The sequence below is a fragment of the Bidens hawaiensis genome, unplaced genomic scaffold (assembly GCF_021521415.1).
Source record: "Bidens hawaiensis isolate Kalapana, Puna unplaced genomic scaffold, B.hawaiensis_p1.1 tig00019326_1, whole genome shotgun sequence".
Lineage (NCBI taxonomy): Eukaryota > Viridiplantae > Streptophyta > Magnoliopsida > Asterales > Asteraceae > Bidens > Bidens hawaiensis.
This window is the reverse complement of record NW_027492932.1, coordinates 267,486-339,574: the sequence shown is the minus strand read 5'-3', so window position 1 is coordinate 339,574 and position 72,089 is coordinate 267,486. Positions and strand designations below refer to the sequence as shown.

The 72,089-nt window shown below is 36.2% G+C and overlaps 1 protein-coding gene and 1 pseudogene across 1 annotated transcript; both read right to left on the bottom strand.

Annotated features, from left to right (window-relative positions):
- Positions 1-31,725: 31,725 nt before the first annotated feature.
- On the bottom strand, positions 31,726-35,122 carry LOC143558117 (COP9 signalosome complex subunit 6a-like). The gene is made up of 9 exons (XM_077047025.1): positions 34,856-35,122; positions 34,680-34,768; positions 34,162-34,255; positions 32,719-32,780; positions 32,550-32,628; positions 32,353-32,445; positions 32,167-32,267; positions 32,022-32,077; positions 31,726-31,943 (listed from the first exon to the last, which is right to left on the bottom strand). Exons 1-9 carry the CDS (start codon positions 35,115-35,117, stop codon positions 31,862-31,864), a joined length of 918 nt encoding a protein of 305 aa, XP_076903140.1. The 5' UTR covers positions 35,118-35,122; the 3' UTR covers positions 31,726-31,861.
- A 19,375-nt stretch (positions 35,123-54,497) lies between these two features.
- On the bottom strand, positions 54,498-55,904 carry LOC143558126 (scarecrow-like protein 18 pseudogene; annotated as a pseudogene).
- Between the last annotated feature and the right edge of the window lie 16,185 nt (positions 55,905-72,089).

The following is a 72,089-nucleotide window of genomic DNA, read 5'->3' as shown; positions in this document are numbered from 1 at the left end:
TCTCTGACCCAGGTATTTCACCTGACCCATGTGCAATCACGTGGTAGCACATGTGTTTTGCTGAGTTGTCCACCTTTCATTGGCAGCTGTCAACATCAGCATATTCTTATTCCTTAAAGGATACCTTCTGGAAGGTTGTCTGACGAGCACAATCAAGGTTGTCCTTATCCTGATTTGGATAAGGACGAGGTTGATTATGTGCATGTGTGATATGCGCCTATCCTGAGGATGCGCGAGGTCTTCTCTTTATTCTCACGCGCAGATGTGATATGCGCAAGCATATGTAATATGCGCCACGCGCAGATGTGATATGCGTGAGCATGTATGATGCGTGAGCATGTGATATGCGCCACGCGCAGATGCGCCACACGCAGATGTGATATGCGTGAGCATATATGGTGCGTGAGCATGTGATACGCGTGGGCATATGTGATGCGTGAGCATATGTGATATGCGTGAGCATATGTGATATGCGCCATGCGCATAGGTTTTGGCTTTATGCCTTCATGATATCTTGATTTCAAGCCTCTTGTCCATATCTTATGGGTTGACCCGCCCCGCTCGATGTTAAGGCGGGTACATACCTCTTCAGTTAAGACTAAGTCCTGGTGAATCATTATACAAACACAGACCATTTTTTTTGTGGTTTCATCCCATAGTATACTCTTTGTTTTATTAGTCTTCTAAGCAGAGATTTATTTAAGATTTCGTTGTTATTGTTTTAGTTAAACGTTGGCATTTTATTAAATTTTATGTACATGAATTTTAAGTGCATATAAAATATTTTAGAAAATAAAGTTAAGAATTCTTTTCTAATTTCCCGCGTATGGTTCAAGTTCTAAAGTGTGGAACACAATACATATTTTATTCTTTTTCGTGAAATTATAAGAACTCGTTAATTATCATAAAACTTATGAGACCCGTAAATACTCTACTAACCCACGGAATTATTGTGTCAAACAAGTGACCTCGAAAAGATTATTGTAAGAAACTAGTGAACATAATATATTTGCTCTTTAAAAATGCATAGATACAATATTAATTTGTCTTAAATTTTTATTTCCTATTTGTAGACAAAACCAACTGCATAAAAGATTAACCAAATGCAACTACTAGTTTTATAAACTTCTTTTTGACACAAGTGCATATGCTTAATTATTATATATCAATATTTCTTTTCTCATTATAAAAAGGTGGTGGGAGACTTGGGACGCTGGAGAATATCATAAAGGAAGAAACCACCAAAAGTATTCAATCCACTCGAATTCCCGTCTACCAAATACAAGGACCCTCATCATATTTTATATTACAAATCAATAATTTTCTTTTTATATAGTACACAAATTAATGGCAGCTAGTACTCAGTCATATAAAGGCCGTTCTATCATATTATATTGATGATACAATATCACAAGCTTAGGCTCTTTCTCACAAGTAAAATTTTTAAAATATATTATAAAAAAAAAAGCATCTCAGTTCCTATCTGATTTTAGCTAATTACTTCTATATACGGTACAACATTAAATGCCAACACATCCATATTTAGAAAGTTGGTAACTTTCAAAACAAAACGTCATTTAATATGGACCAACTAAATTCTAAAAGTCAATAATGGTTAATTGGAGTTCACGTACCACCTTACTCATCTTAGCCATTGATTATCAATTATAATCAATGGTTCAGAAATTTTCTCACATATATATAAAACACTTTAAAAATTAATTTCAAAGATAACTATTCCTTACTTCATATCATATAATAAGTTTTACAATTAGTAAGGCTGGTCATGCATGGAATTAAAACTTGAAAACTAGTCAAAGTCTTGTAGTCAATTCACATGCATGCACTATCTTTTGAACTAACAAACAAGAAAGAAACAAAACCATATAAAGATGTAAAACTCTGTAAACTTCAAACTCGATCCACCTTGAATTCTCTTTGTTTTTGACTTGTTTGTCAAGAAAAGTTACGAGGATAGTTTGCGGTAGAAACCCACCCGCCTCGATGATTTCCATCGTTCACAGCCTCCTGCAAATGCGATGAGGTTTGCATGCTACCACTGCCATATTGATTAACAAAACCAAATGTATGGTTTCTTATCATGGCTGGTTCCTTAAACATACGATGACGATGTTCATCGCGTTCGTTTTCTGATGAATCATCAATGACGATTATCTCCTTGGTGGCAGTAGCAGTATTATTCATGTTCACATATCTTAAAATATCAGACTGACTTCTCGAGTTATTCGGTGGGTAGAGACTAAAACACTGATTCATGGAGCTGCCATTTTGATTCTGAGGATAATCATAAAAGAATGAACCACGGTTTTCATTTTGAAATTTCTGAAGCGGTTGATATTGACCCATGGGATTCGAGAACGAAGGTTTGACTTGTTGGTCATCTGTGTTAACCACAGTCAAATTTTTCCCCATCAGCCTAAGTGTAGTAGGACTTACAGCAGGCGATTTGATCATCCCGGGTGATGGTAGTGTTAGGTTGTTTGCCAGAGGGAACAACTCGGGCCTTCTTAACCTGTTCGACTCAGTAACTTGCTCCTTTGAAACAGCTGATTCTTGGGGATATGAAGCAACATTGTTAAAGAAAGCACCTTCCTTTCTAGAGCAGCAGCAAGGAGTCACACTCTTTTCTTTAAAGATTGCATCAACTGATCTCAAATCACTTGTATTGTTATTAATAATATTATTATTCGCGGAATTCTTATCAAATGTGGGACTTGAGACAGTGGAAATTGATGATCCGGAAATGAAGTCTTCGTTCATGATCTCATGACCATGGCGGTCTTCACTTGATTGAACCCGACTCATTGTGGTCAATGACGAATTGTCTTGCGGGCCTTCTTCAGAACCCATATCTGCACCCGGGCTAGGTGGCAGGAAGGACCCAGGTGGCCCGGGAATAGGTATTGGATCCACCTCATCATAGTGATTTCCGTGCTTTTCATTGTTATGATCCATAATAATGTCATCTAGAGTGCGCTGCTGTGGGTCAAACTTGTTATCCAGTTGACTTATCATCTTTGAAAATTCATTATCAAATGAGTTCTTCAAACCCGTAAAACTTGGCTCAATACCAATGCAATCTTCAGTTCTAGCAGATTCTGAAGTGATATCAAGTCCTCCAGATAAAGAATCATCATCATTTGAACTCTCGGAAGTGATGGATTTCTTCTTTTTGACTTCTCGAGCATTCGTCATATCAAAAGACATTTCCCTGCTTGTATCTTCATCTGTTATTGATCTTGGTTTTAAAGAATCTTGAGATTTTAGAGCAGAAAACTTCCTTTTCAAATTAATTAGCTTCGGTTCTTGATCATGTTCCCGGTTTGCTGGCATCGATAAACTCCTTTTCACATTTGAGAACTTGGTCCCCTTTGACCTTATAGAACTATCAGAACTATCATCCAGACGGGTGTCTTCTTTTCGTCTTGTATGCACCGGGACCCGCTTCTTTGCACCGCCTGTTCTCTTAGAACAGGCCCAAGCGATGGCTAAATCATCCATCTGCTTATTAACTTGAGCTTTTATGGGATTTGCACTTTCTTTAATGGCAACATTTTCTTTTTGGCCACTTTCCACCTGTTTATCAACAATCTAATTGTCATATTTCAACTAACTTTACATTGGATTAGATGTAAAAAAGATTATAACTTATAAGAGTAAAAGAATCTTACTTTTTTGCTCAACTTTTTGCTGTTAGGACTAATCTTCAGATTTTTCTGGAAATTTTTCTGCATGTAAGCTTTCTTTTTCTTCTTCTTGATCAACACTTTATTGAGTTTTGGCATTGACAAGATCCTAACTTTTTTGCCATTTTTGTCAATATAAACAGCACCTTCATGATCAGCAACTTCAGGAGTAAAAACCAGTTCTTGTGGCTGATCTTTTTCCTTTTCTTCTGCTTGAAACTCAATTTCTTGATCAGGAAAACTCGAATTAGTGGCCCAGTTTGTACCGTTTCTTCTATCAAGCTCTTCAATTGTACAATGACGAGCCGTTTTATACACATCCACCATTAACCTTGTTTTCCTAGGCTTAATCCTATATTGTTTAATGGTTTTCAACTTAAGATCTTCCGTCTGTTTCATACCGGATTCCTCGGATAGACAGCTGTCAATGTGCGCGTTTAACGTTGTGTTTGAAGACGATGAAAATGTCTTGCAAACCGGGCAAACTTTAGAAGCCACGGTCTCTTCATTCGATTCAACGCCCGAATTTAGTTTCGTAACCAACTTGGAGTACTTCTTAACTGTGGGTTGACTATTTGACTTTGTGTGAGCTAAAGAATTATCTTTTCTTTTACTATCCAAATTGCTTATGCTTTCATCATTTGGTGAATGATTTTCGACCTCACACGATTCGCCAACAGATGAATAATTCCTCACTGAATCAAGAGACTGGAAAGGCGGCAACAGATTTTTCACACCATAATTCAAGCAAAGCTGCAAACTTTTATCCGAAAATGGCCAATTACCAGCGATATCCTTGCATCTTGACTTAAAAACATAATCTCTGCAAAGGGTTTTCAACAAAATAACTATATGTATTAACTATAATCCAACAATATATGACAAGATTAAACCAATTAAAAATAATGAATGAACCCCTATATCATATGCAGGCTACAAGAAACAAAATCATGAAAACCAAAATAAAGTTTACCATGGTAGGACATAAAATCACATCTATAAAAGTGGATGATCCAAAAATATATTGACCCTATAACTTGAGATGGGCAAGAAAGACATTTTATTAGGATAGACTGGGCAAAACTGTCAAACAAAAAATCCCATCTTGATTGGAATAAAATCAATATTTTTTCAAGAAATCTGTGCTACTGGTCAAAGAAAGCCTGAATCACACAAATCACCAATCAACAAAGATTTGATACAGTAAAAAAAGATGTCAATTACTATTAACAAAATATAATCAATCTGTTGTTCACCTTATTGAGAAATTGGGAAGTGGGCTGTTGTTGTTTAGCAGATCTATGTCAGAAACAGAAGCAAAAGCTTCATGAGAGACCTGTTGTTGATGAAGATGATGAATTTGATTATCAGATGATGAAGGATCTGGTGGTGGATGTTCATCAATGGATATCATCTGCTACAGTTTATCTTCTGTCTTCTTGTGCTGTGTACAACAGTCACAAGAACTGATCTTTCTCTCTCTCTCTAAAACTTCAAATTAAGCATCCAAATTACCTGATAATTAAAAGCATCCTTAGTGAGAGATGATCATCAGATAACTCCAAGTTTCAGGAACAGTTTTTGTCATCATGTAGTTGAGCTAGCCTGCAAATTGCGAAACATGTAAAGATCATGAATAAGATTAGAGATAGGTGTGCTTTGACTACCAAAAGTACACTAGTAGTAGATTCTAGAAGATAAGACCATATTTTATGTGATCTTGAAGAAACAAAAAAACTAATTTATTTATTTATTTATGCAAGACTGATTGAACAAGGAAAGAACCAGAACCAGAATAGTTGAGAAAGATCCAGAATCCATAAGTGAAAGATTGAACTTTAAGATAAAAAGAAGTTCAAAATCTGTCATTTTATGTGAGTGTTCCAGTTTTTAACCAGACAAATAAACCACCCAAATCTAAAAACTAAACGTTCATAATCAAAACCCATTAGCATTAACATCATCCTTAAACAAAACAAACAAAACCTTTAACCCAGATCAAGATTTGGGGGTGGGTTGAAGGTTCAAGATTCAAGATTTGAACTTGTTTCAAGAATCATCATCATCATCATCATCGTACTCAGTATATCCCACCAATAGCAAAGCTATGGTAGGGTCTGAGGAGGGTAAGATGTAGGCAGCCTTACCTCTACCCCATAGGGATAGAGAGGCTGCTTCCGGTGAGACCCCCGGCTCGATAGTAGTTTTGCATCAAGCCTTGGACATAAGGCACATAGCACTCAATCATCGGGACACCAGCTGATCGGTGCATGTACCCTTATCTTTCAGCTATCAACGCCACTACATGATGCCTGATTAACCGTCCGTCACTTTTAACGTTATTTTCACGAGATTAGTAAAATAACGTCAAAATTAGTGCAATTTCACTTTTGCCCACCCGAGGGTTCACACATATATACATCATATGTGCGCACCGCAAGCAGGGCTAACTTGTTTCAAGAATCCCATACAAAACAAAGGCAATAACTTTAATCAAGATTTGTTTAAAGAATCAAGATATGATTTCAATTGTATGTGATGAGGATTGAGGAGATAATAAAGAATTAAATATAAATTAAAGTCAGATATTTGGATCTTTGGATGGGTTTACTTGACGGTAGAACAAACAGTGTAAATCATCAAAAACAACAGTAAGTTTATGATTGAAGTAGTACAAATCATTGGAGGAAAAAACCCCAAAATCTATATCAAGAGATCATAAAATCATGAACATAAAAGGTTCAGCTTGAACTGAATTAATTCAAGAAGCATAAAGATTCAATCTTGAGAATGAAAACTTGAATCTTTATAGAAAGATTAGCAAAAGAAAACAAACCCATGAAAGATTATGGACGAATTCAATCGTATAATAATATTAGAAGGAGAAGAGGTTAAAATGGAAGCAATGCAAGTATAGAATAGAAAAGATGGTGATCACCAGCAGCAGCAGAAAGATGAAAACAAAAGGAGGTATCGTGTTCAGCTCTCAACCAAAAAGCAAAACTTGTACCACTGATTCATCCCCATACGTGAATGCGTGTGTAGTGTGTGAGAGAGAGAGAGAGAATGTGTGTGTTGAGAGAGAGATGTTATGGGGACTCTACAAAGCTGTCTAATCTCATACCTGCCCTACAACGCATTATTTTCTTCATATTTTTCCACTTTATTGGTGATTTTGATCATGGGTATGTGAATTGGCGGTTATGCCCTTTCACTCCGTACAGATTTACTCTCCACCCTTTGTTACTTGATAGGACCTCTACGGCTTTACCTCTCAATGTTGACATTCACATTCAATGATTCTGATTTTTTTTTCCTTTCAAATTAAAAACCATTAGTGCTTAAAGGTCTTCTTTAGGCTAAGGGGTGTGGGGGGCTCTAATAGGGGCTCCAGCCAATAATATTATGACGTGTGCCAGAGAGAGAAACTGGATAAGGGGTGTGTTGGAGCCCCCGTTGGAGCCCCTGGCCCTGGTGTGGAGGGGCTCCAGCAGGGGCTCCAGCGAATTTTTTATTTTTATTTTTTTATAAATATATTCAAACAACGTATTATTAAAAAAACCTATAAATTATTAAAAAAACACACATTTTTTTAAAATTCAAATTACAAAAAAAAACATACTAAAAATTAAACAAACAATAATACTTAATAAAAATTAAAATTCAAATTACAAAAAAAACATACTAACATTATTTTTAAAAAAAAGTTGGGAAGATGGGTTGATTTTGGGTTTTATTTTGAAGTTGTGTTGATTGATATGGGTGAAATGGGGTATTTTATAGATGAAATGGGGTATTATTTAGGTAAAAAATATATTTTTTTTTAATTTAACCGAGTCCCAACGGCTATTTCTCCATTCCCAACGTCCATTTTCTCTCTCTTCTCCTGCGACCAGGCTCACGCCTGCCTGGATTTCCGCGCTCGCGCCCCGCTCGCGCCCCGGCTCGCGCCCCGGTGGTGTGGGGTTAGCGCCCCGAGGCGCGAGCGGAGGGGCTCTAGCGCCCCGGTTAGCGCCCCACACCCCTCAGCCTTAGAGGTTAATAATTTTATGTATTCAATAGAATTCTACACCTTGATACAAACTTATACCACGTAATAGTCGTTTAACTAAAAATAGTAGTGGATGTTTTGGTCTGGCCGACCTGACCGGACGAAAACCAAGGATGTGGTATATCAAGGGTCAAAGACCGGACATGTAGATGTATTTCTGTCATCCGTTAAACATGGTCTCAACTATTCGGGTAGCGGCTGAAGTACTGAGACCGAAGATACAATCTATGCGGAATGAATCCACTGATTTTCATTAATCGCTGCTACAATCACCAACGAATTGAATTAAATTTAATTTTACATATTTAAAGTGTTTTTGACAAATGCATAGCAATTGTTCAATGACATGCATGACCGGAAACCGTTTATTGTGTGTAACTTTTTAATTGATGCATCTCTTCTCTGTCTCGGTATGATCTATGTTATATTGTATATAGTGATTCATCATTTTCTGGGCTATAAATTTCTTTCTTAGGTTATTCAGTCAAAATAGTCAATAGAAGAATTGGTCAAAAATGATGGATATCAGTTCGGTTTCGGCTAATTATTAGTCCGGGACTCGCGTAGTTTCAGGTAGATTCGATTTCTGTTTACCCGTGACTAAACACCAAAAAACAACCTATCAAGTAGACATGAGGTTCTAACTAACATTTAACTTATTAACACGTAATGATTTAACTAAAATACAATTGTTAGTTAATCTTATTTTAATAAAAATGTGAGAAAGTAAATGTGATTGGTTGGATTAAAATTGTGGCCTCACCTCTTGAGCTAGCCCCTTGTCCATTAACAGGGTAGCGTCCAAAGGGGCTCCATGCCTAATCATGTTCACGAATCGAGCCCGAGTTGAGTCAGGGTAGGTTCGAGCTCGAGCTTGAAATTAAACGAGTCAGCTCAACTAAGCTGTAGCTCGATTTTGAAGTTAAACAAGCCTAAGATCGAGCCAACGAGCCCAGCCATGACCTGATCCGAGCTTGGGACGGGTTTGGCTCAGCTACAAAAATGAGCCGACTTAGTTCAAGTTGCTTCAAATCAAGTTTTTTTAGTTAATTTTATTCAAGCTTTTATTGAACAAGCCACGAACTTTTTTAACAGACGTTTGGCTGAGGTTTGTAAACAAAAGATGATGAGGTGGCTTGCGGTGCCTCCCAAAAAAAATTAAATTCAACCTTAGAACACTTGTTTTGAAAACATCTAAATTTGATTTTTTATGAAAGAATAACAAAAGTTATTGAAAGAAGTTGTATTCAATTTAACATATTCCTTGTGATCTTGGATGAATATATATATATATATCTTTTAAATTAAAAGGTTTTAAATTATTTAGCAGTTTTTGACTTTTAACAAGATGGTGGTGTAGGATAAAATAAGTAAATAAAATTAGGTGTAAAAAAGATAAAAATTATTATTTTATTTCAACCTTGGTATAGACAGGCATTAATGAATTTCTATAACCGATATACTAGCTTGATGTAGCTGGATAAAGTAGAGTAATTGGTTTCCATATCCAACATATCCCTTTCCAATGTTGATCACAGCTAATGTACGACTGTTTGAATGTACGGAATCGTTGTAACAGCTTATTATATGACTATGTATGGTATGATTACGCTCACAAGTTGCTTGTTATGTTACATAGACAACAACTATATCGGAGTTCAAATTCGTTCATTATTTAGCCATTTATTTAAAAATGTTTCTTTCAGTAACTTGCATGAAATCGTGTATTGCTACAACGATGTTTAATGGCAAGATTTCATTAAATAAACGCTAGACCAAAAGTCCAACACGCTAGACACGTAAGAAGAATAGCTACACAGAATATTAAATTAACAATATAAAATTTAGAGGTGGATGCAAGCCATAGGAGGGTGGGCTGTGTCACCGTCCAGCTCAACCTGTGATGCATAGTCCAAAATCCCAATTTAAGCTCAAATGCCCAAAAGGTTTTGGAGAAAGCAGGGTGCATACAAGTCGAGTCGAGCCGAGGCTAAGCTCACTAGGCTCGAGCCCGGCTAGTTTCGAGCTTTTTCTCAGCTGACCTTGGTTCGTATGTTGTTTTTTTAAGCTCCAGCTTAAGCTCGAGCTCGATTCGTTTATTATTTATTAATTGATTTATATATTTCTAAATATTTTTATATATTATGAGAAAAACCTTAAATGAGTCGAACTAGTAAGTTAACATCTCGTTTCTTTATTTTTTTTTTCTTTCTTGAATCTTGATAACATAATTTTATTTAGTTACTAACTAGTGTTTCACCCGGCGTGTTGCGTCAGGGCAGATCAGTAAAGCACGAGCTGTGATAAAACCCAAGCGTCAAGGCGGTAAGTCGACGCGAATTCGGTCGGTTTCGGTTATGTGCGTTATGATATCGAAACTAAAACCTAAAATAAAACAAAAATATGTATATAATAATAATTGAGTTGGACCAATGGGGTTGCGTCGGTCGGTAAAATCGGACGTTGGTAAAACCCGAGCGTTGTCGATCCCGGCCATTCAGGCGGTTTGTCAAACCAAATTCCGTTGGTCTCCATCACGTTTTCACAGTACATAACTAAAACAAAAACAGAGCATTGGTAAAACCCGACCGATGTTGTTCCCGAGCGTTGAGGCTATAAGCTTAAATAAATTCGGTTGATTTCCGTCTTGTTCGTTATTGTACCAGAACTAAAACAATAACAAAAAAAAAATCAACAATTGGTTAGTTTTCGTTAAGTTACCGGAACTAAAACAAAATGCAGTGAGTTTACGCGAATTCGGTCGGTTTCCGTCACGTTTGTTACGGTACTTATTACATCCTAACCTACGTCGGAATATGCCAGGGCGCGACATAATTTTATCATAGCTCACAAGAAACTAAAGTAAAATACACGTGTCAATATCTAAATTATTTATCTTATAAAATTCAAGTACGCAAAGCACAAACATTGTCTCAAAGGAAATAAACATTACAACTAAATAATTATAATAAAAAAATAAATAAGTCTTTATTCGTTATGCAACCTAAGGTTCAAACAACTCTTTAATTCCTTTCTTCACCCCAAGTAACTACCTACGTCATGCGTGAATATATGTAGTTTGTCAACATAAAGTTGAGCAAGTAATCATGTTTTTTGAATATATATAATATTGAAAAATACAATTCCTTGCGATAAATATGAACTACTACAACTAGCATAACAATAATATAAAAGTTGTCTTTGCACTCGAATCACATAGATAACGAGCTACTCTGGCGGCGTATGATCATACTAATGAGGATAAGGATGAAGATGAGATACCAACAACCATAACTCAAAATAAACATATAGTCACAATTCACACGTATCAACTAATCGAGCAATTTCATATTACGCAAATAATGGAATTGTAGTGAAAATGCTAACTTATTTAACTTGTGAACTGGTGTGTGTGTGCGCGCGCGCATGTTGATGTAGGTAATTTGGTTAAGAGTTGTTGTTGATTCACACAAGACCGTGTTTTAAATTCATATAAATGATTTATACTAAAACTAAACCACACACAAATAGGCAAGTGTACTTATCATATATGTAGAATAGTATTGGTAAGAACCAAGTATCGATCCGTGGACACAAATAGTTTTTAATAATAAATCTTGTTTTAATTTAATCGGAGATGATAATCATTTAAAGGTGGTTTTTTAACTATTTCTTTTTAGATTAAAAATATATAAAATAGGTGACAATGAAATAAGTTTTTAAACAAGAAAATCAATAATTAAAGGTTACCATCTTAAATCAAGAATCCACTCAATTTTTTCTTAATGATTATCATGATAAATATGTGATTAACTTACTTTAATAATATATGGTAGAATAACCCCTAATTTCTAAGTGAATTACCATATGACAAAGAAGAAAGTAGAATGCATATCTTCATGTCTACCACGAAAATGTCAATTTAAATAAGCAAGTAGTTTTAGTGAAGTATTAAGATTAGGATTGACTTTGATTTCTCAAATACCAATTCTTACAACTTCGGATGGTTATAGTCTATTCACACAACATCCTCTTCGTTGATTTAAGTAAATTATAATTACAAATTCCTTTAATATATGACTTTTTTTAACTAACATGGTAACCTAATCAATCGTGTTAACAATTTTATTTCAGAATTACCAAAACTAGAGAAATCGATCATAGCTTGTATCTCATCATTTCTAAGTACAATACAAGGATATATGTTTAATTTGGATAAAATATCAAGATATTCTCTTTACCATTTCTAGTTTCCGAGAACATGAATGAATCATGAATGAATGTTAATCATCAATCTTGAATAATGAATTATGATAACAAAACATATTTCATCAAATTAAGGATAATTTCAAGATAACCATGTACTTCACAAAAACTAACTCACATATTCAATATAATCATCAACTAGAACAAAGCTTCTTCATATATTTTAGATGGTAAATGGAGGTTTAGCCCATAATGAGCAGCATGATAATGAACATCAACGAAAGTGAAGATAACAAACATATGATTAAACTAGAACAATCTAACAAATATGGATGACACTCCTTCATTGGTGATGGATAATGATGATGGATGATGATGATAGCCTCCAATCCTTCTAACTCTCTTATGAAACTTTAACTCTAGTGAAAAGTGAGTACTTTATAGTGGGAACACGTCCTAAACCTCTCCAAGCACACTTGAAACAATGCACAATGCACTCCTATTTATAGGTTGTCTGAAGAGTCGGGCACGCCCCCGTGCTTCACCAAGCACGCCCCCATGTCCAGGTGTTCCGACGTATTAATTCTTCTGTCAGATCGTACATGATGAATCACCACGCCGGCGTGCTTCATGGGGACAAAAAAACAAAAAAAATGAAATGTTACAGTACTGGAACTCAAACAAAACAAAGAAAAATAAAACGAAAACAAAATTGGCATTCGCTTGGCTTTCGTTACGTTCGTTATGGACGTAAAACCTTGACATTGATAAAACCCGAGCGTTGTCAGTCTTGGGCATTGTGGCATTGAGTCGACATGAATTCAGCGGATTTTGGTTACGTTCGTTATAGTACCACAACTAAAACAAAAAAAATTGGTAAAAAGAGCCTTGATGATCCCAAGAGTTACAAACGCGATCCGACACGAATAACCGTTTAAAAAAATTAAAACAAAACAAAAAAGTAACCAATTATGTGCCGCCAAATGGACCAATGAGGTCACATGCGGCACCAAACTTCAAATTTATTCTATATAAAATAATATCAATGTATATTATTTTAGTTTAAAAATTTTAGTTATTAGGTTAATGTAACGATGTTAACTTATTTAAATGTTATTAATTTTAATTGACTACATCAATCATATTTTTATTTAGTCTTTCTTTGAATCACCAGCATATACTTTTCCTTTTAATTTTGAAAATTTAGCCATTAGGTTAACGTGGTGATGTCAACTTATTTAAAGGTCATTAATATTGAAGTTTGAATTTTGAAAATTTAGCCGTTAGATTAACATAATGATAACAACTTTTTTAATGCCATTAAATTCATCCTCAAACTTTACCCATTATATATTTATAGGGAAAATCTCATAGAATAGTAACCAACTTTCAAAAATGTTCCAATTAGGTCACTGATGCATATTTTTCCCAAATCGGGTCACTAAATCTTCAAATCAAGTCTCACCGATTTTTGTGTACGTCAAGAAAGAAATGAATGATAAGATGAGGGTGTCGGAATTTGAAATATATGTAGTTAAATTTAAAAATTTTAAAAAAACGTTAATTATATTAAAATTTAAAAATAAAAAATAAAATTCATGTCGCTACTCACGTCAACTTCAAAAAGAAGATATAAAGATTTCCTATGTGAAATAGAAAAGAAATTGGCTAAAAAAACATGTTAAAACTTTTAATTTAATCAAACACGAATGTTGAGTGACCTAATTGAAATACTTTTTAAAGTTAAGTGACCTAATTGAAACACTTTTGAAAGTTGGTTACTATTCTATGAAGTTGCCCCTATATTTATATTAGTCTTATATAAAAAAAAACGTATAATTTTTTTTTGAAGTTTGAATATTTAGCCGTTTGTTGAACGTAATGATATAACTTATTTAAATGTCGTTAACTTCATCCTCTGACTTAAAGTGTTATATTTTTATTAGTTTTTCTTTGAAACAATAACGTATACTTATTTGAATTTTTTAAAATTAGCCGTTGGTTAACCTCAATGATATCAACTTGTATAAATATCACTAACTTCATCTTCCGACTTTACCACTAGTAGTCTATCTTTTGCTCTCCGATTCTAACACTACAAATGCAAAAGTCATTTGCCTCATTTTCACTCCCTTTTGTACAAAAGTTTCTTGATATTCTTTTTCATTTTCAGCCTCTTTCATCTTTGTTTAATCAGAATATCCACCGTGTTCAACTGATGCTTATATCTCTATAATCTAATCCAAATGCAAGTTGTATGAAGAAACTTGCTGATAGAAATCAATCCATGGCCAACAAATTCTTTAAAGAAAAACTCAATATTCATCCGAATATTAGTCATAAAGTGGAGTAATACGTATGGATATATTAATGGACGATCATTGGAGTTCGGCCGCAAGCTTCAAAGGCGCTCTGATTCACCTTTAGGATCTGCTATCCGAGCAGGACATTAGTAACACACTAGAGGAAAATATAATGATTAGTTAGTATCTATCTCCCTCGCGTTTAATTCATCTCTTATCTTTAGGGTTTCACCACAATTGATGAAACTTAGTCTATTATAGGTTTCATATGATTCTTAAGTTGTATCTTTATATCAGCAGTACTTCTATTGTAGGTCCGTAGTCATTTTTGTTCTAAAGTTGTATTCGTGACTATTTCATTTGTAGTCATTTTTGTTCTAAATTTGTATTCGTGATTATTTTAAATCTTGCCACATTGGTGGAGATTGGGTTTTAGGTACTAATCACAATTGTAAGTTATTCATGATTTTTATTGTTTGTGTATTTATTTTCATTTGATGAGTGCTTCGTGACATGATCACTCTATACGCGTACAATTGTGGAAGAAGAACACAAAAATCACTTTGGGTCACTCTATACATGCTGATCATTGCTATAAAGTTGAAGTCGGTTACTCAAATTACTTGCTATCTCGGCAACAGTGAAGTGATGGTTATGCTGACCGGTCAGAATTATCGGTTACCTATCTACTTCATTACCGCCATTAATTATCTTTAAATGAAAACGTGATTATCATATTAAGTTTCATAACGCGTCGATAGATGATATCAATATTAATTGTTTTCAATTTCCAAATTTTGCTTCACAAACTTTGTGCAAATAAATACTGATTGTATTACACTTGCTTGCAAATCAATTGCTTATAAACATACTTGTATATAATCATCTCAATTGACAAACTCCTCTTATATATATATACTAATAACTAGTGTTTCACCTTGTTGTGCCACGGCAGGTTAGTAAAACACGGGCGGTGATAAAACCCAAGCGTCGAGACGGTAAGTTGATGCGAATTCGGTTGGTTTTGGTTGCGTGCGTTATGAAATCGAAACTAAAATTACCTAAAATAAAACAATATAAATATATAATAATTGAGTTGGACCAATGGGGTTGCGTCGATCGGTAAAACTCGGGCGTTGGTAAAACCCGAGCGTTGTAGATCCCGGCCGTTCAGGCGGTGTGTCAACGCAAATTCGGTCGGTCTCCATCACGTTTGTCACGGTGCCAAAACAAAAACTAAAACAGAGCGTTGGTAAAACCCAACCGATGTTGTTTCCGGGCGTTAAGGTAGTGAGCTTATATAAATTCGGTCAATTTCCGTCGTATTCATTATGGTACCAGAACTAAAACAAAAACAAGAAAATAAAATCAGCACTCGGTCGGCTTTCGTTGCGGTACCGGAACTAAAACAAAATGCGGTGAGTCTACGCGAATTCGGTCGATTTCCGTCACATTTATTGCGGTACTGGAACTCAAACAAAACAAAGAAAAATAAAACAAAAACAAAATTGGCATTCGCTTGGCTTTCGTTACGCTCGTTATGGACGTAAAACCTTGACGTTGATAAAACCTGAGCGTTGTCGATCTTGGGAATTGCGGCATTGAGTCGGCACGAATTCAGCGATTTCGATTACATTTGTTACGGTACCGCAACTAAAACCAAAAATCGGTAAAAAAACCCGAGTGTTGACGGTCCTAGGAGTTACGGAGGCGAGTCGACACGAATAACCGTTGAAAAATCAAATTTAAAACAAAACAAAACAAAACAAAACAAAAAAAAGTAGTGTGTTACCAAATGGACCAATGAGGCCACTTACGAAACTTCAAATTTATTCTATATAAATAATATCAATGTATATTATTTAAGTTAAAAAATTTTAGTCAATAGGTTGATGTAATGGTGTTAGTTTATTTAAATGTTGTTAATTTTAATTTGGCTATTTCAATCATATTTTTATTTAGTCTTTCTTTGAATCACCAACATATACTTTTCGTTTTAATCTTGAGAACTTAGCCGTTAGATTAACATAATGATAACAACTTACTTATTTAAAGGTCATTAATGTTAAATTTTGAATTTTGAAAATTTAGTCATTAGATTAACATAATGATAACAACTTACTTAAATGCCATTAACTTCATCCTCAAGCTTTACCCATTATATATTTATATTAGTCTTTTTTTTTAATCAACGAATAATTTTTTGAATTTTGAATATTTAGTTTTTTGTTGAACGTAATGATATAACTTATTTAAATGTCGTTAACTTCATCCTCTAAGTTAAAGCGTTCTATTTTTATTAGTTTTTCTTTGAAACAACAACGTATACTTATTTGAATTTTTAAAAATTAGCCGTTAATTAATCTCAATGATATCAACTTATATAAATATCACTAACTTCATCATCCGACTTTACCACAAGTAGTCTATCTTTCGCTCTCCAGTTCTAACGCTACCATTGCAAAAGTTATTTGCCTCGTTTTCACTCCCTTTGTACAACAGTTTCTTGATTTTCTTTTTCATTTTCAGCCTCTTTCATCTTTGTTTAATCAGAATATCCATTGTGTTCAACTGACGCTTATAGCTCTATAATCTAAGCCCTCCTCTTGCTGATAGAAATCAATCCATGGCCAACAAAGTCTTTAAAGAAAAACTCAATATTCATCCGAATATTAGTCATAAAGTGGAGTAATACGTATGGATTTATTAATGGACGATCATTGGAGTTCCGCTACAAGCTTTAAAGGCGCTCTAATTCATCTTTAGGATCTGCTATCCGAGCCGGACATTAGTAACACACTAGAGGAAAATATAATGATTAGTTAGTATCTATCTCCTTTGCGTTTAATTCATCTCTTATCTTTAGGGTTTCACCACAATTGATGAAACTTAGTCTATAGAGGTTTCATATGATTCTTAAGTTGTATCTTTATATCAATAGTACTTCTACTGTAGGTCTGTAATCATTTTTGTTCTAAAGTTGTATTCGTGACTATTTCATATGTAGTCGTTTTTGTTCTAAATTTGTATTCGTGATTATTTTAAATCTTGCCACATTGGTGAAGATTGGGTTTTAGGTATTAATCACGGTTGTAAGTTATTCACGATTTTTATTGTTTGTGTATTTATTTTCATTTGATGAGTGCTTCGTGACATGATCACTCTTGACGCGTAGAATTGTAGAAGAACACAAAAATCACTTTGGATCACTCTGTACATGCCGATCATTGTTATAAAGTTAAAGTCGGTTACTCAAATTACTTGCTGGATTGGCAACAGTGAAGTGATGATTATGTTGACTGGTCAGAATTATCGATTATCTAATGCCTTCATTACCGTCATTAATTATCTTTAAATGAAAACGTGATTATCATAATAAGTTTCATAACACATCGATAGATGATATCAATATTAATTATTTTCAATTTCTGAATGTTGCTTCACACTTTGTGCAAATAGATATTGATTGTATCACATTGCTTTGCAAATCAATTGCTTATAAACATAATTGTATATAATAATCCCAATTGACAAATTCCTCTTATATTTATACTAACTAGTGTTTAACCCGGCGTGTTGCGCCGGGGCAGGTCAGTAACACACGGGCAGTGATAAAACCCAAGCGTCGAGGCGGTAATTCGACGCGAATTCGGTTGGTTTCTCTTACGTGCGTTATGATATCGAAACAAAAATATATATAATAATTGAGTTGGACCAATGGGGTTGCATCGGTCGGCAAAACTCGGGCGTTGGTAAAACCCGAGCATTGTCGATCCCGCCTGTTCAGGCGGTGTGTCAATGCAAATTTCGTCGGTCTCCTTCACATTTGTCACAGTACCGAAACTAAAACAAAAACAAATTTGGCATTCAATTGGTTTTCACTACGTCGTTACAGTACCGGGACTAAAACAGAATATAGTGAGTCTATACGAATCACTCGGCTTCATCACATTCGTTATAGTACTGAAACTAAAAAACAAAATTAGCATTCAATCGATCTACGATATGTTCGTTACTGTACGAAAACTAAACAAAAAAAGAACCAAAAAATAAATGCCGTCAACCACTAACGTGTCGCCAAATGGCTCTTGCAGTACCAGAGTTATCTTTTATACTATATAATGTACATAAATATTCTTTTTTTCTTTTACAATTTAAGCCTAATTTAGATGCTTGATTAGTGTTTTTTTCTTTTACAATTTAAGCCTAATTTAGATGCTTGATTAGTTGATTTGGTGGCCTTCGAGCATTCTCAACAGGTTCCCCATTCGTATTTATATATTTCCAATAAAAATCACTACATTTCTCTCACATGTTCAATTAAATAATATTTTTTTATATCTTTTTCATTATAGTTTTCTCTCTTCTCTATTAATAAACAATTTAACAAATATTAAAAAATAAATAGGGGCAAACAAAGTCTCCCCAAATTTACAAAAAATCACTACATTTTTCTCTTCACCCTATAATTTGCGCTCACCACCACTCATAATCTCACCCTATAATTTGCAAAATCCTTTTACATAATTTTAGGAGAGCCGTTGGAAATGCTCTTAGTGGCTAAGTTTGAGGATTGTTTTGCACTAACTTTGAACTAAAAACTTAAACATTTCTTATTTTGGTTTTGAAGAGTTGTATAGCTCGACAAGATAACAATAACATAATGAGTAATAGATTAATATTGTACTAAGAATGTATGAATACAAGATGATCAAGCACCTCTTAAGTGCAAAATCTCCTCTTGCTATGCATTTTCTCTCAATTTACTAAGCTATAAGGGTTTTGTAGATTGTAGTATATATTAGAAGAATGTGGTGTAACACCACGGCTAAAGCGGAAACGCCTGAATGTGACGTACAGATTGCTCAAACACACGTGACACTATTAGGTGACCATAATAACATTATTTCATTTAAATATTCATGTAACACAAGTTTATCAAATAATACAAGTTGTAACAAATAAATAAACAAATGATAAGTTGTTCTTTGAATATCCTATAGGCATGCTATGTGTCTTCTAACTTTTATCCGTGTATCTTTACACTTGTAACATATGTATAAAATAAAGTCAGCTATGAACATAGCTGGTGAGATTCCCACAGTTTGATATAATACATAAAAATCATACAATTCATGGACAAGTGATAAACAACCAAGTAAAGTCCTTTCCAGTTGGTAACAACCAACGTACTCGGATAATGAGGCCCTTTTCCACTCGATACAAATGGACCTGAGTGCAAAGGGGGGTGTATGATCATACTTATTAAGACTACCACGTGCAAGTAAATTCGAGCAAGTAATCAAGTAACACACAAGTCCATATAGTGAATTGTAGTTTGTGAGCGAAATCGTAATACTTTGAATTTGTAATAAGATACATATGCTACCCCAAAATATGAAAACGTTTAAAAAGGGGTTGTGAGAAACTAACCTCGAAATTGAAGATAAACATTGCAATGAAACCAAAAGCACGATAACGAAACCGAAGCAACCGAAAGCGCGTTAAAGAATCCGAAACGATTGAACTTCTCGAACTATAATTAAAACACAAAAAAATCTAACTGTCGGGATTGAAAAGGTTATATGTTTGGTTAATCAGGATTTTACATTATTTTAGCATATTTTATTAGCATTTAATGGCATTTTTATATTGGTTTAAGTTTTAACGATTTAATATCATTTTAATATTATTTAATCAATAAACTATAAACTAATATTAATATAGGAATTACGAAGTACGGAAAATTTATGTGCCAGATCATAAGTTTAGCGTATTAAAAGATTGACAAGGAGAGGATTTATAAAGTTAACGATAAAGGGTTAAAATATTAGTGTTTATATTGTTTAAATATTTTTTCAACAAGTATTATATTATTAATATAATATTTATGATGTTTGCACGGCACGGGTTGACGTTAACGAGTTAAAACTAATTTTAATGGTTTACGACTCAAAAGTTAAATAATTAAAGTTTATGAATTAACATTAACAACGAATTATTTTTAACGAGTTAACGGTTTTGGAAGTTGGTTTTGTATGGGAAAAAATGGTGAAATATAATTTATACTTATTTTATAAAAATTTTATTTGGTTTAAAATAATTTTATTTGTATTATTATAATTTTTAATAAATTTATTTAATTATTATATTTAATAAAAACGGTTTAAAAAAATGTAAGGACTAACCCAGGTTTCGAACAAAGGTCCTTCCATTCACACATAGACATGTTTACCACTAGACTAGAAGAATTCTTTCGATTAAGGACAGAAAAAGAAAATATATAAATAATAATATAACTTCATTTTCTTCCCAAAGTAAGCCCTAGATTTCAAATCAAGAAATCTGCTCCATGTTTGATCTAATTAGGTTGGGGGTTTTATTTAGCGGTGAAAAACAATCAAAAAGCATGTAAGCATTACCTAAAAATGTTTCAGATTGAAGGTGAATGAAGCTTGGCCGGAAAACGAAACTTGGATGAAAGATTAGAGATTATTAAGAGAATAATAGATTAAAAATGATGATTGTAGCGAATTTAGATAAAGCTTTGGACCCTATTTATACTAGTAATAAGAGCGTATACTCGTTAATTGAATGTAATTGAGGTTGGCCGTTTTTCCGTTACGGATTGATTTGACGGTTTTAGGACGTTAAAATTACGATTAATATTTTGGCTAATGTTTGTTGACGAAGACTAAAGTCGTTATACTATTTTAACGGGTCAAGATGCGAAGATTATGGGGTAATTATGGTCGCCGAAGCCGTCGTTGCGTTGCTGGAATTTCAAGCCGGGAAACCGTGAATGGAGGAAGGTGACAGGAGTGTTTTTTTTATATATTATATTATATTATATTTTGAAATATTTACACTTTACACCCTGATCTTTAAAGTTATATTAAAATGGAATTAAACATAAATTACCAAATGAACCTTGTGCTTTCATAAGTTACAAAAGTGTAATAAAAGTTTAAATACTTGGAAAGTGTTTATATTTTACCCGGATAGTTTGTTTAACGATCAAGCTCCAGATTTTGTGAATAAATCAAACATAAAAAATGAACGAACGTTGAACATAAATGTCGGGAATATTATTATTAATGATAAATAATAATGATAATACATCAAAAGGACCCAATGGGTCGGGTTAACAAATACAAATACGAATCTGAAAATCGAGGAATGTTAAATGAAATACGCGGAACAAAACTTGAGATATATATATATATATATATATATATATATATATATATATATATATATATATATTAATAAACGAAAAATTAAAACGGGTCGGATTTTCGGGTTTGAAAATAACGAATATTACATGTGGAGACTATTTCTAACGGATTGATGACGACTTATCTCCTCATTGATAAGAATTTCCTCACGTTTTTTGCCTGCCGTCAAGTCATCCGAGTGGTCCCATTCTTTATAACTGTTTTATTCCCTTGGTGAAATTTGGTGTGGATCGTCTACGGGGTGGTCCTTCGTAGATTTTCATGCGTCTTCTTAATGAGTAATTTAATTTTCAGTCCGACCTATTTTAACTCAACCCAAATTTTGAGCCAAACCCAAATTGTGCCCACCCTACATAAAGTTTCTGTATATGCCCCTGATGTAAGGTAGTGTTTGGTACGCAGGAATGACAATAGGAATAGAATGATTCATTACGTAGGAATGAAAAAAGTGGTGTTTTGTTGCTCAATGGAATGGAATCATCCATTACACATGGAATCCCTTCCTTCCCACCCCCCCTTCTTTTTTTTTCATTCAATTCCTCATTCACCGTACTTTCTCAACAACACCATCACCTAACAACCACCACCACCACTACCATCGGCACCACCACCAACTCCGCCGACACCACCACTGCTGCCACCACCATCGCCACCGCCACCACCATTTTCGTCACCGGAGCTACCACCGTCGCCATTGTAGGGTTTTTTTTTTTTTTTGGGTTTAAAAAGTATTCACTTTTTTGAGATAGAAGTGTTTTTATTATTTCTATTTCATTTCTACAATTTTTTTAGATACCAAACAATAAAAATTAATAAATGATTTCATTAACACCAAACAAGGAAAATGAATGGTAATGATCCATTTCATTCTCTTGTCCATTCCATTTTTTTTCCATTCTATTCCCCCTTCATTCTATTACCTCCAACCAAACATACCCTAAATGATATAAGTAAACGATGAAAGCTGTATAAATCCACCCAAGATGAGAAAGCTAAAACAGTCATATTTGTATTATATCTATGTGAATGATTGAATTACGTAGATCAATAGCATGAAGTAATAGGAAAGACTTAAAGATTAAGGGTGCTAATTGCGTGGGTTGAGGGATTGACAACTCGAACATGCATGCATGTATTTATTTTCGATGTGTTTAGCTGTCGTTTTACATTTATTTGTGAATGCGAGTAGCATCTAGTGGCTAAATGAAATGTTTTTGTAAGTGGTGTCATACTTACATTCAATGTTTTAAAAACCGGTTTTTACTTGTACCGGATTAAGCTAAAAATTGGTACAACCGGTTGAACCAAGTTATACCCGGAGGTTCAACCGGTTAAGTAGTTTACCTTATAATTTCCTATAAATGTAACTTCAACTCCAAAAATAGCCTAAAAGTAATTGATTCTATAACAAAAAATAATTCAAAAGTTAATCCATATTAAAAAAGGTAATACAAAAGAACTTAATTTAAATAAATAGTCCTAGAGTTTACACGTTTGAATGCTAATTGTTGAGTTAAAAGTAAATTTGAAAAAATATGGGCCGCAAATATAAAAAATTTTCTCAGACTTAAAACCGGTTTACCACTTAAAACCGGTTTACCGGTAAAAACCGGTATTTTAGAAAAAAAACCACCGGTACGATGTTCTAGCAAACCGGCCAAAAATACCGGGCTCAAAATACCGGCTTGTTGTGCGAAACCCGGTTCAACCTATATATATAAAAAACCAAGTTTGTTTACTGAGAAAGAGACTTGCCGGGTTGTACCGGTTTTTAAAACACTGCTTACATTGCAGTTGTTTAATTTGTTTCCAAGGGTTGAACCGGTTTTTAAAACACTGCTTACATTGCAGTTGTTTAATTTGTTTCCAAGTATCTTTCTCAGTAAACAAACTTGGTTTTTTATATATATAGCTCAACATCAAAGGAAGGGAATACAAAGAATTGAAGAATGTATTTAGAAATTAGAACTAACGATAAAGTTGTTGTAACATAAGAGATGATAAAAAATTTTAATACAAAAGGTTAATGGTCCTCCTATTTACACCCAACCTTTTCCTATTTGCATCAAGTTTTTTTTTTTTTGAATGTTTAAGCTTGCCTCCTACTATTTACAATAAACCGCCATTGTCAGGGATCGAACCCAACCTCTCACCCAAAGGCCTAAGCCTTTACCATCCCACCAAAGTGGAGATGGCTATTTGCATCAAGTGATTGACATTAATTAAATTTAGTTTTTTGAAACTCCTTTAAAGTTTAAAAAATTATGTTTTATATAAAAACTATTATGGTGCTGTGATATATATACTTTTAGCTACGATTTTAATATAAGTTTTGTAAAAAAAACAGAACCGTTTTGACCATAATGTTCTATAACGAATTATAAAAGTTTATATTTGATATGATTAAAGGTAGATAAAAATAAACACATCATAACGCAATGTTTGTTATTTTATAAAACATAATATATTCAAACTAATTAAAGTAAAATAAAAATCTATATTAATTAATTTTATGTAACTTGATGCAAATAAAAAGTTTGGTGTAAATAGAATCACCGAAAAGTTAATTATACTTTTTTGAATTTAATGCTTAGAGGGAAAGCTAAAAATAAAATATTAAAGTTAACTTTTATTACGTTTTAAATTAAGAATGAGATTATTTTTCTCCAATACCAGTATTGCAATCTTACCGATCTAACTTATTCGGTACTGATATCAAGATTTATTGATTTGGTTGTATTCTTACCGATCTAACTTATTCGGTACTGGTATCAAGATTTATTGATTTGGTATTAGATAAAAATGGTATCAACATCGGCATTTTTTCAGTGTTTTGGTATTAGGTACTGATTGTAATATGTAGAGCTTTTCTTCGGTATTAGATGTCGATACCCGGTATTAATTACTAGTATCTTTCTTTCTTTCTTTTATAGAAATTTACATGATTTTTGAAACATTTTGTATGATTTAGCTTTGGTATTATGCTTCTTGAGTACGAATGAATTTATACAAATTTTGATTTCTTGATTACCCATACGAATGAATTTGATATGATTACCGGAGATTGGGAAAAAACCAAAGTGGGTACTGTACCGAAAGACTGTATTGAGCCAATGCATCCGGTACCGAAGTACCCAATTTTGTTGATCGTGTTCGTATGGGTATTTTACGCACCAGAACAGTACCGATCTCATCTGTATTTTAAATAGCCATATCTACAATCTTAAGTGATTTTTTAAAAATCATCAAAATTCCCTTAAAGATACTAACAGGTTAAACCGTTAAACAATTTATTAAGCATGTTGTGTTTGAATTAACTTACTAATTAAATGGGTCTTGTTTGTATTGACACGTATAATAAAACAAGTTGTGTTTACCAACCCAATACGTGAGTATTGTCTTATCATGTTCATGTGCTTTGGCCCGTGTTAGGAATGATCACCCTACTTAGAGATGGGCATTTTGATTAAGGCACAATGATTATAACTTGATACTAAAAGATACACGTAGTTTGATTAATTGTGTCCACTTTTGCATATTCTACTCATCTTTTGATAACAACAATTACACTCTGGTAATGGGCTGATTTCCGTATTAGGTGACTTTTTGTGTGAAGTATGTGAGGTATTGTGGAAGAGACATGTGTAATTTAAGACAAGTGTAAATGTACTCGTTAACAAAATGTGATTTTAGATTTTGTAATGGTCTAGACGTACCATTATAATCTCAATATTCCTTCATGAACCAGACAACCTAGACACGCAATTGTACAATGAACACGTTATTGTAATTGTTTAAACACACTGTTGTAATTAGTTTATACACACACTTTTGGTGAATGTCGTCTGTTAATACAACACTATACCAAAATTAAAGATAATAAATTTCTTATTTTATTGCAATTTCATATATACCTCAAGAAACAGTTAAATTCTATACATACCAAGCAATATCATATATATACTGCTTCTAAAGGAGTTAAAATTGGGGATATATGGTATTCTTTTAGTTTTGATTATATATATATATATATGATTAGGTTCATTTCAGAATTGTTTCTTAGTGCGAGAAGTGCGAGAAGAGATTTCAACAAATCACAAGTTTTCTTTTTAATTTTGGATTATTTAATTGTAGAAATATATTAGTAAAAAGTTTAAGACTTTCTTATGCCAATTAATAGTAATTAATGTTAAGTTACAAATGATTGTACATTTATTTTTATTTTTTAATTTAATTTAATCTTCAAGCAATTCATAAAACAAAACCACCATACTTGTACTATAAAAAAATAGATATATTAACCATCATAAAAACAAATAGCTACACAAATCATAATATTAACCTATACAGACACAAACTAGTTTATGTTATCACCTACACTGATCACAATATTTATATACATGCACATAACTAGCTCATGTTAACCTACACAAATCACAATATTAACCTACATATACAAATTTACTTTATGTTATAGTCTGCCCATTTGTATTTACCTACACAGATCACAATTTTAACCTACACAAAAAAAATTGTTCATGATATCACATATAATTAATAGTATTAACATAAACTTGTAAAATATTCGCAATGTAGGAACACATCATGTGTTTTTTTTTTATAATTTTAATTATTTTATAATCTATCTTTAATGTGTAGATGAATATTATTTATATGTAGGTGAAAATAAAATGAACCAGCAAGCTGTGTAGGTGAATACGAGTTATGTGTAGGTGAATATTAGTTATGTGTTGGTGAAAATAAAAGAAACAAAATTAGTGTAGTAGAAAATAATTTGGGTTGGTAAATACGAGTTACATTTTGATAAAAATAAAAATAACTAACAATTTGTATGATTGAATATAAGTTATGTGTAGACTATTTGTTAATTGTGTAGGTGATTAATTTATTACAGTGCACCTACATATACATTTTTTTTATATGTAGGTAAAAGATAATTCAAATAAATCTTATGGAACCGTTAATGTAAAAAAAAATCTCTCGATGATATTTCATTAAAACTATTATAGAGGATGTTTATGTAAAGGACAACTTATCTTTTCTTAAATTTGTAACTTTCTATAAGAATTAATGTGAAGAATATTTATGAGTAATTAGGGGAATTAATGCTTTGAATAAATCTAAGATAATCAACGGTTGAGATCAACTTCTCGCACTTCTTGCTATAATATCACTTCTCGTATGATCCACTCACACACACACACACACATATATATATATATATATATATATATATATAATATGTTATTTTCAACGTTTGTAAATGTATATATAAAATTATTTCAAAATACCTAAGTTTTAAAAAACTATTAAAACTATACTATGCACAATTTTGTCATAAACAACTCTAAACCATACTTTAACATCAGATCTCATGAGCATACTCTTACTACTCTAATAAAATGATACATTTTTTTGCCACTTGTCAAGCTCTCAACACCCATCATCTTTTTTAACCCATATTCAATAAATAAAAAGGATCATTGTCACAAAAGTCAAGACAATGTAAACATAATTATCAGGCAATAGGTGCCATATGTTTTTTTTATGTAACCAGATACTAATTTTTTTGGTGCCATCAATTGTCTTTCGTTTCGTTAATTGCATTGCGTATTTTGTGATTTAGGGTTTGATTGATCCAGTTTAGCTAATTTAACCATATGTTATTACACATCTCTATATATAATAAAACGGGGTTTTAGGTGGCTTGGGTTTAAATGGGTCGCTTTTTAGCATTATAGGAGATTCGGGTTAAAATGGTCATTTTTAGTATAGCTTGAAACGGGATAGGAATAATCTCACTACTCTATTAAAAGGATACAATTTTTTGCCACTTGTCAAGCTCTCAACACCCCTTGTCTTTTTTAACCCATATTCAATAAATAGAAAGGATCTTTGTCACAAAAGTCAAGACTAACATAAACATAATCATCAGGCAATAGGTGCCATCTGTTTTTTTTTTGGTAACTAGATACTAATTTTTTTTGGTGCCATCAATTGTCTTCGTTTCGTTAATTGCACTGCATATTTTGTGATTTAGGGTTTGATTGATCCAGTTTAGCTAATTTAACCATATGTTATTACACATCTCTATATATAATAAAACGGGGTATAGGTGGCTTGGGTTTAAATGGGTCGCTTTTTAGCATTATAGGAGATTCGGGCTAAAATGGTCATTTTTAGTATAGCTTGAAACGGGATAGGAATAGAGATAATATAACTTGCAATTTGCTGTTACCTTTAATGTATTTTATATCTTTTGAACATAAGTTGAAGTTTGCTATAATTTTTATCTACTATAAGAATTAAAAAAATAATATAACGATCATCTGCAGGTCTTGGAGTCCGGTACAAAAACGTATGCAACATGCCAAGAAGGAAAGCCTTTTGAAGGCACGAGGCAGGTTCAATTTCATTACTATTGTCTTCTCCTTCTTCTTTTTTTTTTTTAATGAATTTGGGTTTTTATTTGTCACATATGGATTATGTTACAATTATTTATATTTATCTTGATTAAATGCAAAAAATGTTGAATCCTGGCTTCAGAAATAGACCAGTTGTTGTAGTTGTATTGAACCATATTCTTGAAACTTGTAAGATGCTCTTTTTGAAGTCCCTTTTTTAGTACCTGAATTATCAGGTTACAAACTAATATTGAAAAATATTATGATCATTTCTAATGCCATTTTAGCGAATACGTTGTTTCATTTGTGAGTACAACCGACAAAAATTCGCATTTTCATACTAAGAAGTTGACTCTCATTTGAACATGTTGTAACATTTTTAAAACATCTTTATGTACTTATTATATTTATCTTTACTTATTATTTATCTTTCTTTGTGTTTGCATATTGAAATTACTTGATTGCATATGTATAATTTTTTTTGAACGATAAACTTTTATAAACAAACCAACCAACCGCTAACGACTACCTCCACAACCCGAAGGCAGCCACCACCAAAAAGAACACTACATGTAAAATTATACCAATTCGACCACTCTAAGACATAACGATTCATAAATTATATTTCTTAATATGTTCTAAAGATTTTGATTCTTGATAAACAAGATAATCTGACCAATATATCCACAAATGTAGTGTAAAAGGAAATTTTTTCTTATTTATAAAATATTTGCGTAATGTTTCTTTTGTAATTCATGTAATTTAAATGTAAGTTGTAATTGTATTAACAATATATGATAATTTTGTTGTTGATTGTATATTTCTTAATGTTTAAAGTTAAAAATTTTTATCAATTACTTGTGTAATACACAGGTCTCAACTAGTATAATATAAATCATTCATAAGCAATCAAATGTATAAATCATTCCTAAGCAATCAAATGTGTGTGTTAAGTCATAGCACGAACTCACCTCGGCTGCCTAAAGATCCTGTTTATTTATTTTTCTATTAAGCAGTTGTCCCATTGCTCAGTCACCAACGACCTAACTCTTTGTACCACGGTGACACCCTATCACACTTGGCATAACACGTCGCCTTAAAATTACAAGAATGATATTCGCACAATGTTTCAAAATATCGTTACTGAGTTTTACTAATGTTATCAATAATTTAAAATATTTTAAATAATACAATGACAAACTTGTAGTTAAGTTGTAAGAAAAGGTAAACAAACTATTGTGGCAAAACTGTCACATTTATAATGATGATTAGCATTTGTAGCAAGTTTGAAGCAAAATTGCCAGTAACGGAATTTGCCACGGCTTTTTTTCACGCAAATCAGGTTTGTCAGAAAACTGTGGCTAGGAGCATTTACCACAATTTTGCTACAAAAAGTGTTTTTACAAATTGACCATTTTTCTAGTAGTGTATTTTTTTTTTTTTTTTTTTTTTTTTATCATAGGAGCATTATATTATGTGTCTTTAGTCAAACCATGTAGAATGATGAGTGTACCAAGTATTAAGTAGTTAATTAAGTAATGCCGCCAGCCATTCATAGACGGCGTCTTAATATTATATAATATATACATGAACAAGTTACAACTAAACATGAATCATAATAAACAAAAGAAAAGGCATTAAAGATAAAAGTATATATTATTGGGCCGCTAGCTTCTATCTTTTTCGCCGTTATTGGTTTTCTTTTCACGTGCATGTCACCGTGCTACAAATAAACTCCATCACCTTATAATCTTATATATATACTAGTTATATTATATATATCTATAAGAAAATCATGATTCACGAAAACAATAATTTTCATGCCTCTAGAGTATCCTATGTTGAACTCGACCACTATCCGTTTAATTTCTTTATGTATCTACAATGACAATGAAAATGACAAGGCAATGTCACTTTAAGTGATGATGCGAACGCCTAGTAAAGTGTTTACGTTGGACCTCTATAGCTTAGTAAAACAAACAGTGCATTCAAGTCATGATGTATTACCAAGGTCACGTTATTTTGTTAAAGCTGGTTAGATAACAACTTGCAGACATTTTCAACTTACCAACAAACGATGGTATGCGACTGTTAACATGTTCTGGTTGTCTCTTTTAAGTCTTTAGAAATGTAGTTAATCCAAAAATGCTACTACAACAAAACTAGCTTATGATGAAAAGAAAAAATGAAGAAAAAAAAGAGAAGGTTATATAATAGTTGATGATTCTTGCATCTCGGGCATTGCATTATAAAATCAATAAATAATTACTGGGGTGATGTTATTTTATTTAATTTCAATTGAAATATATCTTTGTGATTTGATTATTAAATATCCCAATTCAAGCATATATTGGAACACATAAATTTATTAACAAATACAAAGTCATTATATGTAGTTTGTTTTAAGTTAATTAGTGTTTCAATATAAACAATAAGTTATGAAAACTCTTACTGAACACGTTAATGTGTTCACGAACACTTACTGAACAAGATTTTATGCTTGTGTTCGTTCATTAAGGAAATGAATGTGTTCACGAACATAAGCGAACTCAAATAAAATCGGCGGAGCTTAAAGATTGTGTCGATGTATTCATCAATGTGAATATGAGAAAGGAAATGATAACAATGCAAAAACAATATGAGAATATGGTTTCATATTTTATGTTAGGGGTAATAAATTAAAGAATATACAATGTTTGTATAAAATAAAAAAATGTAAAAAAAACTTTCATGAACAGCATATACAAACGAACATGAAGGAGCATTCATGAACACATTACCGAACGTTCATGAACACAATTGAACGGACAATAACTCTGTTCATGTTCGTTTGTTTAACTAATCGAATGAAATTTCTTGTTCACGTTCGTTTATTTATTAAATGAATGACCTTCCCGTCAAACGGTTCACAAACTGTTCATTGAATGTTTTGTTCAATTACAGCCATATGTAGAAAACATGCAATTTAACAGGGAGAAAGTAGAATACATTAGCCAAAACATTTTTTTATTTATTGAAAAGCAAGACTTTCATAAAACAAAACGAAAGGAAAGTACAACCAAGGAGAAGCCACACTAATCACATATTATGTAAAGCATGTAATTCACACATGACATCGTCAAACAAATATGCATTTTATGCGAATAAAGGTTGATGTGTTATTGAATGCGAATACACAACCAAAGGTTCATGTATGCCAGATAGTCACATAAATTTGCTTTTTACGCAAATAAAGATTGATACGTTATTGAATGTGAATACACAACCAAAGGTTCATGTACGGCCAGATGCATAACAAAACTACATAGAGATTAACCATTCCACAGGCGAAGTCTGGTACTTGAAAAAGCTGGGCAGTGAGCTAGGCTACTCGCCCAACTCGTGGGGTTCCAAGTTAGGCACCCCGCCTGCCCTTGTGGTTAAAAAAAATCTCTGTTTACTTTACCCATGATTATTGCTTACAAGAGAAGACAGGTTTTCTCCGCACTAGTCACGTATCAACTTATAAAACCTATTTCACTGAAACAAATCAATGTGAAACTTGATTAGATTTCTGTCAAAACCATAAATGCACATGTCATTCCATGTGACCTGCTATTACCTAACGTGCACAAACATGCCCCGTATCTTAAGCTGTACTCTATCTATAACGTCATTTTCATATAAGACACATGACGATGGACAATTGCCACACGTTTTCATTATCCAAAACTTTGAAATCATAACAAGGCAACACAAACACCTAATCTATAATGGCATGCACTTTAAATCAACAACAAAATGCATTAAATCATAACAAATATGAACCACATAGAAGACGTGTAAACTCCCATATAAACCATATCCACCATTGCATAAATGCAATTGCTGTCATATAAACTAAACTTTCTGTTACTAAAAGAAACAAAAGGCGAGCATCGAGCAAGTGATCTTAAATGAAGGCGGTCCGTCCTCCCCTCCGGCTATGCTTGTCGTACGCAATGTTGATTTTATCAACCAGATCGTTCATTGTGCTGCAACAAAATGTAACTTTGCGTGTCAACAATATATAAATTTAGTACATACTAAACGAAGAATGTTGACATGCATACCTTGAGCAATCGGTGAACATCGCCAGATAGCTAATTAATACTGTGTCATTGTATTCCTGTAAACAAGTAATGATGCGTACATCAGGGAAAAAAAAGGGGTACAGAAGTGACATTTCAATAAAACTAACTTTATAAAAACTGTCACCATTAAGAATTCATCTTGAAATTTCTCTGATTCTACAGCTGGCAATCTCCTTAAGAGATTTGTAACTTGTCTTAGCAAAGAATTTTCATAAGGAATTTCACCTGCATTTTAAATAAAAACATTCTCAGATTCTTCTTTTTACCATGTTTTATAAATATTTATTAAGTTAGCGAACTACAAGTTTACCTTTTTGCATAGCATTAAGATAGTGATGGAGCACTCGGATTCTGCTATTGAGCATCTTGATGGCACTATGTATACCCGTCAAATGAGCAGCCACTGCATAATTTATATATAAAAACCAGTAATGTCCTATTAAAGCTGGGATTGAACATTCTAAAAAGTATTTAGAAATCATGGCTGCACAAACATAAAAAACTCACGTTGAGTAGCAGCTGAACCTCCATCAGATGGTTTAAGGTGAGCAACATGGTCAACAGATATTCTTTCAGCTTCTACTGTCTGGAGTAATATAAATTATAATTAGAAAAACATTTATTCAGGTTATAGTTATAATCCTTGGAAAACTAAGATGGAAGCATTTAGGCAGACCTCAATAGTGTAGGTTGAGCGTACAAATATAAGCTGTGGAATCCCATCAATGACATGCATCTCTTGAGTTGTAATGATCAGGAAAAAATCAAAGTGTCAGCAAAGGTTCTAAACTGATATGCATCAAATATTGCTCATAACGCTTCAGAAATGCGCACGCATTGTTTTGCTTCAAAGTTCAAACACCTAATTTCTAGTTAAAATCTCCTTAATGTGAGTCTAATATCATGCTAATTATCTGTTTAACCCTCAATGGTCGAAAATTACCTTGATTCCATACACATAATTCTACACTTAGCTACTGCATTCGTTCAACAATTCCAATTACTTTTACCTTATAGTTTTACCATTTATCATTTTTCTTTTAGGTTCAAATTACCTTGATTCCATTCACATAATTCTACACCAAACTGAAACTTAGCTACTGCATTCGTCAACAATTCCAATTCAAATTAATGTCTAGACTATTGCATGAAAACGTAAGGCAGAAAAAACTGAATCATTGAGAAAGTAATAAAAAAAGTTCATTAGGGACTTTAGCTTTTTGTCAACTTCTTTCCAAAGACATATCTGAAACATGTATACCTCCCATGACCAACAAAGCTTTTTTCCTCATAAATCTACAAACTCAATCATTAAAGATAACTACACCACGAACAAGGCACAATATGAATGCTGATAGCACTTTATCTCTACATACAACTAACTCCAATGTTGCATACATTAAGCCAAACCAAAAGATCTAAAACACCAATCATTATTATCAAGTATTGGTCAATGTAAGACTGACACCCTAAGAACCAATAAAAAATAGATAATCTGGTCTAGAAGTTCCCATTAAATATTTGACAATGACTAAGATAGCATTTTATCTCAACATACAATTATACAACTAATTGCAATGTTGCATACATTAAGCAAAACTAGAAGCCCTAAAACACAAATAATTATCAGCGAGTATTGGTCAATGTAAGACTGACACGCTAAGAACCAATGAAAAATAAAGAATCTGGTCTAGAAGTTCCTATTAAATATTTGACAAGTGATTAACATATTTATAGCTGAATCCATCACATGTCAACAAATACGAAGAATAAACATAAAAAAAATACTTAAGAAAAAAACATAAGCCACTCCAACCAGTGAAGCATATTCATTAAGCATCCTACTATCATAGTCATTTGAAGTGCGTATCATAATATATCAAAATCATGGGAAAATGAAGGGTAATGTAATAAATCATGTGTAATGGGACCCTACAAATAAGCTTAGCATCTTACATTATTCACTATTAATACATCATAGACTAGTCATCTAATTTCAAATAGATTGCTTGCAGTATATTAGCATAAGAGCAATCCACTAAAGTGCAATAATATCAGCAGAACAGAATACACAAACAATCATACTCACAATAAGGATCAACAACTTTAGGCAACATACCGCTTTCAAAAATGGTTACTGGAAGATCCTTCTGAGCATGATTGATCAACGGATTCAAAAGAACATACACAGGACTTTCATTGATATCCATCAGCTGTCAAAACAAACAAAATACTCTTTTAGCCAATTTTTACCACAGATTACCCATTAAACCACTCTTATTTTGTACCACATTCCAAATGCATTAATCAAGTAATATTTCATCACAACTACTTCCCAATCATGGTTGTAAAAATCTCGACTTGACGCCAATTAATCCCCAATTAATCGCTAGTCGGTACCCCTTAAAAATTTTATATACAAAATTTGTTGTATATATATCAATATATGTATATTTGAAAAATTACACATAAATTTCAATCCGATCAATCTCGATTAATCCTAGTTAGTTCCTACCCTCCCTACCCTGCCGCCTGACTAGTGCCTAGCGATTTCTACAATAATGCTTCCCATAAGCAAATGCCCCAAATAATATAAACTTCACACAATTTACATCCTAAATAAACAGTAGTTCTCACAGCTTTGTGTATATGCATATCTGATTCTTCGGCATCCGCACCCGTGGAGTACCATCCGAGCACATAAAAGTTAGGAAACACCTTCTTATCTGTTCCACAAACAAAACCCCATCCCAATTTAATCAATAACCAGCACATTAAAACCAAAACCCTAACCCTAGAACAATTAAACTCACATAGCTCTTGTTTCTTCTCGAGGAAAGACCGATCGAGTGAATGTGTGGAAGGATCGTAGAGGAGCTCAAAGCTGTTGAAGATCTCAACAGTGCGTCCACGTTGGACTCCAATGACGCAGCCGAAAACCCTAGGAGGCTGTGGGTTGGAGCAGTTGGCGGTGGGCGGTTGAGACTGGGACTTGACGCGAGTGTGGTGGTCGGAGATGTTGACGATGACGAGCGGGTGGAGCTTGAAGGTTAAGCCGCTGCTTGATGACGCCATTTGTGTTGAGTCTGTCCCCATTGGTGAAGGAAGCAAGGAGGTTTGAATATTGATCGTGTTGGGGTTAAAGCAGGGGTTTATGATCGACTCAGAGGTGGGCCTGCGTTAACTATTCGGGCTGAGAGAACAACTTCAATTCGGTTCGTTCGTTTTATTGTTTATGTTCGTCCGCATATGTTTGTTTAAATATTTATGTTTGTGTTTGTTTGAACTTGCACACTTTTAGAAGCCACGCATATTCTGAAGAGTTTCCATCATCATATTGAGAAAATTCCTAAAATAGCCTATTCTAAAAAGATAATTCCTAAAATAGTCAAAAAATCTTGATTATTCTTAAAGAATTTAGACTGAAGAGATACATTGGAAGAAGATCTTTATTATGAGAGAGCAGACTAAACTCTTAAAAATATTAAGGGAGCAGACCAAATATAGGAATTAAGTTAATGGACAATACCAAATTTTTGAAAATATTGAAAGAACATGTCATATTTCTTTCTTAACTTTTCTTCTCAACAAACAGTCTCCCCAGACGGTTTTATTATGTTTCCTACCTGGCCGTACAAATTTTCAAATTCTTGAAAAATGTGTCTTTTTAATTTCGTCTTAAAAGACGCATTTCAGAGAAATTTGTTCTAAGAATACGAGATTTTTTTTATTCAAAATCATCATCATCATCTTCTTCTTTTTCTTCTTCTTCATGTTATATATATATATATATATTCTCAAATAATCCATCTAAATCTTCCGTAAAGTCCAAATGAACAGATTTATTAAATCAAAATATTAAGGAAAAAAACTTATTAATCAAAATATTGCCGGAGTGGACGGATTATACTTAAATATTGTCGGTGTGGACGGAATTTAAATAAATATTGCCGGAGTTGACGAAATTTTAATAAATCCAACTTATAAGAATAAAAGAAAAATCTCGTCTACTTAGAACAAATTTCTCTGAAATGCATCTTCTAAGACGAAATTAAAAAGACACATTTTCCAAGAATTTGAAAATTTGTACGGCCCAGGTAGGAAACATAATAAAACCGTCTGGGGAGACTATTTTTTAAAAAGAAAAGTTAAGAAAAAAATATGGCCTGCTCCCTTAATATTTTCAAAATTTTGGCCTTGTCCATCAACATTATTCCCATATTTGTTTGCTCCCTCAACATTTTTAAAAGTTTGGTATGTTCCTTCATAATAAAGATCTTCTCCCAATGTGTCTCTTTGGTCCAAATTCTTTGAGAATAATCAAGATTTTTGGGCTATTTTGAAAATTCTCTCTCTATAATGAGCTATTTTGGGAATTTTTCCTTTTCTACCGTCTACACTTAGGGTCAGTCTATGGGTCAATGAAACCAAACAAGTGCTTTCAGCCCATAGTTAATGAAGGCCTCCAAATCTAAAAAAAAGAAAAGAATAAAAATATAAATATATTATAATGGATAGTTTATACACAAAAGTATGTATTGGTCAGGTGGTAAACTTGTGTGTTGCTTAGATTTGGGTCATGAGTTCTAGACGGGTTCCAAGTGTGTGTGTGTGTTTCTCTTTTTTCTTTTCACAATTGTCATGAAAGTGAATTTCATTTTGACGACTGGGCTTGGGCTTGTTTCAAGTACTGTTTCGGGTGCTTAGCGAACTATGGATTTACATTTGCTTTTTAGTTGCCATGATGGTGTCGGCGCTCATGGTGGTGGTGCAATCTACCACATGAGTATGCCACGTATCTGTCACACAAGTAAGTTTTTGACACGCATGCATGCCATGCCATTAAAAGTTAACAACGTTAGTATTTCGTTCGTTAGGGCTTGTTGGTAAAAAAATGATAAAATGTGAAATCATCATCAGGCATTTCGTTAGCTGAGACCGACAACAATTAAAAGATGATATTTGGGACTAGTTAAAATCAATAAAAAATAATAATTTTTGAATCCAAAACATGCTTATAATTTATAGTAAAATGGGATGTAAGAGTTAGACAGAGAAATGTTTAATTATGTATTTTAGATGTGAATTTGTCCTTTTTTATGGTTTGTTTTCCAATAGTTTTCTAATATAATTTTCACACTTGTTGAAAAAATATATAAAATTGTATTGGATACGAATTTTACTAATTAAGATATACTTAAATAGGCTAAAAGCCTTGGCAACTAAGATTATCAAATTATGGACCATATCAACTTATGTTTTCGATTTATTTTAGCATTGTAGTTTTTATTAATTTTTTTTTGTTTTTAGATACTCGAAATCTGATTAACTTAATCTGAAAAAATCAGAACCCGAGTAAATCATAAGAAATCTAGGTTGGATTTTGGCTCTAGATTTAAACCTTTCAAACATGAGAAATCCGGTCCTACAATCCCGCATATAAATTGTAGTTTTTATTAATTTATTCTTTAAATACTCCTACCTCAAGTACCCTGACACGTTTCACGATTTTTTTTTAAATTAAAATCACATTTACTTTAGGTATAGTTTCATAGTCAAGTAAATGATTACTTGGAGCTTTAAGATCAAAGTATGGTAACTCAATAATCTAGACTTGATCTTAAATGAGTTCAGCTTGATTCACTCGTTTACACAAGTTAGAAAAAATACAATTAATGAGAAAATAACAGTAAATAAACTATTATTTTATCCACAACTAATTCCATAATTTTTCTACATACTGCTGAAAATCAAATGTGTTTGCGGTTTGGATTTAACATTTTTAATTCATTTATGATTCCGGTTAGATTTAACAGTGAAATCATGGCGAATCATTAAGGTCCAAGTTGATTGTTGATACTTTTCGTTATTTGACACTGGGCTTGGGCCAATTCATGGGAGGTCTTAACCGGACTAGTACAGCGGCCCAATATATTTCGCTTTGGTAAACTACTCGAAACAAAAGTATTCAATTATTATTATTATTTTTTTCAATGGATTTTGAAGAAGCGTGGATCGACTTACTTGTATTCGATCTACGTCCCTCGGGTATGAGTGTGCTATATCACCGATGGTTTTCCGAGATACGAGTTCTTCCACCTACAAAATGAACAGCACCGTGAGCTTACCCCTCAACCCTCCGGTGTGAGAATAAGATATTGCAGGAGAAGATAAGAATGTGAAAATGAGTAAAGGATTCAGAATGTATTTCTTGCTCTCCCCAAAACTGTGGAGGTGGTGTGGTATTTATAGTATTAGGGTTTCCAATGATTGGGCTCAGACCCAATTAGGGCCTTTTTGGCCTCCTATTGCTTCGCGCCACGTGTACTTAGGACACCTGGTGCTTTTTCATTGATTATTCTCTGACCAAGGTATTTTACCTGACCCATGTGCCATCACGTGGTGGCACATGGGTTTTGCTGAGTTGTCCACCTTTCATTGGCAGCTGTCAACATCAGCACATTCTTTATTCCTTAAAAGATACCTTCTTGAAGGTTGTCTGATGAGTACAATCATGGTTGTCCTTATCCTGATTTGGATTAGACTATTGTCTCATTTGTTGTGTTGTCCTTTATGCGCCTATCCCGGGGATGCGCAATGTCTTCTCTTTATTCTCACACGCAGATGTTTCATGCGCAGATGTGATATGCGTGAGCATATGTAATATGCGTGAGCATGTGATATGCGCCACGCGCAGATGTGATATGCGTGAGCATATGTGATGCGTGAGCATATGTGATGCGTGAGCATATGTGATGCGTGAGCATATGTGATATGCTTGAGCATATGTGATGCGTGAGCATATGTGATGTGCGTGAGCATATGTGATATGCGCCACGCGCATAGGTTTTGGCTTTGTGTCTTCATGACATCCTGATTTCAAGCCTCTTGTCTATATCTTGTGGGTTGACCCGCCCCGCTCGATGTTAAGGCGGGTGCATACCCCTTCAAGCCCCCCAGTCTAATGTGTGTCTTGTCTCGCGCGAGCGAGGTAAGATAGATATTAGACTTAATAGTTTGCTCTTTTAACAGGGTTTGTCTTTTTCATTTCTCATATGTGCGTTGAGCGAAATTCTATCCCTTTGGTTAAAACGAATCGTCAATGCACGTGGTTGGTTGATGCTGACATGCATCAGAGATGGAGACGTTATGTGTCAGACCTTTCGCGTGCTCGAGGTGCTACAGTTGCCTTTCACGTCTCCTCATACAGTGTCAGAAACACGTGTCGCGCTTATGTTGGCCTACGCCTGTGCGTGGGGGCGCGTGAGCGTAGATCTGATTATTACTTGTTTCTCTTTCTCTCCCCTGGGCCTATAAAACCAAACCTTTTGAACGGTTTTTTCTTCATCTCCATTGTCATTTTCAGAGCTTTTGCTTCTTCAATTTACATTCCGATTAAGAGCCTTTATCTTTGCTTCCAGATTTCCGTGCTTAAAGTGACCATATTGTTCGATTCGCAATTGTAAGTCCGATAACCCAGACACCACAATTTCCCCTAGTAAAGGCCGTGTAAAATCAGTGGTTATGTCTACTTTGAAGAAGACCGGCAAGGGTAAACGGGTTGCTGAGGCCTCGTCGGAGGAGGGAGGGAAGAACAAGGCGGCGAAGAGATGGGATGAGATTACCTGCAAGTTGAAACAATCTGACTTTGATAATCTCGTCGCCTCTCAGGGTTTTCTCCCTGAGTATGGCTGTCTGCTCCCGGCGACCGGGCAAATGGCGGCGGATCCTCCCGCCGGCTATATCTTTTTATACTCTCATTTTTTCACCCACTGTAATCTTCGTCTTCCAATGACGAGGTTTATAGGTGCGCTCCTCCAGTTTTACGGGATTCATATATCTCAGGTTCATCCCTGTGGACTAGTGCGCATGACTCATTTTGAGTTCATGTGCAAAGCTCAGCGCGAGGAGCCCACCCCTCGGCGCTTTCAATATTTTTATAAGCCGAAAATCCAAGATTCTTGGTTCTCATTCACACCGCGCAGTCAGAAGGTTAAGTGCTGCACTGTTTCCTTCAAAAGCCTTCATGACTGGGCTGAAAAATTCTTTTATATCAAGGCTGGTGTGATTCCCATCCGCATGACTATGCGCGCGATTACTTCCGCGCCCGCGGATGATGACGTTCTTAAGAATCCATCTGGCGCGTGGGTTAAGAAGTTATCTGCTGAACCATCCCCCGCCAGGAAAATTTGCGAGGAAGCGTTGGTGGGGGTTGGCATGAGCAAGAGGTGGATTGACAGCGAGACTGAGCCTGTCATCCATGTTGATGGCTCAGGTGGGTTGTTTGTTCATTGCATTAATTTTGCGCGAGTATAATTCGTTTTGCTGATATCGCTTGTCTTGTTTTATGCAGAAAGCAAGGAATACATCCACGCCGCCTATGACGAGCATATGGAGGGTGGATCTGCTGCGCTGAACCCTGGGGAACCCGCCTTTCCTGATCGTTTTGACGATATGTTTATTCCCGTTGACTTAGAGTTTTGCTTTGACAGCGATGCGCCTGGTAAGCCTTTGTATTTGTGCTTAGGCCCTTAGAATACCAAATTTGGTTTTAACATTTCTGTTGCGCGTATTGTAGATGCGCTCGCTAATTATGAGTTGGAGCTTGTGGAAGAGGAAGTGGAGGAGGAAGAGGCTGAAGCGCACAAACTCAAGCGCAAGGCTAAAGGCAAAACTGGCGCAGGGGCCAGTAAAAAACAGAAAAAAGATGATGCCTCTGTTGCCCAGAATCTTCCTCCTACCCAGGCGAAGGGACTTGAGAAAACCAAGGGTTTTACTTCCCAGTTTTCCTCGTCTTCTTTGCCTCGAGGTGTGGGCAGTCCTCCCGTCCACACGAGGTATAGTGCCGCCACCTCGTCTCTGCGCGCGGTGGACAAGGGGAGCGGTGCGGTGCGGTGCCTGCTGTTTCGTCTTCTCCGACAGGTATACTTTGTTTATTTTTTGCGGTTTTATGAGCGTGATTCTGATAGTCATTAATGAAGATTTGTTCACTCAAATGTTTGTAGAGCCGACAACGTTGGTGGCTCAACCTCAGGCGCAGCAAGGTGCCGAGGCTACGCCGAAGGTTGTTTTGAAGTCCCTTGTTTTACCCTCGAAAAGGGGGAAAATGGACTTCATGGCGATGTTTAATTCGCGGACTGCAGTGCGCCAAGGTATTTATTGCGCTTTGATTGTCTGATTTTTTCCTTTAGTTCAAGTCATGAATCATTTCTCCTTGTTGGTTTTTTAATAGGAATTATAGCTGGCACACAAGCTGCTGGTGGCACTGCTAGCGCTGGAGCCGTTAGTTCTGCTCCTGCTCCAACAAGTACTGAATCTCCCCTCATTGGGATCACTAAGGAGCAGGAGACTATTTTTCGCGCTACTCTAACAGCGTCAAGACCTCTCTCACCTCCTCCTGCGCGCAGCCCTCGTGAGACTATTTTTTATTCTTCCAAGTCGCAGGAGAAGAGACCTGTTCTAGAGGATGATGAGGAGGTTAATTCTGAAGGTTCTGATGGTGGCCGCGCAAGCCCTATAGCGCCACGAGATTTCGTGGCGCAGCCTTTTTCTCATGGGGCGGGCGGGAGCTCACCAGCTGGCCCTAACCTTTCTGCCAGTTCTCCGCAGGTATAAGTTTATTTTGCTCCGCTGTGCAGACTTCCAAATTAGTGTTTAGATAACTAAAACCTTTCTTTGCGTTGCTTTGTGTTTGTAGGGAGCCGATCACATATACCGCCCGAGCTGGAATATCACTGAAGAGAGCTCATTCCAATCCATGGGCGTATGTGAAGACTTTTGGGCTCACTCTGTTCCTCCAGCTGAAAGGAGGTTTCAAGAGGACCGCGCTCGCGTGGACTTGCTTAATGACCACCTTTTTGCTGGGTCTGCGTTCTTTGCTGCCTCCCAAGAGCTTCGCAATGACTATATAAAGGTACGTGATGCCCTTGCGGAGGCCAAGCAAAAGGCTAAGATTTCTGCTTGGAATCTTTCTGATGCCCGAGAGAGGGCTGAGAAACTCCAAGCAGAACTTAGCGAGAACTGGGCAAGTGCCAACGCTGCTTTTGTGAAGCGCGGGCTTGAGCTGCAAGCTGCGCGGGAGAAGCTGCAAGCGGCAGAGGCAGACGCGGCCAAGTACGCGCGTCGAGCGCGTGACCTGGAGTTGGAAGCAGAGGCGCGTGACCAAACTATTGCGCATGTTAATACTGACAAATCCTTATTGGAAAGTGAGGTTGCGCGCCTGAAGAAAGAGCTCGATGCTGCGCGAGCGGAAAAGAATGAAGCCTTGGCGGCAGCGGCGTCTGACAAAGAAGAGCTAAAACAAGCCAAGGAAACTGTTGAGTTGTTAAACTCTCAGATCCCTGCTCTTGAGACGTCTGTTTCTTCCCTCGCGCAGGACCGTCAATGGCTGATTTCACAGGGTGTGACTCGTTGCGCTTATGCGATGAAATACTCAGACGAGTTTTAGACCCTTGTGATGGATTGTAATGCAGCGTCGCGCTTGGTGGGTCGAGCTGAAGGGTTTAAGGATGGCTATGAATATGGCATGCTAAAGAAGAATCCATCCGACTATCCTTATCAGCTCGACGTTGTCTACGCTGACATGGCTGAGGTGGGGGAGAAGTACCTGAATACTCCAATTCCCATCCTTGAGCAGGTATTTTAACCTTAATGAGTTTACTTGACTTATTTTCATAATCTTTTGTACTCATACTTTTCCTTGTGACTCTGCAGATAGCCGCGCTTGCTGACCAGCCCGATCTTGGCGCTTTAAAGAAATTACTTGATGAATGTGAAGGGACTGGTGGCAATGATGATGGCGCGGGCAACGCTACCTCTGCTAGCGGCTCTAGCGTGGCCAAAGGACCTACTCCTGACGCTATCATAATAGAAGACGACTATATTCAAGACGAACAGCTTGATTATGGTAAGTTTGGAGATGAGGAGCGGGTTGCGCCAGATGCTGAGGGAGGAAGTAATGATGAGGACGATGAAGAGGCTGATATTGATATAGAGACTTGAAAAGCCTTCTTGTTTTTTTTTTTTGTAGTTTTTACCTCATCATTTGTAAATTTGTAAACTTCTATGTTTATGGAATGAAATTTTGTTTTTCCCTTATTCGCATCTTGCGCATTCCCAATTCGTCTCTTTATATTGCATGTTTGTGCTCGTTGAATATAAGGTATGCTTACTCATTGAAACTTGGACAAGGCTGTAAGGAAATTATTTTATTTAATCCTTAACAGTTGTCATATTTCAAGTTATTTTGCAATATTCTGAATATGCTGACACGTGCCTTAGCATTTCATTGTTCCTCTTTTGCGCGATGTTATCGTGCATTTATTATAGGGAATTATGAATTAGTTTTTTAGCCTTTACGTGTCAGTGTGTTACTCTGCTTATATCCATTATAACCCCATGCGCGGCCTCGACCTGAGACCTTAACAACTATGCTTTGGCATGTGCTTTTGCCTTAGTTGTGCTTAGGTATTTTTATGGTCCAGCTGCGCAATACGTAGGATGGATGCTATGAGTAATTTGAGCTAAGGCTCATATTATTGGGCTAAGGCCCTGAGCTAAGGCTCATATTATTGGGCTAAGGCCCTGACGTTTTAGAGTTAAAACTCGTTAACGCGTTTGAGCTTGAAGCTCGCGCATGTATGTTTTACTTCGTTTTATTTTTAGTTTGACGTCAATACAATGTTGTCATATTGCTCAAAATTAATAAAGGGAAGTGTGAAACATGTATGCAAAAGGTAATAAAACGCATATTAAGAGAAAATAGCGCGTATCATTATTCATAATGGCTTAAAAAGCCTTTATTACAAACTTGACAACTTTTACATGAAACATTTTCTAAGTTGTGCTGCGTTCCATGTGCGCGGGATCTTCTTTCCATTTGAATCTTTTAAAGCGTATGCGCCTTTTCCCAATTCTTCCGAGATTTGATAAGGTCCCTCCCAGTTGGGAGACATCTTTCCCGGGGGTATTGCGCGACTAGCTTCATTGTTTCGAAGGACAAAATCATTCTTCTTGAAGTGGCATTCTTTCACGCGCTGATTGTAATATTTTTCTAGTTTTTTCTTGTATTTGGCTTCACTGATGATAGCCGCCTCTCTGCGCCCTTCAAGTAAATTGAGATCCAACCTCCTTTCTTGCTCATTATCTGTCTTACTCATCATGAGCACTCTATAGGATGGGCATCCAATTTCTGCTGGAATCATAGCCTCCGTTCCATAGGTTAGGCTGAACGGGGACTCGCCATTGCTGGTTTTGCTTAATGTCCTGTGCGCCCACAGGACATTAGGTAACTCCTCAACCCATGCATGGGACTCTCCCTCTAACCTTTTCTTCAGCCCATTTAGCAAGCTTTGGTTCGCGCGTTCCACTTGGCCATTCCCTTGAGGGTGGTATACTGAAGTGAAGACCTGGTTGATGCGCAATTCCTTGAGCCAACTGGATATCTTCCTGTCAGTGAATTGTTTGTCATTGTCGCTCACGATTTCCATGGGCAGGCCAAAACTAACTTTTCTATGATGGTGTAGCGCGTCTCAGGATCTGTCAGCACCCGACTTACATAATAAATTGGTGTTTGGATTCCCTTGCGATCCACCAACAATACTGCGCCAATGGCGCGTTCTCCTGCTGACAGGTATAATGTTAAAGTTTCACCAGGTAGTGGAGCTGTGAGCGCAGGCAGATTTATCAGACATTCTTTTATCTCACTGAAAGCTTGCTCGGCCTTAGGCGTCCACTTGAATTGGCTTTTCTTTAAGCAATTTCTCAATGTGTTAATGAATGGGGTAGATTTGCTTGCATGGTTTGCTAGGAACCTGTTAATTGATACCAATCTACCATTCAACTTCTGAACTTCCTTCATGGTGGATGGTGAGGGCATGCTGAGGATAGCCTCCACTTTCTCTGGGTTCACCTTGAAACCATCCTTGGTGACCATTACGCCGAGAAATTTCCCTTCTTCCACGCCGAATGTGCATTTGCTCGGGTTGAGCTTCATGTTTACTTCCTTTAGGCGCCGAAGGGTTTCGTCGATGTCTTTGAGCATTTGTTTTTCCTCCTTGCTTTTAATCACCAAATCATCCACGTAGACTTCTAAGTTTTTTCCAATCTGCTCGTTGAAAATTGTATCCATGAGTCTTTGGTAAGTGGCTCTTGCATTCTTCAAACCAAACGGGCATTTTTGTGTAACAGAAAACACCATTGTCAGTTCTGAAAGCAGTCTTGTCTTCATCTTGCGGTGCCATTTGAATTTGGTGATAGCCCTTATAGGCATCCAGGAAACATTTGAGCTTAAATGGCGCCACAGAGTCCACCTTCGCGTCAATGTTTGGGAGGGGGTAACAATCTTTTGGACACGCTTTGTTGAGGTCTTTGAAATCAATGCACATTCTCCATGACCCATTGCTCTTCTTTACCATCACAGGATTGGCTACCCATGTTTGGTATCGTATTGGGCGAATGATATTCGCGCGCAGTAGATCTTCTACTTGCTCATTCATGGCCTTTGCCTTCTCGTCTCCCATGACTCTTTTCTTTTGAGCAATTGGCTCTACAGACTTGAATGTGTTGAGAGAGTGCTGCGCCAGGTCTCGTGGAACCCCAGTCATATCAGAATGTTGCCACGCGAAGACTGACGTATACGTTGTGAGCAATCTTTTCATTCTCACCCTTGTGTCATCTGATATCGTAGCTCCGATTGTAATTGTTTGTTCTGGGAATTTTGGGTTGAGAATCCATTTCTCTGGCGCGTTGTTTGCCACTGGAAGCTTCATTCTCCCTTCTCAAGGTATACTTGTTACTGCGCATAAATGATCTCGATACACAAATGTTACTCCTGTTGGTGTTGGGAACCCCAACGCGCCATGCGCTGGTGACGGTATGGCGTTGAATTGGGCAATCATTCCTCTACCCAAGATCATACTATGGCATGAAGTGGTGGGCAAGACCAGAAAGTTGACAATTTCAGCTCGCTTGTGCTTCTCATCCCCCATAGTTAGTTCGAATTGTATCTGACCTAGGGGGTGAATAATTTAGTTTGAGACACCTGAGATTGGTGTACTCACAACTTCGAGCCTTGCTTGGTCCTCTGGATCCAACTTCCTGAAACATTGCTCATACATGATGTCTGACTCACTACCGGTGTCCACCAGGACTCTTGACACCTCATAATGAGCGATGTGTGCAGTGATGACTAGAGGACTGCTGATAGATGGGCCTCCTCTGATTCTTGGAAAGATTACTTGTTGCTCGCGCCAATCCCCTTGGATTTGCGCGCTTCTCTTCCTCGATCTTTGCCCTTGCCTTCCTCCTTCAGCTACACAGATTCTTTTGAATTTTTTACTGGCTGAGGCTCCGTCTGGTTGCTCGTTCTCTGGTCTTGGGTTTTTTACTAGGTGAGCCAACCTGCCTGATTTCACATCTTTTTCGATCGCGTCCTTCAAATGGTGGCATGCATCGGTGTTGTGCCCCGTGGATTTGTGAAACTCACAATATTTGCCACTGTTTGGTGGTCCCTTATGGAGTAATGGCCTGGGGCTTTTAAACTGGACATTCTCTGTGCTTAACACTTGCGAAGGCGTTTTGGTGAGGGGAGTCCATATTCTTGGTAGAGGTCTATTAGGCTCTCTGCCGCCTTCCTTCTTGTCACCCTCTCCGCGATTAAGAATGTCTTTTTGGGGCTGGGGTGAACTTTGTTGCGCTTGCTTTTCTGCAGGAGAATAATTGGTTTGTTGCAACCTGGACCATACGGAGTTTTGTTTGCCCCTCCTTTCATTGTTGCGTGGTGCTTCTGTTTGATGCCATCTATCTCTTGCTCTGTCTTGGGCAATTTGTTTTTCATTTCGCGCGAAGACTCGCGATGCTTCCATAAGCTTAGCCCAAGTGGTTGGCATGCCCTCTCTGCTCACGAGAGCTCTGCGGAGTTGATCACCGCGCGCACCTTGTATAAAGGCAACGCGCAAGAGTTGTTCAGTGATGCCTCCAATTGCAAGAGATTCCTGATTGAAACGAGTTATGTAGTCCTTAATGGTTTCATCATTCTTGCGCACGCAGTGCATGATGTCATCGGGGTCGCGCGTGTGTCTGCGCTGCTGTACAAAGTGAGCCTGGAACTTTTCCAATAGCTCTTCGAACCCATCGATTTGTCCTGTCGGCAAGCTTTCGAACCAGACACGCGCTGCGCCCGTGAGGCAGCGAGCAAACATGTGACACCATGTTGGCATCGTCCAGCTTTCTAGGTTTCCAGTGTTGTAAAAACCTTGTAAGAAATCATCTGGATCTGTTGTACCATCGTACTTGCCTAAACCGCTTGGCATCTTGGTTTTGTGTTGAATGGGAGCCTTTACAATGCGCTCAGTGAATTTTGAATGTTTTACCAAAATGGCTGGCCTATATGGTGTGGTTACGTCCACTTGCTCTTTCGCTTGTGGGTTGTATGGTGTGTATAGATCCATATCGGCTTTGGCTCCAGGTGCTATGTTCATGTGTGCGCGAAGCTGTGAACCTCCCGCATGAGTATCTCGCGTCTTCCTCATGCTGTGCACCTCTTCATCATCACTAATACCAGCGTGTTCGGTGTGAACAGAATGACCGTCTTCCGGCGCGCGAGCCTTTTTTGTTGTTCTCTGAATGGTTTGTTTATCAAATGCGAGCCTTTGTGTTAAGTCGGCTAACTTTTTGTGTTTTACCAGCTCATTGTATTTGTCCATTAAACGCTGTTGTTCGTTTATGAGCCATTCTTTAGGGTCATTGGTTTCAACTTCCGGACCCATTGGTCCTTTTTGTTTTGTACCAGTTAGATTTTGGAACGTGAGATCGTCTGGAGGAGTTTCAGTCTGGCTATGAGGTGTTGTGTTGAAGGGATGGTTACTGGTGGTGCGCGCAGTGTCACGCGGCGCCCTTAGAACCTGATGTCCCTCATTAACATCCTCAAGCTCATTATCCTCCAGAACTTGATCATTGTTTCGAACACCGGAAACCATGGTGAAGATTTTTAGAGAGAACTGATGAAATAGTGGTTTTGTTGCCGTTGTAACAGGTGATGGCGCCAATGAAGAAGCGTGGATCGACTTAGTTGTATTCGATCTACGTCCCTCGGGTATGAGTGTGCTATATCACCGATGGTTTTCCGAGATACGAGTTCTTCCACCTACAAAATGAACAGCACCTTGAGCTTACCCCTCAGAAAGGGACAGAGGGGTCCTCTTTGGGGTAACCCTCCGGTGTGAGAATAAGATATTGCAGGAGAAGATAAGAATGTGAAAATGAGTAAAGGATTCAGAATGTATTTCTTGCTCTCCCCCCAACTGTGGAGGTGGTGTGGTATTTATAGTATTAGGGTTTCCAATGATTGGGCTCAGACCCAATTAGGGCCTTTTTGGCCTCCTCCTATTGCTTCGCGCCACGTGTACTTAGGACACCTGATGCTTTTTCATTGATTATTCTCTGACCAAGGTATTTTACCTGACCCATGTGCCATCACGTGGTGGCACATGGGTTTTGCTGAGTTGTCCACCTTTCATTGGCAGCTGTCAACATCAGCACATTCTTTATTCCTTAAAAGATACCTTCTTGAAGGTTGTCTGATGAGTACAATCATGGTTGTCCTTATCCTGATTTGGATTAGACTATTGTCTCATTTGTTGTGTTGTCCTTTATGCGCCTATCCCGGGGATGCGCAAGGTCTTCTCTTTATTCTCACGCGCAGATGTTTCATGCGCAGATGTGATATGCGTAAGCATATGTAATATGCGTGAGCATGTGATATGCGCCACGCGCAGATGTGATATGCGTGAGCATATGTGATGCGTGAGCATATGTGATATGCGCCACGCGCATAGGTTTTGGCTTTGTGTCTTCATGACATCCTGATTTCAAGCTTCTTGTCTATATTTTATGGGTTGACCCGCCCCGCTCGATGTTAAGGCGGGTGCATACCCCTTCAGATTTTTTTGAGTTCTTATGCATCTTTAAACACTTCTATCTATTTCTTCAATTTGTGAAAAAAAGGCCAAATACTTTTCTGTGCATATAATTCAGTAAATTATAAAGTTAGTTCTGATTTAACTGTGTGCCAATAGACATGACCATAAAAGTAAGCAGTTAAAAGTTAAAAAGGAATATGTGCTTAATTATATTCGTTAAACTGAAAATCACTTTGTTATATAAACAGTGAGGTAAAAGAGCTGGTAATTGGTATATTACATATTCCACCAACTTTTCCTACTGAAACTATTGAATAGTGACAAGGATGAATGGAATATTCGTCTTTTTTTTCCCCTTGATGGTCACATACTCACATGTTAACATAAGTTGCTTTTTAGCTGATCTAATTTATTAGCAGAGACGTAGGGAGCTGGATTTTCAAGGTTAAAAAAACCGGATATGCAAATAAATAAGCATACCTCACACATATATGCAAGATTATAAGATGTGGATTGAGTTAGCATGCATATGAAGCGCAAAAGGAATAGGTTGAACGGTAAAACAAGAGATGGTGATTATTAATTATAGTGATAGAGGAAGGATGGACAAAAGACTTATGGGCATGTGTAAGTGTAAGTGTACTTGCATGGCAGTGCCTTGCGTGGGGGATCTTACATTTGCTAGTAAACGATCTTTTCATTTGTCAGTAACAACTGTTAGCCCCCACCCGTGTCTAAAATCAATCATACACACTAGCTTTATATGAATTGCACTGCAGCATTGGATAAGTAACCTAATTTTGAGTATCACAATTATATATAAAATCTATTATTATATTATTATGCATGAGTAATTAAATAGTTCAGCATATATAATGAATTGAGAATGAAATAGCCGTACTACATAAGTCATTTACGACTAGAAACAAATTAGTTAGCAAAAACATCAATTAGTTACTAGTTCTGTGAAGGTTTTTTGTTTGCCACAAACACTTTCATAATAATTAAAAATGCAGAATTAAAACATTATTTTTAGTAAATTTCTCTCTCTATATTAATTATGTGTGTGAGATGTCGTTAACTTTAGTATCATCAATGCCATTTTAAGTGTATATATATGTTGATTAACTTGTTGACTAAAGTATATCAAATTATAAATCAAACAAGTACGTCAGAAGGTGTGAAGTGCACGTTTGTTTAAGTATTATTTTGTTCTAAGTATATGGGAATCCCGTTGGTTCTTAGAGGCGTGGCCCTAAGTAACGTCGAGTTCTAAGGGCACATCGCCCATAGAAACGGGGTCTAACGAGCCAAACCTCTTTCTAAAGCAAAGTTGACTTGGAAATCCATTACATTTCTTAAAATTTTAAATATTTAAATAAAAATCCAATGATTAAACGGGTAACCGTTTTCACCCAAAAACTTGGCCTAAACTATCTTGAAGCAGTTTCGCATGAACTAAATCCGATATCGATCTTGGTCATTTTCTAGGGTACACGAACATAGTTAATCAAACACATAACTTGTTCTTGAAAAATCTCTGATTCATATCTTATTGAAATTTCGTGAGTACCATGGATCAAGAGTTATACAATTATGAAACACAACAAAAAAGAGATTAGCGTTTGCAAAAGTAATGGACAGAGTTAATTATAGAAATGATGCAATGGCTTGTTTCAAATCTTGTCTTTCGGTACTAAGTTAACGGTTGCAAATTTGGGCTTCGTGGGTACTATCACATATATGATGCATACATACATAACATACACATGGAGATATATGTAGTTTTTAATGAGATTTTGTGTCATGCAACATGGAAACTGTACTAGTTTATCAAAGAAGATCATAGTAACAATTAGAATATATTCTACTTTTTTAAAAAGATCCATTTGCAAGTTTAGAATGCATACCTTTATACATATATATATAGGCTAAGTATAAAATGAAAACCCATTTGAGTTGTGAAAACTCTAAAAACCCATTCTCAACCACATGTTTTTAATTAATATTTAAATCTTGTGGTCCATAATTAAAGTGAATAAAAAAAACAATGTTACATAGGGTTTTCACGGGTTTTCTCAACTCAAAAGGGTTTTCAAACTATACTTCTCATATATATATATATATATATATATATATATATATATGTTTGGCTGGTTAAATACCATATATTGAATTTAGTTAAAAAGAATAAGTAATTATTATTTACGAGACACGAGAGAGATCCCTTGGCGAAGTATAATAGGAAAAAAGGGACAACGGGGAGCAAAGCAAAGAAGCCCCAATTTTCATAGTCTTGTTTAGCAGACAAGAGGCATAATTTTAGGCCATCGACAACCCAACATTCAACTATTATAATTGTTAATTATTAGTTTACTAATACTATTATAAGCTCACAATACACAACATAATTCTCTTAATAATTCAATATATTTTATAGGCGAATATCCGCAATACATTTTGCACAGTTTTTTAGTTTTGACTTCAATATAATTGATTTTTATAGTACTTTCATGTTTCGGATGCAAATTAACTATTGATTAATGGTTAGAAAACCCAAAGACTCGTTTCGAACTAATCATATCGCTGTACTATTTAAAATAAAATACTTTTTAACAAATTAAACTAAATCTTAGAAAACAATTTCACATCTCCAATATTGCATAGCAAATAATTCATGGATGCTATTCATAGTTCAAATTTTCTACTGTTATAAATTTCAATTCCACGCGAATTCAAAATAATTTGATAAATTCATTACATTAGACCAATATAAATAAAGATAATATAAGATCATATAAGATCTTATATAAGACCACGCAAATTCAAAATAATACTTTCTTTTCGCAATTGCATTGAAAAAATTTGATCATATAAGATCTCTCAAGCTTTAAAGATGATACACACACGAAAGCACAAGATACGGAGGTTGTTTTACATTATTCGTTTTTAATATATATATATATATGTGGATTTAAATTTTATTTATTGTAAGAAAGTTAATAATTAATATACTTGAGCTTTGATGATAAAATGGTTTCACAAATAAATGATATGTTATAATCCGGTTTAAAAGCTATCTGGGTTTGGTGATACCCATTACCTGTTTATTTTCTTTATTATAAAATTGTTTCTTAATTATAAATAATATATATTTTTAAATAAAATAGGATATTAATTTTTAGTATATCCTTATTTTATAGGATTTTCATATCAAATATTTGATGAGATTAATTTTTAATATAATGAGATATTATAACCCGTTTAAAAGCTATCTGAGTTTGGTGAGACCTTTCCCCGTGAATTCGGGTCAAATGCGTGAGAAACCTTCATATACAAATAAAGCAATCTAATGGCTTGGGAGAATGATTGTTTTACATTTATCGTTTTTTAATATTTGTTTTTTCGATTTTAATTTTCTTTATCGTAAGAAAGTTAATAATATACTTAGGGTTTTATAATGAAAGAGTTTCATAAATAAGTAATATGTTATAACCCGTTTAAAAACTATCTAGATTTGGTGACCCATGACCCACTTATGTTTTTTACTATAAAATTGTTTATTAATTATGAATAATATCTTTTTTTTTAAATTGGATATTAAATTTTAGTATATCCCTATTTTATAGGATTTTCATATCAAATAATTGGTAAGAATAATTTTTAATTTAATGAGATGTTATAACCCGTTTAAGAGCTATCTGATTTTGGTAAGATCCATACCCATGAATTTGGGTTAAATTAATGAGAGGTCTTTATTTAAAATTCAAGTAATCTGGTGACTTCCATAAAAGGGGAGCGACCACATCACAACACATAGGATTTTAGGGTTTTCGTTTATATATATTATAGATAGATAACTAATCATTCACTGATACATGTCACATTCTGCAAATCTAACATACTTTTATCGATTCATTTATTTCACCTTTCATCGTTCGTAAGATGTAAATTTACAATTTACAAAATCAAAATAAAAATACTTAATACTTTCTTCAATCGTGAAAACAACTTTAAACAATAAATTATATTTATTTTTAAATTCTTTTTATTTCTTATCAATTTTTGAAAAAAAAAATTTATATTCTATAACTAGAAGAAATGAGACGTGTTTGCGACACATATTGGTAATCTCAGTCTCATCCAATTGTAAAGACGTGTCTTATAATGTGTATATATGTGAAAAAGTAACAAAGAAACATGTAACTTCCATATACTTTTCTTACAATTTATTTTTTATATGATCCATTATCCAAACAAATTTATATATATATATATATATATATATATATATTTGTAGGTTTAAAAAGGAATAAAAAAAGTGAGGAACGGGAAACCATGCCATTTACATGTAAAAAAATAAATAAAAATTTATTTTTACATGTATAAAACACATTTTTACATAATATTTTTAGAGCTTTTACATATAAACACATGTAGAATCCATTTAAAAAAAAGAATATTAAGAAACCGGCTGAAAAAAGTTAAAAAAATATATTTTTTAGAAAATTAAAATTTTTTATTAAAATCTCTTCTACATGTATTTATAAGTAAAAGCTTCAAAAAAGTTATGTTAGAACTAATTTTTTACATATGAAATCGAACTTTAAATTATTTATTTTACATGTAAAATGCATAATTCTCCGGTTCCCATTTTTTTGGAGTTCCATATTAAACCCTCATCTACACACACACATATACACACATATATATATATATATATATGTGTGTGAGCAATTAGATTACTGTATTACCTAATGACAGAGTGAGGTAAAAAATTTTACCAGCAATCAAGCGTAGTTTGGCTAAGCATGTATCTTTCAGGTAATTAGGTTGAACACCACCTAATACCACACACGTATCCATGCATACTCGTGTATATTTTAATACCAATCTCATACTCGATCATAAACTGAAATAATCGTCTGAATACTTTTACATAATGTTTCAAGTTTGAAAGCCGGGTTCAGGTTTATTTCTAGCTCATTGATCACAGATTATGATGTGGTCATGTGTGCATAGTATCATGGTTACATGGTTACATGCATATATGCATGGTTACTTACCACAAGAGACTAGTTATATGCTATCAGAGTTATATATAGCATGTAATCGTGCTCTACAAAAAATCAACAAAACAAAGAATGTCGTCCATTAACCTAAAAGAGCCCACTAGTTAATTAAGTACTAAAATCAAAACATTTATTTTATATTAAACTTTATCCAACTACTTTAACTCCACTTAATTCCCAAACCTACTCCATTATCATCTAGCTAACAACTGATATGCTTTCCTCTTTATAACTCATAGTTCAGCCATTCTTTCGCATGTTCAAAATGGTCAAACAGTGGATTAGGTTTACTGAATCTTCTATATACTTATATATAGACATATAGTTATATATCAACACCTACTGTCTGTGTGTGTCTCTCCACACACATACACAAATTAACTTACTATCTCCCATGTTTATATATGTGTGACATATATAACCATGTGTGTGCTTCATGCAAACAACATACTAAAGTGAGCTAGCTAGGGTTGGATAATTATGGTTTCTTCAATGTCCTGTGTATGCATGATCAGCATATATGTATGTGTATATAACTATATATGCATACTATAAATGATGAAGATGCATCTATATCATATAATAATTTAGTGCCAAGAAGAAACAGAGAAAAGGGGTCGATTATTCCAACCCAAAAACAAAGAGTCATTCACAACCTCAAGATTATAACCTTCTGAAGGGTAATGAAGCCTCAACAACAATTTAGCTTGCGAAAGAGCGAACGGACTCAACTGAACATTCCTGAATCCCGCAATCCTCATCATCGTCTCCCACGACAAAAATCGCTCGTGTCTCTCTCTCCGATTCTCCCCCTCGGCCGCCACGATATCCGCAATCTCCCTCCCAAACCACACTTGCTCCATAGTCATTCGCTCGCGGCTATTTGGCGGCAACGTCACCTCCAACGAGTCGAATATAGCCGTATAATAATTCAAAGCCTCCTCAAATCTTGAATAAAAAACTGGGTGGTTGTGGTTTGCTTCATTTTCAGCTAAAGTCACAACTTTAGGGTTCATAGATTTGATCTTTCTTAACAAAATAATAAGCTTATCTCTGTCGATCAACAAGCGATGAAGGTAAAGAACAAAATTAACAGCTAGGGTTTCATTAGGAAGGAGAATAACTGAAGAAATGTGGCTGATGACGTCAGCAACAGTTTGATGATTATTATTATTTTGAGGAAGTAAAAGTGGAAAGAACCTGAACCGGAGGCCGAGTGAGTGTGCGAATTTGGATAGACGGTCTCCGGTTCTCCGGAGGATGTCGAGGTTTGTTCCGATGGCGGTTATGCGAAGAGTGGGAGAAGGATGGTGGTCGGCGATTGCTTGCATTAGTGGCGGCCATTGGACACCGTGCATGATGTCAAAATCTAGTATGTGAATACCATGAGAATGTTGTCCTTGTTGTTGATTGACAGCTTCCAAGATTGCTTGGTTAGCAGTGAGGTGAGTGAATCTAATGAATGGAGTTACTTGATTGAGAGTCAGGTATGATGATTGTAAAAGCGTGTCATTTTTTGGTTCATGGTGATTAGAGAGATACATATCAATATCATTGGGACTGTGAGTAATAATATTATGAGGCGGTGGGTGCGAAAGGTGGAGACGGAGGCGGAGGCAGAGGGCTTTGGTGAAAGAGTGGATTAATCTTTCGGACGAGTCGCCTGAAGGCGACGAGTTTGATGAGAGTATGGTGGTGATGCGGTGTGCTGCGGTGAAGTCAGAGTTGGAAATGGAATGTGCACAGGCTAAAAGGAGTTGGCGTAGGTAGATGGACGGTGGTAACTGGTGGTGTAAGTCTCCGGCGAGTGGTGTGACCGGAGGGTGTGTGGATGGATCTGATTGTGAACAAGAAGATGAATTACCCAACATTTAAAGATAGTTTCTTGGGTGAATCTTGAAGGTGGTTGTTAGGGTTTTAATCTAGTGGTCTAAAATTAGAAACCCTAAATTGTAGATGGTGCAGATCAGCCATAACAGTGAATTGAAGAGACTGTTTGCAAGCAAAGCACCTGAAGGAGGAAGAAATGAATTATGATTAGGTTAGGTTAGGGAAGGATGTGTGGAAAGGTGAAGGGATAAATACACACATGTGTGTGTGCCCACATACACTTGCATATAGTTTACTTGTATTTATAAAGTGTGCAACAATTTCTCTATATATTTTGACAAAACATTATGGTATATTCTATACATGTTAATTTGTGTATGCACACACACAACATAAGGAATAGGGTCAACCAACTTATCCTAATCTTTAAATTAGTACTAAACATTAATTTAGGTAGATAAAGTTTTATAAAAAAAAGTCAGATTTTGATCTTACAATGTTGAGTTTTTAGGATATTTAGATTTAACAATCAACTCACACACACCTTAAATTACAGGTACACCTATGCCTTAAGCGAAAAAGCATTGGTTCCTTGTTTTCTAACAGCAATCTAAGCTACTTCTAATAACGCTGTACATAATAATACTACTACACCAATATCCAACTGGGAACTCGAACTCTCAATCTCTAAAGAGAATGAACATTTTATAATACACCAATATACCATTGTTGGTTTCAAAAATTCGTTTAATCAGAAATTGAAATTCATGAGAATAATGTGGTGGAATAATCTTGTTTCTCAAAATATAGCTAGCATTGGAGAACTTTTAATAAAAGTCTTCTTATCAAAGTAAATTATGACAAAAGGAATGGGAACTTTCATATATCATAGTTGTACTTATCTACAATGGTGGTGTTGAAAATAGGAAACCCACGTTTTATTCATTGTGATGCAACGAAAAAAATATGGAAGAAAATTAACCATGTAATGGTGTAAAATGCAAAGTCTAGATCTCAGTGAAGTCTCTGATTTTTCATGGTTGGGTAAATGGGTAAGATAAGATGAAAATAGGAGAATAATGTTCTAAGAATCTAGAAGATGTGAATAAAACATTTTTATTTGTGACGCTTTTAAAGATTTTTGTTCTTTATCATCACATTGGTACTGAAAAACTTGTAGGCGGTTATAAGATCATCTTCAATGATGGTTTTGTTGGTTCAAACCAATCCAAAAACCAATTAGACTATTGGAGTGTTTGGTTTAAACCAACACCCAAGGGTTGAGGTTTGGTTTTTCAAACCACCAAAAATCATCCAATATGGGCCCCAAGCATCAAATCTTTAAACTCCCCCCACATATATATATACCTATATTTATATTTATAAAATATATTAAAAATATTATACATATATACATATTTTTTATATTTATTTCAAAAAAAATTTATTTTTTTTGTTTGTCTATTTTTTACGTAACAGCTAGTTTAACGGTTAAATTTTTTACTACATTTTTATTATATTGCTATTTATTTAAATAAAAATTATAAAAATTAAGTATTTTATAGTATTGTGAAATTCTTATTTAAAATAAATGTAAAAGCAAGTGATGATGTGGAAATGTAAAGATAGTTTGAGAAGATATATTGTTAGAGTAAAAAAGGTGGTTTTTAAGAAAGCTGATGTGGCCGTGGTGTGGGTGTGTAGGTTCCAACACAGGTGGATCTAACAACGTGTCTTGGATCAATCAAATTTGGTGCTAGCGGAAATCACACCAAGTCACCTTTTGGTCTCGGATCTTGAGTTTATTTTCGGTTGGAGAGGGTGTGAGAAAGAGAGAGAGAGAGCTAGAGAGAAAGTAAGATAGAGGAGTTAGGATTTGGCAAAAAGATTGTTTTTCTCATGGCATGCTCTCTATTTATGGGAGAGCATGCATGAGAAGTTTTATATTCATCATGTGCCCAATGGGCTTGTTTATAAGTGGCCTTGGGCCCAATACATACAAAACGACTTTGATAAGCCCAAAACATAAACGACCAATACAAAAGACTAAACATACAAAACGGGATCTAACAATCTCCCTCTAGTCTTTATTATTGGAACCCGTCGCTATCGTAGACCAGGCATTCATCCTCGGTCAGTAGAAGTTCAACAAGTCTTCAAACGAACTTGTTGAAGGCTTCAACTATCCGTTCGGTGTTTTGACGACCAAGATCCTCGACGGTCCCCAACGGTGAGTTGTAGAGCTTCTTCACGTCCTCCATATGCAAACCCATTAGTTCGTGCTCGTCAAACACACGAATCTCGTGCATGTTCTGGCAGTGGATGACAACCTCACCTGTTGTGTTATCAAATTCCTAACCAATGAAATCTCGGAGAGTGTTAGGAATATAGGGCTCACCATGATAAATGATGTGACAATCTTTTGGTGCCCTATATCTCCACATGGTTCGTGGCTCTCCGGTGGCTGGGTCGATTTCTTTCGGGTTCTTGTACTTCCGACCCTTGTTTACTTCAAAGTCCTTGTAGCCCACCTTTGACTGATGATGTAGATGTGTGGTGACCCAACCTTCCAAAGAATCATCATATTCTCCTTGGCCTAGGGCTTTTCTCAGATAGTTGACGTCGAGTTCCGGCAACGATTTCAGCTCGTGATGGGTTAGGTAAATAAGATCTCCGTTGTATCTTCTGATAGCCCAACAACTGTTCTCCTGATTGTATTTGGCATACACAATCAGTGTGTCATCATGATACAGGTAGTTGAGGAAGCGGGTACTTGCACGACTTGACACGATATGAGTTCTTCTTTTCTTCTTTGGTGTGGCTTGGGCCAAGTCGGCGGCTGGATCAATGACGGGGTCACTTGCAAGAGCCTCTGAAGCTTGAACTGGCGGCATGTCTGGATTAGGAGAGTAGTTGATGTAGTCATCATCTTCAACTGCCTTCTCCGCTTGATGAGTTTGTGCCAGTTCTATAGTTCTCCCGGCTTCAATGAATTCATCCATTAAACCTGCAATGTTACCTATAGGAAAAAACTCATTATATATGTCTGTAATTTTGGAGTCGTCTTCCCTGACTTTGGTTGCTGAATCATGTGCAGCAGGGTCTTGAGGAGTTTCTTGAGCATGCGGAGGTGATTGAGGGTTAACTCCACCTCCACCTCCACCTCCTGCTGCAATGGCTCCACCATCTCCAGCATCACCTCCATCATTATTATCATCATCTTCAGTGAAACTGTCATGGACATTGTCATCCTCGTCATCGTCTTCATCATCATCACTATCTTCATCGTCACTATCTCCTCCTTGGTCATCACCACCAGCTTGGGCCTGAGGTTGTACTGGTTGTTCAGGACCCAAGCTGGTACCCACAGCGCTTCCGGCTTGGCCAACCTGTTGTACAATCCAACCAACAGTTGCCTCACCTTCCAAACCCACAACCTAAGCTCCTTCCAGTGCCACGCTTGGTCCTGCAGTAGGTTGTGGTCCACCCAATCGAGAAGTCTCACCAGACCTTCTCCAACTCCTGAATACAACATCAAGTCGGTCCTCCAGGGCATGAAAGTCATCATCATGCATACCCATAAGATCAGAGGCGGCTTAATACTTGCTCACAAACTCCTCGTTCGTCTTCAATTGTAGCGCATTCAGGCGGTCATGCTCCTTTATCTTTGCTTTAATAGCCTCTATCTCGGTTCTGAACCGAGTATTCTCTGCTATAAGTGTACCGAGAGAGGCAGAGGAAGCTAACTGTCCTTCTAACATGGACACCCTGGAGTTTGTTGCCTCCTTATCAACATCCCACTTAGTTGTAGCATCTTCAATCTTCTTAAACAAGATAGCCTCAAGAACAGTGACAACAGGTAAGTTCCTTTCAAGTGTTGCCACTCTATTCACCACATTCAAGTGTTCATTCCTCAAGTTAGCATTCCCTGAAGCTTCACGGTTCAACAGCTCTTGTTGATTCTGGATTCGAGTCTGGAGTGTGTTGATCAGCAAACGTTGACTTTCTTTTAGAGCATCATTCAACTCTTTATGTTCCTCCAAGACTTGAACTCGTGACACCAACTTTGCGTTAGCAACCGCGTCCTCACGTTCCTTCTTCTTTTGGTTCTTGATGTACTCGAGCAAGACCAGTTCACGTTCAACACTTTTAGCATTTGATTCCTCCAGGGTGATGATCCTATCGAGGATAGGATCAGCGTATACTGGAGGCGTCAAAGACTTTCCTTTGGTGATGGGCTTGGGTGAAAGGATTGTGGATGGAGGTGTAACGGACATGATGGATGGTGAGGTTGTTTGGAAAGGTAGGGTAATGGATTGGGTCGGTATAGGTGAGGTTAGTGGAGGTGGGTGGTTTTGAGATGAGTGATCTTGAGAGAAGAGGTGTGTATGGTCTGGGTTCTAAGTTTGATGGTGTTGATTGTTTTGTTGGTGGTGAGGAAATAACGGTTTAGCTCCATAGGCTTGTGGTTTGGATTGGTGAGCTGAAAATGGAAGATGTAAAAATTGAGGTGGTTACGGTTTCAGTGGTAGGTTGTGTGGGTGGTGTTGTGGTTTGGGATGGTTGTTCGGGTGGAGTGGTTGGTTGTGGTTGTGTTTGAGGAGGGGATTCAGGCAATTTTGGTAGGAAAGTTGAAATGGGTTGGTCTTTTGGCGAGGGTTCAGGTGAGGAGTCGGGTGAGTCATGGAGTATGGTTTTCGTTGGTTTGGATTTGGCTTTCTTTCTGGTTTAGGGTTTCTTGTAAACAGGTATCCTAATCTTAGCCACATCTAGGTCTCTAAGTGTTTGGGCTAAGGTTCTGGGTGATACTACAGGTGGGTCAGAGGAAGGTTTACCTGCAGTAGATAGCTTGACAATGAGCTTAGAGGACTTATGGGAGTCTCCAAGCTTCTTCAAATGCTTCAGAGGACGATGCTCTTCTTCCTCTTTCTCTTCCTCTTCTTCAGCAGCCTTGGCCTTCTGTTTCAAGTCATGCTTGGCCTTGGTCCGATCTTCTGGTGGCTCATCAGACGAGTCAGCCTGCTCAGCTTCGATCTCAGGCTCAGAACCCACAATCTCTCCACTTTCAACAGCAGCCTCATCCCCAGCAGGCTATGTTTCTTCAAACAAACCAAACTTAGGACCCGGTCTTGGTCCTTGATACTAATGACCTTTGCCCTTCGTGCTCAACAACACCCCAAAAATCGACTTCTTGATCTCATTGACGTGGTACGGCTCGGGCAGTGACTTCTTGTCTTTAGCCTTCTTGTGCGGTGGTCTGGGTGCATCGGGAATCATATCATCAAGCAGTATCTGCACGAACCTTGGATACATGAGCCAGGTGGACTCATTCTTTGCGTTTGCCATCATGCACAAAAATATCCTCCTTGAATAGTTGAACTCCTCTTGAGTTGTTAATGCAAACATAATACGAACCCAGTCTACCCTCATGCTATCGAATCCTCCACGAATGTCTGCAAAATAGTGAGTCACAATATGAAATAGAAATCTCCAGTATGGTGGCAGATGCTTCTTCTTTAGGCTCTTCCATTCTGTATCGTAACCCATATTCGTCACAAACTCGCTCAACTTTGCCCTGTCGCCTTTCTCATACGTGTAGTTAGGCTCATCTTTGATCTTTAATGCTCGTCTGATATCTCCTTCTGTGATAGTCAACTCTTTCCCAGCAACCTTGGTTGTAATAGAAAGAGCATCATCGGCAGGTTTTGCAAAGGCCCAAAAGTCTATGTCCCATTTGGAGTAGATGGTCGGGTTGGCAGTGATGGCATACTCAAGGGGTGACAGCTTGAGCCCCTTGACCATAGATGTGAACACCATGTCATCTTTGTCTTTGGGTATCCTGAGAGCACAATACAAGTTATGACCCTGAAATCATTCATTTAGATATTGAGAATCATCATTAAAGGTAAACAAGATAAGATAAGATATACAAATTAATAAGTCCTTAAGTATTTACAAATTACTTAATTTATTAATTAGTTAATAGTTAAAAAGTTATGCATTTTAGTTTAATAAGTTATAAAGTTAATTTTAGACTATAAATAAGTCAATAAGTCTAAAATATATTATCTTTGAATGTCCAAAACAGTCCAAGGGTAAAACAGTCCATCAGTCCCAAATCAGTCCAGAACCTTGAAAAATTTTCTAAGTATAGAATTTTTGCATAGTCCTTATTTTGCTTCGCATGGGGTCATGAGAAGCAAAACAGACAATCCATTCGCTTCGCATGAGTCCAAGATAAGCGATGCAGAAACTTTATTCGCTTCGCATGAGATCAAGCGAAGCGAAAAAGGAAGTCCATTCGCTTCGCATGAGTCTAAGCGAAGCAAAACAGAAATTTCATTCGCTTCGCATGAGTCCAAGCGAAGCGAATTCCAAGCGAAGCGATGCAAAAACTTCAATCGCTTCGCATGAGGTCAAGCGAAGCGAAACAGGAAGTCCATTCGTTTCGCATGAGTCCAAGCGAAGCGAAATAGAAATATGTTTCGCTTCGCATGCTTCATGTGAAGCGAAAAGGCCTCCTTATGCGAAAAAAATCAACTTAGCCACTTTTTGATTCTTTTTCCTTTCCACATGGTCGTCTAGACCCGAATTGCAATCCTGGAGAGTTTGGGTCCAAACCCCTTTGGTTTACTTGGTCAATCAGACCCTAGAAAGTTTGAACAACCCTAGATCTACAAACTTTATACAAACAAACTTAAAACTAAAGACTAATGAAGATTAACAAGTTCTAAATGCCTAATAACAGTTGATAAACTTGATAACAACACAGATCTGAAGATCTGTCACTCAGATGTAGCCAACGGTTCGTTTGAACCGCCGTCTCGATCTTCGTGAGCCCAGAAACAAGAAGAACAGATGATCGATGGTGTTGTGATGTTATACCGAAGGTGTTGGTTCCATATTCAACATCAAGATGTGATGAGGAGGCCGGATCTTGAATAAAGTAGATGAAAAGGTTAGGGTTTGAAGAGGAAAGTAAGATAGAGAAAGTGAGAGTTTGATGAAAAGTTTATGGTGAATAGTGTGAGATATTTTGAGTGGCCCATATATATAGAGTCAGCCTATCTCGCGATAAGGTCAAAACATCGCGAGTATTCACCGAAAATACATTCTCAGTCCTCGATCTTTAAAAATATTTACACATTCAAACTCGAAAAGCATTTACCTACCGAATCCGAGCACTTGTTTATTTTTCTTAATTTTCTTTTGTCGGTCCATAACTGACAACGTTTGCAAGATTGATCTCTTTAACAAAACAACAAAAAAATATTTGATTTAAATAAAATAAAAATAAAATCAAAACAAAAAGGTAAAATAAATTTAAAAAAAACATAAAATATTAGAATATAAAGTTAATAATATTTTAGAAAATAAAAACAAAACAAAATAAACTAAAATAAAATAAAATAAAATTGAATTAAAACAATCATTAATATTGAATTAATTTACATAAATCTTTCCTTTAATTAATTTACAAGGAACAATCTCGACATGGAATCATATTGATTTGCAAAGCCCTAAATCGCGTTTCCATTTTGATATTATTTTGACACAAGTTCATCATCGATTGTAGAGATTGTCCACCTGTTTAACTTGACAAGTGTTTTGATGTTAACATGATACAATTAAGGTTCAATTAAGCACGGTACTTATGTGGTCCCCACTTAGTCAGACATGTTACTGATTCCATCATATCTCAGGCCTAGTTTGTGTTGACATATCACCTCAACTTGACTTAAACCTTTCTTAGTTGATCACAGTACCCTTATTAACACACTTGACACTTTGTACTTTGACTCGATCTAGAAAGATTAAAATAAAGCAGAAATTCAGGCCATAACAATCATGTCGGATAATACCATATTATCGCCCAGAGAAAGTCCAAGGCTTGAACAAAAGAAAGAAAATAAAACAAAGAAGAAGACTCAGGGCCTTAACAATCAGGTCGGATAATACCATATTATCGCGCAGGAGAAAGTCCAAGGCTTGAATCATAAAATAAATGAAGAAATAAAGCAGAAGTTAAAATTCCTGTAACCGACTCTTTTTCTGACTCTTTTCCGACTCTTTTGTTTTTGTTTTTCTTGCTTTTCTTGACACTTTATTTGACTCTTTTCTTGACTCAATAAAAAATTTAAAAATGACACGGACTTCCATAAGATGACTGTGATCAGGTAAAGAGAGGCTTGGGTATAACATGTGTAATTACATTTCTTCCTTCATTGATATGACTTTAACGGAATCATGTAACTACTTCATAAACGTATAGCCACTAGCATCGGCAATAGTTTAAGTTTATATCACCCAACACTTACTTGTTTGTCAAGCCTATCTACACATCCATGAGTGACCTTGTAGCCTTTTGATCTACTCTTTTCACGTGCTAGGATTATTACATACCAACGTACTATCACTTTCTACAAGGTCGGATCAAATTCTGAATTGAAAATATTTTAAATATCCAACTCTCTCTAAACAGAAGCTCCCTCTAATCAGGATAATTATTTTTGAATTTTCTTAAATATATCTTAAATAGTTGTAAAGATGAAATTAATATTATCTATATAAAAATAAAATCTTTTTGTTAAGTCAAGTGACTCGATTTTTGTTTTTCTTAAAGTAAATTGAAAATCTTTTTGTTGAGTTAAAGTTAACTCATTTTCTCCCTCTAAAATTGTGACATATTTTTTAAAAAAATATTTACAATTTTAAAATAGAATATAAAATTTACTCAAAAAGAAATCATGCCAAATGACTCAACTAGAAATAAAAATCGGGCACGACTAAAAACTTTGGTAAAGAGATATGCAAAGTTAAAATCATTATGAACCCTTTTTATTTTGACATGCTTACGATCAAAACAATCACAAATAAAGTGTATTCGGATGTCGATGTGCTTAGTTTTTGAGTGCTGGACCGGGTTTTTAACAATTGCAACGGAAGCCTCATTATCACATTTGATCGTTGTATCATAGAAATTCAAACCGTAATCCAGCAGCTGATGCTGGATCCAAATGACTTGGAAACAACAACTGGATGCGGCGATGTACTCGGCTTCTGCTGTGGAAGTGGACACAGTGACTTGTTTCTTGCACTGCCATGAAATCAACCGGCCTCCCAGGAATTGGCATCCTCCCGATGTTGACTTTCTGTCTAAATTGCATCCCCCATTATCACTGTCAGTGTAAGCATGAAGTTCGAAGGGGACTCCTTTGGATACCAGAGTCCTAAACGTGGTCTTCCCTTCAAGTATCTGAAAATACGCTTGACAGCGGTCATGTGGGATTCTCTTGGATCTGACTGATATATGGCACACTGACAAACAAGGAAAATGATGTCCGGTCTGCTTGTAGTGAGATACATCAGTGAGCCAATCATGGACCTATATAGGTGCTGATCAACTGGCTTTCCTGATGGATCAGGAGCGAGAACAGGTCTTGTAGCGATTGGAGTCATGAATGCCGTTGAGTCCTTGAATCCAAATTTCTGAACAATATCATGAACGTACTTTTCTTGGTGTATCAAGGTCCCGTCCTTCTTTTGTTCAACTTGTAGGCCCAGGAAGAATGTCATCTCCCCTAAGGAACTCATCTCAAATCGCTTCTGCATAATCTTAGAAAACTCCTTGCACAGATTCTCATTCGTGGACCCGAATATAATGTCATCAACATACACTTGGACCAGAATCAGATCACCCTTAACCTTCTTGACAAAAAGAGTTTGATCGACAATTCCTCCTTTGTACCCATTCTTCACTTAATGGTCAGCCAGTGTGGCATACCAAGCACGAGGTGCTTGGTGAAGACCATAAAGTGCTTTATCAAGTCGATAAACATGATTACAATGATCTGGGTCCTCAAAACCTGGAGGTTGACTGACGTAGATTTCTTCTTTCACCTTCCCGTACAAGAAAGCAGTCTTCACGTCTATCTGATATACTTTGAAGTTCATGTACGATGCGTAGGCCAGAAAGATACGAATTGCCTCAAATCTGGCTACAGGTGCCTAAACTTTATCGTAATCAAGTCCTTCGTGTTGCCAAAAGCCTTGCACAACAAGCCGAGCTTTATTTCTAATGATAACCCCCTTGTCGTCCTTTTTATTCGGAACACCCACTTCGTTCCAATCGATTTATTATGTTCTGGTTTCTTCACTAGCCTCCAAACATTCAGCTTCTTGAACTATAACAACTCCTCTTGCATCGCTTCAATCCAAGAATTCTCCTTCAATGTGACTCGATAGTCCTTGGGCTCTACCTGTGAAATAAAACAAGCAAAAAGACATCTGTTAATGTTACAAGAAGTACTGCGTGTTTGAATGCCAGCAGACGGGTCTCTAATGATGTTCTCAGTCGGATGTCGTCGGTGGCTCGGTAACTGAGGAATTTGTTCGACATGCTCGACTGGTGTTGCTTCAAGCTCGATTGATAAGCTCTCTATGGGATGAAAGACAGTAGTCACATTGACATGGGCATGTGGTTGGGATCAGTGGCATCTTCTTGTTGATCAACCAGATGTTCCTGAGCAATGGGACCCTCCCATAGGTTGTCATAGAAAGGCACAGCGATGGCTGGAACTTAAGTAGAGTCGGTGTTGCCAGAATCTTCATTCTGAGCTGGTTCAAACTAAACATTTGATGCACCAACCTCCTCAGCAGGACCTTGATTTTCTTCTTCTGAGGGAGGTGTGGGAACAGACTCCACCACACTAGGTCCTTCTGGAGGAGTTACCGCTTGATCTGTCTGATCGTTTCAGCATTTTCAGCTGACACATATGAATCGGTATCTGAATCATCGGTGTCTTCGACAATGGGTATTTCAGTAGTGTCTGCGGGTTACTGAAATTCATTAACCAGGGCTGGTTGATTGGCCATGGGTGGAACATTAAGTACAGGTGCAGGTGCAGCTACTTGAATATCTTCCAAACCTCTCAAAACGACACGCATCAAAATTGACTGATCATCTTCAGGTTGAGTGGGAACAGGAGCAACAGGGGAAACCGTTGGTGCAGCAGGTGTCACGTACATCCCACGAAACTGCTTAAACAAACTTTCATAGTCGAACATCCAGTCAGGACCGTTGTGTGCATCAATAGGGTTTAATTCTTGCCAATCAATGTTGAATGATTCCAAGATTACTCTGTTTTTCTTGTTGTACACACGATAAGCACTTTTGTCGGATGAGTAGCCTACAAAATAGCACTCATAAGCCTTTTCAGCAAACTTGAAGGTTGAAGTGGCGTTTGTTTGGAGCACGGTGCAAGGACATCCAAACTTTCTAAAGAAATTAAACCTTGGCTTCGTTCCATAAAAGACTTCATATGGAGTTTTGTTCAATCTTTTGTTCAGAAGCACACGGTTCTGGGTAAAGCAGGCAGCATTGATGGCTTCGCCCCAGAAAATCAATGGAAGCTTAGGATATGATAGCATTGTTCTTGTAGCTTCTACCGGCGTACAGTTTCGCCTTTCAGCCACCCCATTTTGTTCGGGAGTGTAAGGTGCGCTGAATTGACGAAGGATTCCCTTGTTGTGACATAATCCATTCACCACCTTGTTGCAGAATTCTGTTCCGTTGTCACTTCTGATGCATTTGACTCTTTTCTCCATTTGATTCTCAACCAACACAATGAACCTTAGCAGAAACTGAGATGTTTCATCCTTATCCCCTAGCTGAAAAGTCCAACTGAAACATGAGTAATCATCAGTAATAACCAGGCAATAGGCTTTTCGACCTATTGCCAACGGTTGAATTGGACCAAAAAGATCCATATGTAACAGTTGAAGAGTGGAGTTTATGGAATTGACGGTCTTGGGTCTGTGAGGAAGTTTGTGCTATTTGCATTTAGAGCAAGATAAACATTTTTCAACACAATGAAAAAATTTACAGGCAAACCCCTCACGTGGTCACCTTTAACCAACTTTTTAAAGTTCTTAAGAAGCAGTACGCGTGGAATAATTACTTCTCATGTCTAGAATGTAGGCATCATTTTGCCTCGGAGTACGCAACATAATCCACTCTTTAGGGACTTTAAAACTTGGTTTAAGAATAAGACATAAATTTTCTGTGAAAAGAGTTGAGAAATGCTTATCACAGATTTGGGAGACATGAGCAGATTGTGGTTGAGTTCTTCCATAAGATTGACTTCATCAAAGTTTAATGTACCATTAGAGACCTTTCCTTGTTTCGTAATTTCTCTTCCTATGTCACCAGCAAAGGAGACATGTCCGCCATCGAATGGTTTCACATCAAACAGCAGGGACTCATCTCCTATCATATGTCGGGTGCAGCCACTGTCCAAATACCAAATACTATTGATAGGCATTCCAAGTTGACCCTACACACATGAACAACTAGTTAGTAGAAGGGCCCCGAGACACATTTGTCTCGGGAAAATTAAATAGAAAATCACCAAGTTTAATTTTATGATTCTTGAAAATGTAGTCTATTGGTGAATCAGAATCTGAAGAACAATCCCTCAAGGAACTTGAATTATGATTTCTCGGTTTTGGAAAGGTTTTCTGGATTGCCTTCGCTTTGGTTTGGACTTAAAAACAAAGTCCTCTGTGTGTTTCTTGTTGAAAACATTTGAAGGGCCCTTTGGCTTTTCAGCTTCCGAACCTTTTGCTAACCGTTTCCTTTCTCTTTGGGTTAGCCAAAATGGTTTCTTTGGTTTCTTATCACTTTTGGGTTTGAAATCCGCCTCACTGGCAGTGGAGTGAGTTTGGTTAAACATTTTCTTATCTTTGTGATCAACCAAAGGAAATGCCTGACCAAACGCACTATTTAGTTCTCTTTGTTGCTTGTGCCAGTTCTTGCAATGTCTCGCAAGATGAGAAGGATTTCCACAAACAAAGCAACACTTTCTTTGGTTGCATTTATAGACATCTTGATCACTGAGATATGTGGGATAAGGTGATGTAGTCGGGTTAATATGTTGGTAACCTCTATCTGACTGATAATTTTGAACATTTGAATGGTGAGTTGAAAAATAATTTGATTGCCTAGGTTTCTGTCGAGAGTTGTAATAGGCACTATCAAATTGATCATAATATTGAGAACTATTTTTATAGTTTGTATTTTGAGAAAATGAGGTTTTCTTAGGTGGCACGTATTTACAGGATGTGCCTGGTTTTTCATTTTCAAAATCAGATTTCAGTTTTCTCACATTCTCAACATGATGATCAGTTGATGAGCAACTAGGACCATTCTGTCCAACAACCTTGGCTTCGATTGTTTCATCAAAAACTGTTTCACACTCTGAATCAGATGAGGAACATTCAGTTTCATTACAAACATCTTTACAACTTTCATCACTAGAAGTTTCACAAAATACAACTTTTGATCCTGGCATTAAACTTCCCAACATAGATCTACAAACTTTATTACAAACTGGATTGTTAATTGTTTTGGTTAGATCCACACAAGATTCAAAACGTGGTTCTAATTCTCCTTTTAGCTTACAACCCAAATTAACCTTCCCACAATCACCATTGATTACATCACTTGCTTCACAAGACACATTGATGTTAGACTTATCAAATGATTGAACTAGAGCAGCAGTTTTTGACACTGCAGGAACAAATTTCACCGGTTTTGGTATTCTACCAACCCCATATGACATTTCTTCGTCGGGAGAAGTATTATATCTAAAATGGGGCAAACTAGTGTAATTGTCATTCAAGGGTGGAGGTACAGCAGTATAATCGTACCCCAGCCCCACTTTTACTTTAGTACTTCTCTAGGCTCAATGTCATCTAACCTCTCAGATGATGTTTCAAACCGTTCTACTATTTTTTCTTGTTTCCTTTTATCACAAGCATCAAGTTTCAAGCTTTCAATTTCATCTTTTAATTTTGAAACTATGTTTTTATAATATATTACTTCTTGCTCAGCTTGAAACATTTTAGTTCTAAGGTTTTCTACATCATCATGGTGAGTTTCAATCTTTTCAACGTAAATCTTGTCAGCTTTAACATATTCAGCATTTAATTCTCGAAGTTTTGAATTTTCTTTAAAGACTTTATTTTGATGATATCTATAATATGTAACCTTATCAATGCAATCTTTGGAACATAAATTGCTAAGTACCTCATCTCTAGGTGATGCCTCTGAACTTGCAGCTGAAGATGAAGATGCTTCGTGGTTTGAAGTAAAAGCCATTCCTGCCATGTTGAGGTGGTTTTGCAGCTCTTGAAACTGATCTTCCCAATCCATACCAGTCTGGACCTCTGTCTTCGAGACAAGGGCTCTTGAGTTTGAGCTTCAATTGCCCTTGTGTGGATGACCTCCAATTCTTGGAGCTGAGCTGCTTGGCTTGTGCACTTCATGCTTCTTTCCAGCTGACTTGCTAGTTTCTTCTTCAGTCACTTCGGTCACACGAATATCGTTTGCTGGTTTGGGAGTATTTGTGCACTCCTTTGAAAAGTGACCCTTTTCACCACAGTTGTAACACCAAAGCTTCTCTTTATCAAAACCAATCTGTTTCCTGTCAGAGTCCTTGAAGCTGTCTTTTCCATAAGTCTTCATGAAGTTTATGGCTCTGTGTACCGCTATGGCCATTTGGTACTTGATATCCATCTTCTCGAGATCCTTTTGGTTGATGTCTTTAAGATCTCCAGTCTCAAATTGTGGTGGCAACAGATTTCCTTGCAGTAACTCTTCATGACTTGACAAGAATGCATGAACTAGTGATACATTTGAGTCATTCAGCATTGGGAGTGCTTCACAGTAGCTGGAACTTTTGCTTTGCTGAGTCTTTGACGAAGATGAGATCCCATGAGCTTTCAATGCTTGTTCAACTGCACCATCAACTGCCTTTTGAAACGAGCTTGAACCAGATTACGTGGACTGATTGCCGGTTGAGATAAATGCTGTTTTTTGTGGTGGCACACTTGAGGAGTACATTGGAGTGGTCACTAAATACATATTCTGTTGGGTTTTGCTAATGAAAGCTGTTGGCATTGATGAGGCAGTGTTCATCCCAGCTTGATTTAGAGAACTCAGATGATTATTCATTCTCATTTGCTCATCCATTTCAAATGATTTGATAGTGGAAATCAAATCAATATTTGTCATGGCATTTAGGTTGGTGGTTCTCTTGATTGTCATGGTGTTGGTACTCCAGCTGTACGGCAAAGAATTTATCAGCCTGTGGTTGATTTCAGAGTTCGTGATGTTGACACTAGCAGCTCTGATTTTTACCATCAACTTTTCAAATCTCTTTATCAATTCCAGCACATTCTCACCTTGACGATGGTTAAACATATTGAATTCTTCTTTCATCAAGGCTTTCTTATTTTCCCTTATCTCAGAGTTACCTTCTACTTTTTCAACAAGTGCATCCCACAAACCTTTGGCACTTGTGTGTTCACGAAGAGTCTTAGTAATCTCATTGGAAAGACAAACAGTGAGAGTGAGGTATGCCTTCTTGTCTTGCTCAATCAAGGTCTTATCATTTTGATCATAGTTTTCAATGGGTTTTGGTCGTTCCCCATTTGCAGTGGCTATCATGGGAACATGAGGACCTATCTCAAAACATCTCATCAACTCAGAGTCAGTCAACGAGATAAAGTTCATGAACCTCCATTTAAAATCGGCAAAGTTATCATCTAAGGTCCTGTACTTCGGAGGTTTTGTAGGTGTTCCCACTTGGTTCTCAAGCAACAAGTGCACCTTTAACAACTCAGAATCAGTACTCGTCATGGTTACAACAGTCTTAAACACTTAACAGTCCTTAAACAGTTTAAATTTTAACAAATCAAGAATTTCGCGCGAAACAGTCTTCAAACAAAGCAAAATTGTTGTATGCGAAGCGAAACAACTTCACGCGAAGCGAAATATCCTGATGCGAAGCGAAACGTAAACAGTGATGCGAAGCGAAAACATTGTGCGATGCGAAATCTTATGCGAAGCGAGCACTTTCTAAAGCGAAGCGAAACCAAGTCTCAAGCGATGCGAAAAAGTCATGAGAAGCGAAAAAGTCATGAGAAGCGAAATTCTTAAAGTTTCCAGAAACAATCTTTCTTGGGATCTGTCCATCTAATCTTGTCAGTTTGGTACAACAACTTTTCAAGTACATGCGAAGCGAAATCGTGAACTGTCCATTTTTAGTAACTTTTAAGTTTTTGTTTCTTGAGTTTTAACAACCAAGAACAACTTCTAAGTCATTTTTATGAACTTTAAACCTGATTCTTTTTGTATTTTTTGTAGTTTTTCTTGCAAGAAC

What these genes read in the sequence shown, in the direction of transcription:
- LOC143558117 (XM_077047025.1), bottom strand. Translation starts at nt 35,117, where the DNA reads ATGGCGTCATCAAGCAGCGGCTTAACCTTCAAGCTCCACCCGCTCGTC. An exon ending in CGAGAAGAAACAAGAGCTAT is followed by an intron (nt 34,769 to 34,855) that starts GTGAGTTTAATT and finishes TTTGTGGAACAG; the next exon opens with ATAAGAAGGTGTTTCCTAAC. An exon ending in TCTTAATGCTATGCAAAAAG is followed by an intron (nt 32,268 to 32,352) that starts GTAAACTTGTAG and finishes TTTAAAATGCAG; the next exon opens with GTGAAATTCCTTATGAAAAT.